The sequence below is a fragment of the Hibiscus syriacus genome, unplaced genomic scaffold (genome assembly GCF_006381635.1).
Source record: "Hibiscus syriacus cultivar Baekdansim isolate YM2019G1 unplaced genomic scaffold, ASM638163v2 tig00110057_pilon, whole genome shotgun sequence".
Classification (NCBI taxonomy): Eukaryota; Viridiplantae; Streptophyta; class Magnoliopsida; order Malvales; family Malvaceae; genus Hibiscus; species Hibiscus syriacus.
The window spans coordinates 995,985-1,068,073 of record NW_024062581.1 but is presented as its reverse complement, the minus strand read 5'-3'; the positions used below and the strand labels follow the sequence as shown (position 1 = coordinate 1,068,073).

At 34.9% G+C, this 72,089-nt stretch overlaps 1 protein-coding gene and 2 pseudogenes across 1 annotated transcript; 1 reads left to right on the top strand and 2 right to left on the bottom strand.

The window, feature by feature from the left end:
* Nucleotides 1-7,456: 7,456 nt before the first annotated feature.
* Nucleotides 7,457-7,918, top strand: LOC120214259. The gene has a single exon (XM_039212205.1). It carries the CDS (start codon nucleotides 7,457-7,459, stop codon nucleotides 7,916-7,918), a length of 462 nt encoding a protein of 153 aa, XP_039068136.1.
* A 13,985-nt stretch (nucleotides 7,919-21,903) lies between these two features.
* Nucleotides 21,904-22,638, bottom strand: LOC120214283 (annotated as a pseudogene).
* A 24,987-nt stretch (nucleotides 22,639-47,625) lies between these two features.
* Nucleotides 47,626-70,872, bottom strand: LOC120214258 (annotated as a pseudogene).
* Nucleotides 70,873-72,089: the final 1,217 nt, after the last annotated feature.

Genomic DNA, 72,089 nt, shown 5'->3' with positions numbered 1-72,089 from the left:
ACTACATTCGAGGCAAAAATAACCCCTATTCTAACACAAATAATCCTGGATGGCGTCAACATCCAAACTTCTCGTGGGGAAATCAAGGAACCAGCAATACTAATCAACTTGTTCGGCAACAGAATTTCAATGACTCCCAAGGTTTTCAAAAGAATATGCCATGGCATAATTCTAACAAGAGAGGACCATCTTTATCTAACAAAAGTTCTTTGGAGGCCACAATACAAGAGTTTATAGCAACCACGGAGACCATACTCCAAGACCGTGCGACCTCCATAAAAAAACCAATGAGCTTTGCTTCAGAGCAACCGTTTATCTCTGACGGCGTTGGAAGGTCGAGTTGGTCAAATTACCGTGACATTACAAGAACGTCAACCAGGTCCTCTACCGAGTGAGACTGAAGTCACAAAACCTCATGGTAAGGAGCAATGCATTGTACTCACTCTATGGAGTGGTACCCAAATCAATGTAGAAGACAAGTTTAGGGGAAGACCGAAGAATGATTTACCCCTATAACCGTGCAAGATGAGCATAAATTACCAAAAGAACCATAATTAGAAGAGGATAAGAATGAGGATTCATCGAGTAAAGAAATTGATGGAGCAAAAAAATGCCAAGGCAAACTCTATGCCCGCCCCTTCATTAAAGGAAGTCAGACCCCTACCTCCTTTCCCACAAAGACTAAAGAAGCATAATGATGACATTCAATTTAAGAAGTTCATTGACATTCTGAACCAACTTCACATCAATGTTCCTTTTCTTGAAGCTATAGAACAAATTCCAACATATGTTAAATTCCTCAAGGAGATTGTTACCAAGAAAAGAAAAGTTGAGAATTACAAGACAATTACCATGGAAAAAGAATATTACTCTGCCTTAAGCAAGCTACCACCAAAAAGATAAGATCCAGGAAGTTTTATTATTCCATGTTCGATAGGAGAAAATTATGTTGGGAAGGCACTATGTGACCTTCGCTCAAGCGTGAACTTAATGCCTAAGTCACTCTATGTGAAGCTTGGGGGTAGGAAATGTGAGACCTGCCTCTATTATCTTGCAATTAGTCGACCATTCCCATGTTCGACCCGAGGGGCGAGTCGAGGATGTCATTGTAAAGCTGGACAAATTTTTGTCTCCAGTAGACATTCTTATACTAGATTGCGAGGTTGATGCCACGGCACCTATAATCATGGGGAGACCCTTCCTAACTACTGGAGTTATTCTTATCGACTGCGAGAAATGTGAGCTTACCATGAGAATGTCTGAACAATGTGTCACAATTAATGTCTTCCGTACTCTCAAGTACATGGATGAGTATGAAGAATACCAAAGCATTTTCGAAGTGGATACATTGATGTCAAGGATCGCAAACTTGTGGGCGAGGTCAGCCTACAACAAACTACATATGAGGCCACAACCAATACAAAGCAGGCTACTACCACTGTGATGTCGAGACCAACACCCACCAGGGTATGACAGACATAGCCCAAGCGACCCACAAGGGCCACATCGAGACCAAGGTGTACACAGAGCCAAGTAGGGTCAAGACACACCCGCCCTAAACTACCCACAAGAACGGCCATCAAACAGCAAGGGTTGCCTAGGATCGTGACCACCACACACCAAGGTGTACCTAGAGCTGAGGCCAATGCGCGATAAAGTTAGCTCGAACTCTAGCCAGCAAACAATGAGGCACACTAGGGGTCAGGGCCAACGCACACCAGATGTACACCTAGGACTGAGATGAATGTAAAAAAGAGGCCACTTGGGGGTGAGATAAGCACACATCGGGGGCACACAGAGCCAAGGCCTGTATACACTGAGGGTGCACTGAGGGTCGAGGCCAGCATCAACTTAGGGCCTGTTCACATAGCAAAGCCGGTCATTCCTTGGAAAATAAAGCCAAGTAGCATATTTCTTGTTTGAATATGACTCAAGAATTAGAGTTTCAACTAAATTAAAGAGTTTTACTTGTAGTTAGACTAGGAGTAATCATGAGATGTAAGGGGACTTCATTATAAAAAGAGGCATCCCCACCTCTATTGGACATAGAGAATTTTGTGTGAATAAACTCAGGCATTCATGCCAAAACTTTCCCCACACACGCTTACTTACATTTTTTATGCTTTTCCATCGTGCTCATTGTCATAGCAACATTAACCGAAGATTTTAGGTTAACTTAGACGTCGGCAACCAAGAGAGGCATATAAGGACCGTACGGACCAGCTAGCCGACAGTCTAGCCCCGTGTTAAGTGGAATCAGAGCCAAGTTTGTGACTAGACGAGATGGCTCCACAACTTGGTGAGGTAGAAACATCCGAGGGTGTCGATACTCGCAATATAGAGAAGAAGCGAAGAACGTCGAAGGACATGCTCACATCGCTCCAAGATAAGATCACTAGACTTGAGGACTCTACGAGAGAGGCCAATGAGGCTTTGGGTATGTTACAATCCATCAATCTTGAGATGGTGTGATCACTAGATTTTGATAAGCTTGAAGCCTTGCATAACATCCAAGAGGATATGTAAATGGCACTCAACGGATTAGATGCTAAGAGTTCCAACAAGATAATGCTTTGGAAGCCCAAATTCTAGCCTTAACACAAGAGGTCGAAGAACTTAAAAACCAGGGTTCCAAAACTGAGGTTGAAAACATAAAGAATGAAATCGAACAACTCAAGACAGAGGTGACCTTGTGAAAGGCTGTCGTGGCTGGCAGCATACTAACCAACGCCCCCAAAGGTCGGGCCGAAATTCCTAAACCAGAAAAGTTCAAAGAGACTAGGTCAGCCAAACACGTTGAAAATTTTATGTGGAACATGGATCAATACTTTCGATCCATGGGTATCGAGAATAATATTGAGAAAGTAAACATTGCTTTTGTTTACTTGACTGATTTAGTACTCTTATGGTTGCGACGTAAATACACCAAGATGAAACGAGATGGCACCATCATTGGAATCAGGGAAGAATTCTAAAATGAGTTCAAAGAGCAATTTTACCCTTATCATGCCACGAATGAGGCACGATCAAAACTAAGGCGTCTTAGATAAGAAAGCTCTCTAAGGGAGCACGTTCAACAATTTATCGAGTTAAGCCTATAAGTCCCGAGTCTAACCGAAGAGGACAGGTTCTTCACCTTCACGGATGGATTAAAGCCATGGACCAAAAATGAGTTGGAAAGAAGTGGTGTCAAAGAATTGTCTAAAGCCTTGAAAACCGTTGAATCCCTTATCGAACTTGGTGTTAAGAAACCCAAGCCTCCCAAATCAAAAGTCGATGGTCTTAGTAAGAGAAACCAAGAACAAATCCTATCAAGTGATGATGAAGAGCCTACAAAAGGCAGAACCCATCAAAGCAACAAATCAAAAGAAAAGAAGGGCATCCAATCGATCAACTGCTTTAATTGCCATGAGCAATGACACTTTGCAAGAGATTGTCCACACATTGAAAAACTCGTAGTCGTTGCTGAAGAAAATAACAATTCAGAGGAAGAAGTATGTAAACATAGCTCAATTACAAGTGTTAAGCCAAGGGTAAGTTCCAGACGAAATGATCACTGAGGGAAGGGACCACAAAGGGTACAAAATTACCCACTCCAAGTCACACAACATCAAAGCCGAAAGCAAGGGTTAATGTACATGAACATCAATCTTGCCGGACAATCCAGAGTTACCCTCATGGATACTGGGGAAATCGATTTATTTATATCAAAAAGGTTCATCAACGATCTTCAACTCAAAATTGAACCATCAAAAGAGGCAATCAAGACCGTCAACACTGAAGAAGTTCCAATCATTGGAATGCGCAGAAGGTAGAATTGAAGATTGGAGGATGAAAAAACAACCTAGACTTCATGATAATCCCCATGGATGACTTTGATTTTGTCATCGAGTTGAACTTTCTTATCCATATCAAAGCCTCTATCCTTCCCTACGCAAACATCATGAGCATCATGGATTCCCGATGCCAAGGTAGTGTCCCGTTAATACAAAGTGATCAAGAAGAGAACAAGACCTTAACAGTTATTCAACATGTCAAGAATGCTCCGAAAAAGGTTAACACCACCTTGGGGACTACTTTTAAAGCCACAAAGCAAACCTAGCGATGAGGGCGTCGCTAGAACAAGTGGGGGAGAATGTCACAGACCGCGAACTTGTGGGCGAGGTTAGCCCAACACAAACTATTCGTGGGGCCATAACCAGTACAAAGCAGGCTGCTGCTACTGTGGTACCGAGACCAATACCCACCAGAGTGCGAAAGACGCAGCCCAAGAAGCCCACAAGGGTCACGCTGAGACCAAGGTGCAAACAGAGCCGAGTAGGGTCAAGACACGCCCGCCCCAAACTACCCAAGGGCACGGCAATCAAACAGCAAGGGTTACCCAAGGCCACTTGGGGGTTGAGGCCTGCGTACACCGAGTGTGCATCAAAGGCCGAGGACAGCACCGACTTAGGGCCTGTCCACTTAGCAAAGCTGGTCATTCCTTGGAAAATAAAGCCAAGTAGCATAATTCTTGTTTGAATAAGACTCAAATATTAGAGTTTTAACTAAAGTAAAGAGTTTTACTTGTAGTTATACTAGGAATTGTCATGAGATGTAAGGGGACTTCATTATAAAAGAAGACCTCCCCACCTCAATCGGACATAGAGAGCTTTGTGTGAATAAACTCAGGCATTCATGCCAAACATTTCCCCACACACGTTTACTTACATTTTTTATGCTTTTCCATTGTGCCCATCACTATAGTAACATTAACCGAAGATTTTAGGTTGACTTAGACGCTGAGCAACCAAGCGAGGCACATAAGGGTCGCACGGACCAGCTAGCCCACATTCTAGCCCCGTGTCAATAGCAAGAGAGAAGCATATCAATTTTACCATGACAATTTCGTTTAGCTGGAAAATGATGAGACGCTCTTTGAAGAAGAAATGGCCGAAGAGCTCAATTATTTTTCTTTAGAGGAACAACAGGCTAGCTTTCTCAGAGCTAGCCCAGATACGTATTTTGAACCTCTTGATTTCGAAGAGTTTGTTCCTCATAAGCCCTCATTATAACATGCACTTACCCTAGAGTTAAAGAATTTGCCATAGCATCTTAAATATGCTTATCTGGGTAGTTATGAAACTTTACCTATTATTATTTCCTCTGCCCTTACTCATAACCAAGAATACAGTTTGTTAAGAGTTTTGTCAGAACACAAGAGAGCGTTAGGATAGACTATGGTGAATCTGAAGGGAATAATTACATGCACAAAATCCTACTAGAAGAATTCCATGGCAAATCCATAGAACCGCAAAGAAGATTAAACCCAATCATAAAGTAAGTCATGATAAAGAAATTCTCAAATGGCTTGATGTTGGAGTGGTTTACCCCATCTCTGATAGTTCTTGGGTGAGTCTTGTCCAATGTGTGCCAAAGAAGGGAGGTACGACCGTGGTGACAAGTGAAGATATTGAGTTGATACCAGCACGCACTATCACCGGGTGGCAGATATGTATGGACTATCGCAAACTAAACAAGGCCACCAAAAAGGACCACTTCCCTTTTCCTTTCATCGATCAAATGTTGGATCGACTAGATGGCAAGGCATATTACTATTTCTTAGACGGATACTCAGGGTATAATCAAATTGACATAGCTCTAGAGGACCAAGATAAGACTACGTTCACGTGTCCCTATAGCACTTATACTTTCTGGAGGATTCCTTTTGGACTCTGTAATGCCCCGGTAACATTTTAGCACTGTATGCAAGCCATATTTTCTGAAATAGTTGAGGATTTTCTAGAAATGTTTATAGATAACTTCTCCGTTTCTGGATATGACTTTGAGAAATACCTCGGTAATCAGGCAAAGGTACTCAAGCATTGAGAGGAGGCCGATCTCGTGCTAAATTGGAAAAAGTGTCACTTCATGGTAACCGAATGATTTGTTTTATGCCATAAGATCTCTCAAAAAGGCATTGAAGTGGACAAAGCCAAAATCAAGGTGATCGAGAAGCTACCCCCACCAACTTCTGTAAAGGTTATTAGGAGTTTTCTTGGACATTCTGGATTTTATAGAAGATTCATCAAGGACTTCTCCACGATATCCAAGCCCTTATGCACCCTATTTTAGTAAAATCAGCCCTTTATGTTCGATAAAAATTGTCATGGCGCATTCATCGAGCTGAAAAAAAGGCTTATCTCTTCGCCTATTGTGGTTCTCCCTGATCAGACATCACCATTTGAGTTGATGTGTAATGCAAGCGATTTTGCCGTGGGATATGTGATTGGGCAACGCAGAGGTAAAATATTCCATGTTATATATTATGTTAGTCGTACCTTGAATGAAGCATAATTGAACTTTACTACCACTGAGAAAAAATTACTTGTCGTTGTGTTTGCATTTGACAAGTTTAGGTCATACTTGATAGGCACTAAAGTCATTGTTCACACTGATCACTCAGTGATAAAATACTTAGTGAACAAGAATGATGCCAAGCCTAGACTCATTAGGTGGATATTACTACTGCAAGAATTTGACTTAGAAGTAATAGATAGGAAAGGTACTGAAAACCATGTTGCAGATCATTTATCTAGTTAGAAAACAATTCTAAATGCCATGACATTTTAGATATTCAAGAAGAATTCCTTGATTAGAAAATTTTATATGCCATGGCAATTCTGTGGTACGCTGACATCGTTAATTTTCTTGTTAGTGGTATTTTGCTTTATGAATTGAACAGGCAGGGCAGGACGAAGTTCAAGCATAATGCCAAGTTCTACTTCTGGGATGAGCCATACTTATTCAAACAATGCGCTAATCAAATAATTCGACATTGTGTCCCTGGGGAGAAGCAAAGAGACATTATATACCATTGCCACACAGCCCCCTGTGGAGGACATTTCGGAGGTGTGAGGATTGCTGCTAAGGTCCTCCAATCAGGCTTTTACTGGTCGTCACTGTTTAATGATGCTCACGAGTTTTGCAAAGTGTGTGATAGATTCCAACATATTGGGAACATTTCCAGACGACACGAAATGCCATTACAAAATATTCTGGAGATCAAGCTCTTTGACGTATAGGACATTGACTTCATGGGACCGTTCCCATCTTCTTTTGGAGACTTGTATATTTTACTTACTGTGGAATACGTATATAAGTGGGTTGAAGAAATTGCCACACCGAGGAATGACTCTAAAACCGTGCCCAAGTTCCTTCACAAGAACATCTTACCCGATTTAGAGCACCAAGAGCCATCATTAGTGACGAGGGCACTCATTTTGATAACAATCTAAATACCACGGCATATCACCCACAAACCAATGGGCAAGCTGAAGTGTCCAACCGGGAGATCAAGCAAATCCTAAATAATGTGGTGAATCCTAGAAGGAATGAATGGTATCCAAAGTTGAACGAAGCGCTCAGGGCTTATAGGACAGAATTCAAAACGCCTTTGGGAATATCACCTTTCAAGATGGTATATGGAAAAGCATGCCACCTACCTGTGGAGTTAGAGCATAAGGAATATTGGGCGATCAAGAAGCTGAACTTTGAACAACAATTAGTTGGGGAGCAAAGATTACTCTATTTGAATGAAATAGAAGAGTCTCAAGAACAAGCATATGAAAGTGCCAAACTTTACAAAGAAAAAACCAAGAAGTGGCATGATCGAATTCTTTTTCCAAGGCATTTTCATATTGGCCAGCATGTGCTCCTGTTTAACTCAAGGTTGAAGCTCTTCCCTGGGAAATTGAAGTCACGATGGTCCAGACCATTTGAAGTACACCATGTATACCCTCATGGCACTGTGGACATCAATAATATGGATGATGGCTCCATTTTCAAAGTTAATGGACAGTTTCTTAAGGCTTATCAAGGAGCTCCGCCCATGCGTGACAAATCTGCACTCTTCTTGCACAATGTCGAAATCTGCTAAGCATCTTGAAGATGCCGTTACATTTTGAATTTACTCTTGTGCATAAATAATTGTTTATTTTGTTATTGTTTTATTGAGTTTCTCTTTAGTTGATTATTTTATTTTATTTTGAAAATTTAGGGTCCACATAACATACACGTGATGATCGTACTATTGAAGAAAGGGGAATGGACGGCAACAAGACAAAATAGGAGAAAGAAATTTTTAGTTTTTTTAGGGTTTGTTTTAATTATTTTTATCTTTTTCCCCAACTAACACCCCATCCACACGTTAAATAACCACCCATTTTACCTTTTCATCTTGTTTTCACCCTTTTAGTCTCTCACTTAGTCTTCATCTTTTCTTTTTTTCCCTCATTATCATCAAACGCTTCTATCACTCCATTTTAGTAAGGTGTTCCATTGACATAGGCAAGATAATTGCGGAACAAGTTTATACATATATGAATCGACCTGCCAATGCCTTGGTATTTTTAAACCTCATTACGGCTCTCTGCGGTAAGAAGAAGGTGCCCGAGGAGCAATTTGATGAGATATTGTCTGGGTTGTCTAGAATTACAAAGGACAAGCTTCTTATATTACTTGGATTCAAGGAAAGCAAGGGAAAAGAGAAATAAGAGAACACTTCTCGCGTTGATGCAACCTCAGATGCCAAGGTAAAATTAGATACCCTAGAGGAGGTCATTAAGCAAACCCAAGAGCATATCGAGCATCTGACTAACAACATGATGACCTTTTTTGCTTACATAAAGAGCCGATATGAGTTTATCGTGAATGATTTCATGGAGATTCTCCCGTACATTAACTTTGATATCCCAGTCTTCCCTGCTACGCTCTTATAACCATCTGAAAATGTTGAAGCATCAGAAGATGCTCACCAGCCCGCTGATGAGGTGGAACCAGCCGATCTTGATCCATTCCTCTCTGTGCCAACAATTAATTGTCAAGAAGACAAGCTACAACTTTCAACCGTACCAGCATCACCGTAGCCCATAGAGACACTTGAGGATGAACAATCTATAATACCGCAGCAAATTCCTCTGTGAAGGAGTAGACGCCGGTTGAAGAATGTGTCTAGGCATGAGGAACCTCAGCTATCCCCAGTCCCAGAATGACTTAGGACTCCCCCTGCTACACCCGCATCAGATTTTGAACATTCCAGCCCCACAAAATTGCGCAAGCGCCCACGTCGCACGACCGCTGCACCACCACCATCATAAAGTCAATGTACCTTGCATAGCATTGCATTGCATAACATGTAGTTTAGTTTTACTTAGTTTTTATTTAGCATTGAGGATAATGCTTCTCTCAAGTTTGGGGGAGGTAGGGTATCTCAAATCATTGCATGATAGTATTAGTATAATGAATATGCCATGACATGAGTAAGTGTTAGGACTAGTTCTCTAGAATAAATTAAGGATGCTCGATGATGATGAACTCTTTATGGCTAGAAGTAATGTACATGACTATTAAGGATGATAGAACCAACTCTAGGACTTACTTTTTTTAAACCTTTGGATGCACGATTATATGTTTTCCATACTTAAGGAACTTAGATTTTTTTTATAAGAGAAATCTTGAATACCTTGGTATAAAACTTTGATGAATGATGAAAACCCCACATATAAAAAAATAATGAAATTGTGAATAAATGCTTCAGTATATCTGTAGAGGGATACTCTGCTATGTCATGGCATATGAGTGAATGAAAGTAGTCACATGATGATTCTACCTGACTAACTTGGGGTGGAAGGTATGCTCTCTTTCACCTAGAGTGTGGGATCGTAGGTGTGATGGGCTGACTCTCATCGTAGTAGTGTTAAAGAAGGAAAATAAAATAATGTGGGAGTAAACTTGTAAATGTCGTGACAAAACAAGAGAGCTTGTTTATAAATTTTCTAGGTTTGTTAAGCATGGACTTGATACAAACACGCACACACTCACACAAAAGGATCTTGCCCTAGGGGACAGTACTTGATTTCTCAAACTAGTTTAGCATATTGAAGCCATATGTTCTGAGGGCTGAAATTATATCCCATATAACTATCCTGCATCTGAACTTGCCATGGTATTTTATTTTACTTAATACTATCCATTACTTAAGGACAAGCAATAGCTTCAGTTTGGGGTGTTATAACTCTGAAAAATACCATATTATGGCCTTTTCACTTAAGTTATTGATTTTCTAAAAGCTCATATAGGATCATATAGATGCATTTAGGAGCATATAGTTGCATGTGGTGGAAAAATATTTTGTCGCGGCATTTTATTTTGTAAACGGTGTTGTGTTATAGGGAATGTGTTTTATTTGATATGTAGGATTTGGGAGCAAGGATAAAAAAAGGGAAGTATCATGACATAATGAGACTGCTAAGCATAATGCAATACCGAATCGGATGGTATTTCATAAGCGAACAAGACGAAAGAATATATTTTTAAGAGCCAATTGTCCTTATCTTCACGTGCCCTCTACCATCAGTAACCCGAGAGGAGACATGTTGATACGATCCAAACAAGCTCCAACTTTCTCCATGACTTGAACACACCATGGATGTTCTTCAAAGTTATTTCTAAGGGAGTTCTTCATTACCCTATCTTATACTATCATTTATACATTCTATTCTATCATAAGCATGCATTCACATGTTAGTATAAACTATTATACTATTTTTCCATCCTTGCTTATTTGATCATGTTTTTTTCATATTATTCAAATATATGCTATGATTACATATCTCTTAGGATATTATTATTACATGTTTCCATTATTATTATGAATACCATGTTATATGATATTCATGCATACAACTATACCCTATCTTTATGATTGATACACAATGTTATAAGAATAAGGATAGTCTTATAATCATATTAAGCATGATTATCATATATACATCAAGGCAGCATCATTATAAATCATTTCATTAGTTCATATGCATTCATATTAGCTCTTAAGCTTCATGCATTATCTTACACATACTTGAGATGATATAATTAGCTCATGACCTTCAACATAGCTCACATCACAATAATCATACATGGCAGCAAGGCATTTAGCTCATAACGCTCAATATCATGGACTTACCTTGTTTCCTTGTACATATGTACATTAGAGTGTGATGCACGATGAGGCAGCTTGGTAGAGTATTTTGACGTCATATGCAGCTCACAAATAGCTCACAAATATCATGGCAGCTCGTGGAACACTAAAGAAAGCTCAACTTAGCTGGAGGAGCTAGCATGTAGCTGAACTTAGCTGGAAGAGAGTTTTGGACCAAAGTGCTGAAAAGTGGACTAAAGGTAGTTGGAAGTAGCTGAGAGAGTAGCTGAGGAGGAGAAGACCAAAGCTAACTAGCTTGAGTTTATCAAGCTATAACTCACCTAGTTAGCTACCAAGACACTCATCTAGCTTACCTTGAAGCTAGTTCATCTCTAGGCTGCCCAATGGATGTCATGTCATCTAGATACACATTGGAAGCTAATTCATGCCTAGTTATTGCCTATCTTCATTCCATGGACTTCAAGACATCATCCTATGGTTGCAACCTCATCAAAGCATAGCAAGAAGACCCATGTGCATTCATGTAGGCTGCCATGTGCATCATTCAAGCATGTGCACTTCATGTGACATCAAATTGGCGCCAAAACACCAATGGATGCTTCCTATTCGGCCAAATACTCTTTCCTCTTCATTTTGGCGCCCAAATAACTTCCAATTGCATTCAAATCATCCTTAGGGCTGAACCAACACATAACTATTCAGTCAAGAGCATGTATTTTCATTAAAGTCTTGTTTTTTCATTAAAAATCATGTCATTTTAGGAAGGTACAAGGGTTGGCCGAACCAACATGTACCTATTCGGCCAAGTCCCTTCAAAAACTATAAATATGCCATTATTTCAATTGTAATCAGACCTTTGTTTAATTAAAGTGAGATTATTCTCTTCCTTAAGTCTTGGTACTTTTTCGACTTATCAAGTATATTTTATACTTGTGGCGTCAACCCCTTTCTTTCATCTGATACTTCTGGTTCCTAGTTCATATAACTAGTGGGTCAAAGTACTTATCACCACCCCTTGAAGAAGCAATATAAAGTCTGGGTCTTTGCTCTATATAGCATGGTTCTTCTTTGAGTATTTTTCAAGATACTATCCTCACTACCATCCCTTTTGTTTCATAAACCATAACCTAGCCTAATCAACCATTCTTCCGCTTCCATTTTAAATAGCCCACCTATTCACCATACGCCTACCACCCTTAACCATTCTGTTTTTGAGCCATTCACTTCGTAGGTTGTTTTGCTTCCTTCCTAGATCCACAATCATTTGTTAAGGCATCGGAAGAGCCTTACATCAAGCGGTAATCAGAGCTTTGGTGGAAAAGCAACGTGCAACAACAACAAAAAGAAAAATACAAAAAGAAGTGCATGTGAAGTACAAAGTCAAAGAAATCAAGAAAAATCAGAAACAAAGTGAATCACTCAAAAGAAAGAAAAATCCAGCACTCAAAAGAGAAAGCAAAGAAAAGAAAAGAAATAATAAAGTTGAAGCACTCATCAACAGTTCTCATCACCAAGCAAGTCAAGTAAGCCGTTTAAATTGATTGTGATGATAGAAAGTTGTAAAGTGACTTGTGTAAGTAATCCCTTTTTCTTTTCTTTCTATTTCTAAGCCACCCTTTCATATATTTGTTTTCCCTTCCTACTAACCTTTTTGCAGCCGACGCCAAACAAGTAAAATTTACTTGATATAATCTTGAGTAAAGTTCTCTAGAACTTGAGACAAGAGAATCGAGAGGAAAAAGGCTGGAGAGTGTGTGAGATCAGAAGAGGACAAGTAAAAGCCATTAAGTGCTAGAGTGCAAACACGAGCGGATTGAGTGACATTCAAGTTTCCTTGGAGTGACTCGTGAGGCTTTGTGAGAGTATTTCTGGTAAGGTCCTACACACATTTCATTTTTCCTTATTTGCTAACATGTCTCTTCCATCCACATCTTTTGTAGTCAAAAGGACTTTGAACATTCAAGTCAAGAGGATGAACAAAGAGAGAACATCTTCCATACCAATGTCACGTGGAGATAAAATTTGTGTGGTGATCATTGATGGAGGAAGTTTACAAACGTAGCAAGTACTCACATGGTGGAAAAATTGGGTCTAAAGGCTTCCAAGCATCCTCATCCTTACAACTTCAATGGCTCAACGATGTGGGTGAAGCCAAGGTAACCAAAAGTTGTGTACCTTTCTCAATTGGGAGATATAATGATGAAGTCCTTTGTAACGTGGTGCCCATGAGTGCATGCCACATTATATTAGATGTCCTTGGCATTTGACAAGAAGGCTACCCATGATGGATTTTCTAACAAGTACTCTTTCCAATATCAAGGAAAGAAAATCATATTGGCGCCTATGATTCCAAATCAAGTCCATAAATGTCAGGTTACCCTCAAATCACGTATAGAGGAATGGGAGAAAGCTAAAGCCATGAAGAATTTGAAAGAGAAGTTTTGCATGAGAAAAGAGTGGAGAGAGTTGAAAATGACAAAATGAAAGGATTGAATATGGGAGCAAAGAGAAAAAGGAAAATAAGGGTGAAGAATATTTTATCTAATCCTACTCCTATTCTTTCTTTTGACGTGCAGGACATCTAATAGACATGTCACTTCAAGTTGAAGATTCAAGAAACATGTCTTTTGAAGAATCAATAGACGTGACCTTTGGTGATCCATAAGATGTCCTTTGACATTTCAAAGGATGTACCTCTTGAAATTCAAAAGAAATGAGCCAATTGAAGTACCAAGAGTTGGCATCATTCAGACTCCAGTACATTGCACATATTGGAGGAAATTCAGCAACCAATGGAGTTTTTCATCATTAAGCAACCATGCCCATTAAACATCCACCCTGGTTTGCTATTTCCATTCATTTTGTTAACAATTTTTCATTTACTAACTTTGATTTATTTTACAGCAACTTGTTTCATCCTTATGGTGAAGAAATCATACCAACCCTCAAGGCAATAAGTTTGGAGAGGCACATGGAGAAAATGAAGATAGAGGTCTTTTCCAAGCATTATGATTATTCAAAGAATAAAGTAAAAGGATCAAGTTGGTTCATGAAGGGATGTCTTTTCCATTCAAAGGACATGTGATTGTTCCCAACATTGTGTCCTCCCATCAAAGGACGTGAAGTTACCAGATTTGAAGCCAAGAGGTTGAACATTTCGTATGAATCATTATTGGAGGAAAACATAAGGATTCAATCCTTCCTATATCAAGAAGGTCTTCAATGAGAAAACTACTTCGATTTGAGGAAAAATCACCTAAATAAAGGGAGGATGATACGATCCAAACAAGCTCCAACTTTCTCCATGACTTGAACACACCATGGATGTTCTTCAAAGTTGTTTCTAAGGGAATTCGTCATTGCCCTATCTTATACTATATCATTTATACATTGTATTCTATCATAAGCATGCATTCACATGTTAGTATAAATTATCATACTATTATTTCCATCCTTGCTTATTTGATCATGTTTTTTCATATTATTCAAATATATGTTATGATTACATATCATTTCTTAGGATATTATTATTACATGTTTCCATTTATCATTTATGAATACCATGTTATATGATTCATGTATACAACATATACCCTATCTTTATGATTGATACACAATGTTATAAGCATATTAGTATAGTCTTATAATCATATTAAGCATGATATCATATATACATCAAGGCAGCATCATTATAAATTATTTCATTAGTTATGCATTCATATTAGCTCTTAAGCTTCATGCATTATCTTACACATACTTGAGATGATAATTAGCTCATGACCTTCAAACATAGCTCACATCACAATAATCATACATGGCAGCAAGGTATTTAGCTCATAACAACTCAATATCATGGACTTACCTTGTTTCCTTGCACATATATGTACATTGGAGTGTGATGCACGATGAGGCAGCTTAGTAGAGTATTTGGACGTCATATGCAGCTCACAAACAGCTCACAAATATCATGGCAGCTCGTGTAACACTAAGGAAAGCTCAACTTAGTTGTAGGAGCTAGCATGTAGCTGAACTTAGCTGGAGGAGAGCTTTGGACCAAAGTGCTGAAAAATGGACTAAAGGTAGCTAGAAGTAGCTGGGAGAGTAGCTGAGGAGCTGAGAAGACCAAAGCTAACTAGCTTGAGTTTATCAAGCTATAACTCACCTAGTTAGCTACCAAGACACTCATCTAGCTTACCTTGAAGCTAGTTCATCTCTAGGCTGCCCAATGGATGCCATGTCATCTAGATACACATTGGAAGCTAATTCACGCCTAGTTGTTGCCTATCTTCATTCCATGGACTTCAAGACATTATCCTATGGTTGCAACCTCATCAAAGCATAGCAACAAGACCCATGTGCATTCATGTAGGCTGCCATGTGCATCATTCAAGCATGTGCACTTCATGTTACATCAAATTGGTGCCAAAACACCAAGGGATGCTTCCTATTCGTCCAAAGACTCTTTCCTCTTCATTTTGGCGCCCAAATAACTTCCAATTGCATTCAAATCATCCTTAGGGCCGAACCAACACATAATCATTCGGTCAAGAGCATGTATTTTCATTAAAGTCTTGTTTTTCATTAAAAATCATGTCATTTTAGGAATGAACAAGGGCTGGCTGAACCAACATGTACCTATTCGGCCAAGTCCCTTCAAAAACTATAAATAGGCCATTATATTTCAATTGTAATCAGACCTTTGTTAATTAAAGTGAGATTATTCTCTTCCTTAAGTCCTGGTGACTTTTATCGAATTATCAAGTATATTTATACTTGTGGCGTCAACCCCTTTCTTTCATCTTGATTTCTGGCTCCTAGTTCATATAACTAGTGGGTCAAAGTACTTATCACCACCTTGAAGAAGCAATAAAGTCTGGGTCTTTGCTATATAGCATTGGTTCTTCTTTGAGTATTTTTCAAGATACTATCCTCACTACCATCCCTTTTGTTTCATAAACCATAGCCTAATCAACCATTCTTCCGCTTCCATTTTAAATAGCCCACCTTTTCACCATACGCCTACCACCCTTAACCATTCTATTTTGAGCCATTCACTTCGCAGGTTGTTTTGCTTCCTTCCTAGATCCACAATCATTTGTCAAGGCATCAGAAGAGCCTTACATCACATGTGCCACCTGGGTCTTCTGATCCTGTCGGTACTTGCCCAGCTACCTGGAGGGGACCACTGCCACAGCTGTTCACCCCCTCACGTGAATGAAGCATGTTTGGGGTATCTTAGGAATTTCAACACAAATTCTTAGGCTTATTATCCCCCTATAAATAGGAGATGAAGCCACCCATGAGAAAGAGACTTTACACATGTCGCCTTGAGCTAAAAATTCAGAGAGAAAAATGTCTCCTTTTTCCGTCAATCTTACTTGTCGTGGCATTCATCCATTAACAAGCTAGAGGAAGTGGCGAGCTACGTGTCCGAGAGGAGCTAGTGAGCTGAGGCAGTTTGTGGTGGCTGAGGGGAGCTCCGACAGTGCACGTCGAAGGCTTTTCCTCCTTCCCTTTGTTGTTTGTTCTTTTTATATCATTTGGGTTTTATGGAACGAATTAACTTCTTGCTTTGTTGCTTGATACATTCGAACCCCACCATGAACTAGTCTTATTTGGTGGGAGTTCACTTTGGATATTTAGATTTTATTTTAATGAATGGTTGTTTTTGTATGATGTTATTTGTTTTGTTTATGATGTTTAATTCCTTAAGGTTGTAGGAGCTATGAAAGTAGATATTCCTTAGGAGATTGCTTAGTGTTCGAGAGAATGACTAAGTAGCATCTCCTTAGTGTTTGAGAGAAACTTGACAGAAATTAGGGAGGATCCACATATGCAAGGGGTTCTAGGTAGTAACTATGCCTAATCCAACCTTAGTCATAAGGCTAGGATTTCAATCGACTAAAAGGAGTAGTGCTTGATCGATAGGTTAGATGTTAGTTCTGTCACTAAAAAGTATTGTCGTGACATATCCTGTTATCTGGACATATAGGATCCCTGTACTTACTAACGCCAATAGGTTTCCATGGCATCTTGAACCTGTCGAGTCCATTGACTAGAGATAGCATAGGGCACCCTTAGTAAACTCTGTCGGGCAGATAAGGCATAGAAGTAAGACCATTCTGAGAAGTAGATTTAAATTTCCTAAGTGACTCCTATCATTCATTCCGATAGTAGCTTATTGTGTGAGAAAGCGAAAGTCCTGATAAACAAATCAAGTGTTTACATTTTATTTTTCCTTTACATTTTCATTTGATTGCACTAAACACAATTTAATTTGTCATGACATTTACATCCATTTTGCCACGACGTCTCCATTTACTACCATATCACTATCATTCCATTTCCACCAACATCCATTTCATTTTTCCACAACATTCTCATTTGTACATACCATCACTAACATAATTAGGTAAAGTAGTAAATTGTTGTTATTAAGCTTGTAAATTTACTCCAATCCCTATGGATATGATACTCACTCATCACTGTATTACTTGTTTGATTGTGTATACTTGCACATATTTTCGCGACCATATATAGTAGTCACAATTCGCAAACAATCGGTCAGTATCTTTTTCTGTTACACAGCCTTCCATTTATTTTTCATTTATCTTTTTAATATGCATGCATACTATAGTGCAAAAATATAAATAAAATAAATGCAATGCATTATGAAATTAAAATAATATGAAATGCAAGAAAAGACATTGATACAAATAATATCCCATCATAGAACAACTTTCATTCAAAAGAAAACTTTCAAATAACACGAATAGTTCAATTATAGATACGGACTAGCCTTCTATTTAGATCTAAGATCTCGTTCGTTAACCAGCAATGCATTATGAAATTAAATAATATGAAATGCAGAAAAGACATTGATACAAATAATATCCATCATAGAACAACTTTCATTCAAAGAAAACTTCAAATAACACGAATAGTTCAATTATAGATACGGACTAGCTTCTATTTAGATCTAAGATCTCGTTCGTTAACAGGTGACTCTTTTCCATATTCCAAGACAGAATCGATATAGGTATGAATAGTTTAGCTTCTTATGTCATCATATGTGTAGTGGTTCCTCCATAATATGCGTTTGTAAGGTCTGTTCACTTACCGAGTGACCCTTGAGTTCGCGACCAATATTGAACTGCCTTTGTAGAAGGGACGCCTCAAGTTCTGAATTAATTTGCTGCTATTGAAATGAGTCTTATCTGACACAAATCTAGTGGTAGACTATGCTCACGCTATGTTGCTTCTGACCAATCACGCAACTTTGAATACGAAGCTAGATGCTTTTGGGACTCTTGATCCATTTGTGAAAATTTTCTAATTTGAGGAATATTGTGGATCAACATTACCTCTAATAGCATGATAATGTGATACAATAGACAATAAATCAAAGAAGAAAGCAAAAAAGAAAATAAGTATTATAAAATAAAGCCAATAAATTCTACCCGCATGTTATCTACCCTTGTCATGATTAAAAAGAGAATCCTACAGAATGATTTTCTACCCTCATGCTTTTATAAGTCAACGCATGATTTCTAGTTCGTATGCTTAACGTCCCTTAAGGTGCATTATATCAATAGAGAGAGGCGAACATAATTGCTCACACCCTCGTCAATTGAGCTTTATTGAGAATCCTCCTTTTTAATTTTATTTGAATAATATAGCATGTATCAAATAAAATGTATTCCTTGATGCTGTTGAAATTTAATGAATTTTCCTTTTTAAAAAAATATTGCGTTTAGGCTTGGTATTTGGGGCAAGTACATTGAATGGGAATCGTGCTTTGAGAAATTGGGATTGGAATAAAAGCCCATTACTGATTGCTGCAATTGGGACCATGTTCATTCATGTGATACAATGTGGACTTAGGGACAAGGTTCAAAGGATTAAATTGATTTCATGTATGAATGTCGAGGGGTAAGTATTTTTAAATAGGATTAAAATGATGAAAAGTAATCAAGTATTAAATTCTTATTATATTTTTGTAAATTGTAATGTTTTGTTACTAAATTAACGACATATGATTAAGAAAGCAAATCGATAAGTCGAATGATTGTAACTTTTGATGGTTTGGTGACTAAAAGGGAAAAACGTAGATAGTTGGGTGACCAGAAATAAAAGTAATTCAAGTGAAATGCAATGAATAGAAGAAAGAGGTAAATATCAAAACTATACATCCACTTTTATTTAGTATTCAATGTGATACATGAACTTCGATTTAGTGTAACTATGCACATGAATTTTTAATTTTTATTTAATTATGTACATAAAAATTTGATATTGTTCAACTGTATATTCTTTTAAAACATAATATTATTTATTTATTTTTATATTAAATTGATATAATTATCTGAATTGTGATATGCAATCATAAAATTATGTTATATTAAAAATTATGATAACAATTCATGAAAAATAAATTAAAATAAAATTATATATATGTATATATAGGTGCACAAAGTTAAGGTTTATGTATAGTGTTATTTAAGACAAATAACTTAAAAGTTAGATATTAAATTTGAGCTAGTATTTAAATTTTTTACGTATGTAATTTTTGTTACAGGACCATTTTGATTTTAGATTTTTTTTATTAATGTGGGTTTAAATAAATTTCAAACTCAAAATTTTTAATTTGGACTCACTCTACCAACCCTAATTATTTTCTTAGTGAAGTTTTTATACATATAGATGATGGATTCTTCGTAGGCATGGACGGTTCTATTCTAGATGTAGAGGGGCTAGAAATTTTATTCATGTGTATATGGATTCCTTCCTTGTAGGCATGGATGGATCTACTTTTATATGTGGACAGTGGGGGGGGGGGGTTATATCTTTTATTTTTCTTTTAATCTTTATAATAAATTTAAAAGTTCATAAAATAATTATAAAATACTCTATTTTAAATTCATCAAGGGGTCTCAATGATTTAAAGAGTGTTATTCTCTTTTGAAGTTCTGAGTTCAAATAAATGTATCTACGGGTGTGTCTCTATTATAATAAAAAAATATTATATAAATATTTATTTTATAATCATCCTAGATCGTTAAAAAAGAAAATTATTTTACCTATCAAGTTCGGTATCTTTAATTCATCCTTGCTTGATAATTGATATAGAAATATTTTTAAAATATTCTATCTGTTTACCCATCAAAGTTTACAATAAGGGCAAAACAAATATTTTTTTAATTTTATTTTGACAAATGGATGGAAGTTTTACCTTTAAAAAGAATAAGTCTACTAAAATTTTGTCCTTGGGCTTTTAAACAAATTCATTTTAGCTCTTACATGTTTTTCATCTCTGTAGTCTTTGAATTTCTATTTTGTTTGTCAAATTGAATTAGTTGACAAAAATACAAATTTATTAAGTGACATAAATTATTTTATGTTTCTGTCAATGCTGACATTAATTATTACGTCTTTTTTTGCAAATTCAATAAAAAATTCAAAAATATATTTCCAAATAATTAAAATATTTAAAAACTATAAAAATCGTAAAAATGTATTTAACTTATTAAAAACTATAAAAAAACTATATAAATTAGAAAATATGAAAATTGTTAAAAGAAATATTAAAAATTAAAAAAATTATTTTTCATCAAATAGTTTAATTTTTAAAAAAATCAAAAACGAAAAACTTTTAAAACTAGAACATTTAAAAAAAATTGACTGACCAAAAGAATAAAGCAACCTCTCAGCTACTTTAATTAACGTTAGGTAAAGATGACATTAACTTTAAAGGTAGGTTATTCTTTTCTTTCAGGTAAAAAAAAACACACACACACAATATCATACACAATCTACTATCTACTTGAATGCAATCCAATTATTTAACTCATTATTATTTTAATAGTTTGGGGTGATTATAAGATATTATATATTTAAAAATAATAATCTCTTGACAATACATATACATTACAGACATAATTGTTCGAATATATGTTCTCTAGAAAAAATAACATTCTTTTTTTACCTTTCGATCACTTGTTGTGTTAACCATTGAACTGACTATAATATACGGTATTTAGTTTTTTTAATATTATGTGATGGTTATAAAGTAATATATGTCAATAATCTTTTTTTAATTATTAACAACGCTCAGACACTACAGACATAATTATTTAAACTTAATACTTCAAGAGAAAATAACACTTTCTTTAACCATTAATATAACTCGTATAAGCTAAAATAAAATATCACATTCAAATTCTATGCATCTTTTTAGTCTTTCATTGTCTATAGATTTTAGCCCATTCCCAAATGCATGTAAAGAAAATAGAAAACTCCCAATAGGATATATGTCAATTATTAATTATTGTTGAAGAAAATCTACGAAACAATGAAATCCACACGAATTTGATCAATGGAATGCTTTTGAGATTATATGCTTCTTTCAATTTGACGAATTGCTTGTTTGATTGGTACTACATCCACACCTAGCTACGGATAGAAACCGCTCGAGTTGGGTTAGGTTTTAGTTGACCCGACTTATAAAAATATATCTCCACTCGAATTTGTTTCGACCCAATTTAAAAAGTATATCTCCTTTATTAAACTCAATTTGACTGATATAAATATTTTTTTATAAAATATGACCTAATTGAAAAATAAATATAAACGAGATATCATAACAATTATTCTAAATTTATAGAAGAAAAATTATAAATCGGGTTGGGTCAGAGATTATCACCCTAAACTGGGATCCAATCCAATCTCACTCAATATAAAATTTGATCCATTATAAATGTAAATTTGTTTTCTTAAAAAAAAACAATCCTATTAAATCGAATCAAAATTCATCAGTTAAGTTGCGTGAGACCTCACAACAGACCAAAACTTGACAACAAGTTTTCATAATATCAAACGTCCAAATGCCAATTCAATTGCTTAACTACCCTTATCATATTCGCAACCACATTTTTCATCAACCTGGAACTAACCCATGAAAAGGACCAACGAAAACAAGCATAAATTATCCCAAAAGTAAAGAACTCTGGATTTGATTGCTCAAATTTTTCTTTTTCTTTTTCATTACGGAAATTTTCCCGGATTTTTCATGTATATGTACACACCACCTCCTTAGAAGATGATAAACAAAAAACACTTCTACAAAGCAGAAATTTGAGAATAATCACCAAAGACTTCAGGGATCCCAGATGCAGCCCCGGGCCTCTCATTAAACGTCTCTTGCATCATCTGGAACAAAACATGTTCTACAAAGAGGACATGTTTTCTGATCATACCCCATCCAACGGTCCAAACAGCTCCGATGGAAAATATGCCGACAGTTTGTCAGCCGCCTGACCTCATCCTCCCCTTCGAAGTCGTACAAACAGACCGCGCAGCTTTCCGGCGGGTCCACGAGGTCGGAGAACTTGGCGACCGGGAGGAGTTCCCGGATGAGGAGAGCCGAGACGGGGATGCGTGAAGGATAATAAGAAGAGAAGGAGATGGTGGGTGGCGGAACCGTCGTGGGTTTCGGCGGCGTAATCACGCCTGGGAATGTCGGGATCGAGGAAATCGGGGAGGCCGATGTACAGGAAGAGAGTGGAAATGAATTTGCGAATGAAAGAAAGAAGAGAAAGTGTATGGACAAGCAATCTTGGAAGAAGAAGCTCAGAGTAAGCTACCGGGAAACCATGTTTTTTTTATTTCAAAAACGAAAAGTGAGAGTGAGAGAGAAGACAATAACCTTTGGTTTCCTATGGTTTGGGTTTTTCAGTAAGGGAAAGAGAAATAGGAAGCGATATAAAAGTAAGTGTCTATATATAGAGATTTGGAACTCAAATAAGCTTCTCATTTTAAGTGTGTTTTTAAAAATAAATAATAATAAATTAATTCAGTATAAACCAAAGGGTAAAGTACATAAATGTCCTCACACTATAGGGCATACATTGTTGAGTCCCTAGACTATTAAAAGTTTAAAATGGTCATCCAACTATTCATATATTCTAAAATCGTCATTTTTTTCTTAAAAAATTGACAACCCTCTGAGTTAGACGTTAAACTGCTGACTTTGACATGATAAAATAGGATCCATAATTTCAAGTTGTAACGTCCTGAATCTCGGGTTAGCATTTTGATCAACCTGAAGCCCAAAGTTGAGCCATTGGACATTATTATTTTAGTTGGACCAAGTTGTTGTTAGTGGGCTTGAGTTAGGGCCCAAGAGACTTAATGAAGGGAGATGAATAATTCATGATAATAAAAGTAAAGGAACTAAAAGTGTAGTTTACCCATAGCTATTTTGTAAGCTAAAAATCCCTCTTTATATTATGTTTTCACCTGAACAACCCCCGTACACAACTCACCAAACACTCTTCTTATCTTCTCATCTCTCTCTCTCTTCTTCTATCTTTCTTTAAGTAAGAATCTTAAAGAAATTCAAGCCTAGTAGGATCCATCCAAGGTAAGATTATTAAACCTCATCCTTCTAGCTTCATTTTGAGCTCCCTTTCACTAGTTTTTATCCATAGAACCAAAAATGGGTCTTGAGAGATTTGTGGGAATCTATGGATTCTAGCTAAGTTTTAAGTTATAAGGAGTTTGTTTAGATGTTATTCAATCCCTAGATGGATTGGTAATCCATTTTGTCATTTTGTTTAGTGAATGAGATAGGAGAAAGCTCAATTTTTGGCAGCAATGATCCAGACCCAGCTAGTACAGAGTACGACTCGAGTTCATCTTATAGGGCATATATATTTGTAAACCCCGATTTTTATATTTTGTTTGAGTCGTAACTCATTTTAAACTATGGTCTGTATGATTTAAACATTATTTTGGGAGCTCCTAATGTAAACTATTTATTTAAATTATAGTTGATTATTTTAGCATGAGGGTTACAAATGGTCATTTTAAAAGAAAAAATTAGTTAGCCACTCCGGGGTTCTGTGTGGCATTCTGATCGGTTAACGTTGTCGTACTGGTTTAAGGTGTTACAAAATGACTATACAACTCAAACGATTATGGGATCATATTTTATCATATCTCAGCATACATGTTAACGTCTAGCTCAGACTATCATCATTTTCTAACAAAATGATGTGTTGAATATATGAATAGTTAAGTGACTATTTTATAATTTTTAATAGTCAAGGGACTCAACAAAGTAATGCCCTATAGTTGAGAGACTATTTGTAGATTTTAATAGTCAGGGACCTTTTCTATTTTACCCAAAATAAAAAGGATACTAATTATAGTGTTTTAAATTATATGTATATTTAAAAATATGGTAAAGTAAACAAATGGTCCTCGATTATGGGACGTTGCTCTATTGAGTCCCTCAAAAGTTACAAACTAGTCACCTGAATATTCATATGTTTCAAGTCTATGTTTATATTACATCCTGGAGTTAATCTTTGACACATTATGCATCGAACCAGCGTTTTAAATAGTTCTTGTAAATATCATTAAATATGATTTTATCATATCTTATTTAGTAGGTTACGTCCAGCTCAGACGATCATCAATTTTTTAACTAAAAAAGATGAGTTTGGAACATATGAATAGAAATAACCATTTTGTAACTTTAATAGTTAGGAGACTCAATAAAATATCACCCTATAGTTGGGGGACCATTTGTGTATTTTACCCTAAATAATAAGTAGGATGATTTTTAAATTCCTTGCAAGATAAAAAGTTTCACGATAAGTTATCTTTTAAAAAGAACTTATAAGTGATGTAAATTTTTTTTAAAATTTATCCAAATTATTGATGAAATAAATCATATCTTGATTCATTCCAAATATAGAATTAGGTAAAATTAGGGGGAAATAATAAAAAAGAAATTAGAGATTTAGAGATGATACCATATTAATTAGGAAAATAGAGATATTTTATAGTTATTGGTAAAGTCATAGTTAAATGAGTACTGTTCTAAAAAAAGTTATCAATAAATGAGGGCAATTTTACTTTTTTTTTCTTTGAATTTGGTACTAAATTATATTAAAAAAAGTAAAATAAAAGAAAAATAAAATAATTATAAACCAATACTAAGTGAATCTTGGTTCATTAAACTCACTGTTTCATTTTATTATAGTGTTTTTATAAATTTTTTGCATAGTCTTTAACTTTTAATTTCTTTTCAATTTAATCTAAAACAACAAACAAAAAAAAAAATTAGAGTAAAATCGTAAACAATTGTTATAACTTTATCAAAGTCGATTTTAACTCTCGATACCGTATTATAAAATCATTATTAGTTCTCTAATTAACCTGATCTTTTTAAATCTCTAATTTTTTTTCTATATTCATTTCTCCTATTAAGCTATAAAATTAGAATACATCATTATTAAATAAGTACAATAATAATTTTATATATATAAGAGTCGGTAAAAGTAAATAATTAATTTTCCAAATAGATTGCTTGAAGGAGTGGAATAAAGAGAGTCGACCACACACGTTAGTTTTACACCAAACCTAAAATTCAGACAACACCAACGAAAAAAAGAAGATTGGGAGGCAACCAAAAGTTAAAATCTTTTCGATATTTTAAATTTAAAAATTTAAACTCATTCAATAATTTTAATTGTCAAAGGGAAGATTATTTTTCTATAGGTCTTAAATTTTAATAATTATTTATAGAGTACGAGTATATTATAAAAAATATAGCAGTTTAATATAATAATATTTTTATAATTTGGTTCTAGAATTTTATAATAAATTTATTATTATTGAATATAAAAGAAGCCATTAACTTTCATAAAAAGATAATTCGAAGTTGAACCATTCTCCCCGTTACCCCCTTCACATGTTATGTTCTAAATATGTACGTGTAGGTGTACGAGTATGTAACTCCGTCAATCATCATATAGCAATGGCACTAGGAGTTCTCAATCAATCGGAGAATTTTACTGTGCGGCAGTCTTAAATATAGTTAAGAAAATGCGCTACAAGTTTTTTTTAATATTTCTGGTAAAAAAGTACCTAAAACATTATTATTTCTACCTAAAACATTAATGTTTTTAACATTTCTGGTAAAGTGTCTAATAATAAAAAAAATGATAGAAAAAATAATGTTTTAGGTAGCGTTTTACCGGATATGTTAACAAAACTGGTAAAGCGCCAAATAATAACAAAACTGATATAAATAATAATGATTTAGATATTTTTTAACCGAAAATATTAAAAAAAATAATAACAAAACCGGTAACACATTTTCTTAACCCTATTTTAAGACTGCCGCACATAAGATTTCCCTTCATCAATCAAAAGAAAGAAAAAGGTGCCATGCTATTCATAATCCCTTTGTGATGCCCTCACAGATAGGATTGTTCATTCGGTTAATTCGGTGGCCGAACCGACCGAACTACCATTAATCGAATTAACTGAATTTTTTTTTTCTTTAACCGTTAACCGAACCGAACTTTTTTATTAAAGTATTAACCGAACCGAATAAATTTCGGTTAATTCGGTTAATTTTCGAATTAACCGAAATTTTTTAGAATTTAGAATTTAATATTTTTTAATTAAAAACAATTTACAATATCTAATTAATTTGATTCAAATTATATTAAAATAAGATATTTGTATCTATCAATTTAGTTAAAAAAACAACAACAATATTGCAGTTCTACAAAATAAATCAGAACTAAGTGCAGAACTGGAAGCATAATTCAGTCTAATACAAACAGTTTACACTAACAATTTACAATATTGCAGTTCTACAAAATAAATCAGAACTAAGTTGTTGGCTTCTGTTACCATTCCAACCAAGATGTTCTCTATCAAGTGCAGAACATATTACCTGCACAGTGCACAACATAGAAATAAAGAGATACAAATTCAGTTCGAACCATCAAAAACAATATAAACAATCAAATGTATAAATATCAATATATCTATTAAGTATCAACCAATGTTAAAATTATAAGTGCTAAGCTAACTCAATCTAATGTAATACAATCTTATTCAGTAAACATCATCACTTCAAGCTAATGAATTTAAAAGGAATGTAAGGGACAAAATTACCACAAAAAAAACAGTATTCAAAATACTCCATTTGCACCAATTGAATCCTCCCAAAAAGTTTTCAATTGCATATCTCTACAAGAAAAATATATTATTTTAAAACTAAAAATACAGTATAAAAACCATATATATAACCTCCAAAGTACATTGCAATAATGCAATTTACAATTAATGCATACCCTTCAACTCATACTCACAATGCTACCAGTGCAGAATCCTATGAGCTTATGAATTGAGAGTATGTTGTAATGCATTCCAAGATAAATCTAAAAGTTAAAATGATTAAATCAATTAATGTTGTGTCAATTCTCCTCAAAATAAATTAACTTATTAAATTAAAATTAATAAATAAAAAATCAACATACCATTATCAATCTTGTCAAGCTCTTGAATTTGTTCTTCAAACTTCTTGATCTCCTCTTCGGTTGATGACTTTTTAATATAATATTGAGTACACACAAGAGCTTGTACCATTTTAGGAGTTAAAGAACTCCTAAATTGATCAAGCACACGTCCACCGGTACTAAATGCAGACTCTGAAGCGACGGTAGAAAGCGGTATAGCTAATACATCTTTGGCCATATTTGACAGAACTGGAAATCTAGGGATATTGACTTTCCACCATGACAAGATATCAAATTCATCATCATAATTCTCAACAGCCTCCCCTAGATATTTATCTAATTCAGATGTTTGATCCTCACCACCACTTTCAATCACACGCTTTTTATACAAATCTTTCATGCGTCTTTTCACTTTTTGTTGTGGTTCACTTATAGAAATTCTCACATTTAAATGGCTGCCATCACTAGAGACTCGAGGCTTATACTCATCATACAATTCATTCAAAGTCTCTTTTAGCTTTTGCATCACTTCAAAAAAAATTTCTGAATCATACATCTCACTAAGTGCAAATTCAAGATAACTTAATTTCTGCCTAGGATCTAACACACAACCAACAAAAACAAGCATATTCATCTTCTCAATATCACCCCAATATTTCTCAAATTTATCTTTCATCCTCATGGCCATAACACTAAATTCAACATCAGCACTTAGTTGAGCATCCCTTAAAAGTATGCAAATTTCAGTAAGTTCATCAAAAAAATTGTTAGATGTGACATATGAAGTACCTGAAACTCGCAAAGTGACTTCATAAAAATGTTCCAAGAAATCCCTCAAGTTTCTAACACAAGTCCAATCATTTACAGTTGGACAACCCTCTCCTAACTCAAGTTCAGTCCTAAAATTTGTATCTTGCTCCTCAAATCTCTCAAAAGCTCTCTCAAATTTTTCAGCAATGTCTAACATTAAATAGGTAGAGTTCCACCTAGTACAAACATCAAGACATAACATTTTTTTGCTCTCAATATTTTCCATCTCAACACACTCCATGAACTTTTTCAATCTAGCTGGAGATTGCCTCACATATTTCACAGCCCCCCTAACACGTGCAACAGATTTGTTCATTTCGTTTAAACCTTCAACAACAATCAAATTCACAATATGTGCAATATATCTTATATGAAGATATTTACCATTTGCAATGCAACCCCCTCGAGGACTAAATCTCTTTCTTAAATAACCAATAGCAACATCATTTGAGGTTGCATTATCAACAGTGACAGTGAACAACTTATCAATCCCCCAATCTAATAGGCATTTTTCAATCATCATCCCAATTGCATCTCCCTTATGACTAGAAATTGGATAAAAACTTATGATTTTCTTATTCAATTTCCAATCGTTATCAATAAAGTGCACAGTGAGACACATATAATTAACTCTTTGCATAGAGGTCCATGTATCAGTAGTTAAACAAACTCTAGAACATGAACTTCTTAAATATTGTTTCAACTTAGTCCTTTCATCGAAGTACAACTGATAAATATCTCTAGTTATAGTCAATCTTGAAGGAATATGAAACTTGGGGCATGCTACAGACATAAATTTTCTAAATCCTTCACTCTCAACAAACTTGAAAGGCAATTCATCAGTCACAATCATTTGGGCTAAAACCTTTCTAGTTGTTTCTTGATCAAATTTCCAAGTTGTGAGATGTCCTACTTCTCCTAGAATATCCTTACTAGGTAACACTAAATTGCTTTGATTAGTGTCAATGTTGTTAGGATTTTTCTTACACTGTTTCATGTGATATATTAATGACCCAGTTCCATTTTTTTTCCCATCACAACAAAATTCTTTCTCACAATGATTGCATCTACCCTTAGTTTCACACTCACTATTAAAAAAACTTAGTAAAGTGAGTCCATACTGCTGACCTTAAAGGAATAGCTTTACGTTTACTTGCAGTCCCTCTTGTGTTGTTGATGATTTGACTTGAAGCTTCATTCGTTGAATTTGATAAAGGGGGTGAAACACTTCCCTCAGCAGATGCTGCCATATTGGATATCTACAGCAAAAGATGAGAATTAAAGAAAAGTAAAAAATAATCACATTAAGATTCCTATTGAGTGAATGTAAAAGGTTTGATGAAAGCTTGGGGGTAACTGGTAAGTGGTGAGATAGATAGAGTAGGCTACTCTATATATTTTTTTATTACTTTGTTCCAAAGTCAAATTTTCTCTGTTGAGTTAATTCAACTATTTTTCTCAACTCCCAGAATAGTTTATGGTTTCCTTATTTCAAAATTTTATATTGCCAAATTACCTTACGTCCTTACTTTTGGGTTCTGGTGTAACTATTGCAAAATTTATATATGAATTTAAAATACTAATTCTTCTCTCAGTTGGCGGATATTGAACTAGCAAGCAAGCATAAAGCAGTCTTCAATAGCTTAAAAGCCGGTAGCAATGCAATTAAGGCAGTACATAGTGAGATCAACATAGATGATGTCGAGTGGTTTAAATCCCAAACGGGTAACCTAATTTAGTGCAAACAAGAAATGTCGAAAATAGGTGGCGCCTTACATACGCGAACACTGGAAACGTTAATAATAAAGTCAAAATCAATTTATGGGTAAAGATCTAACCCAACAAAAACACTTTAAGACAAGGTACAGGATTTTGTTCTTCATTCCTAGAAAATCTCTCACTGATTTGAACATTAAAAAACGTTTGGCAACAAAGCCTCTCAAGCTTTTAAATTTTGTATCGTTTTGCAGGTACAACTAATAGATAGGAAAAAATATGTAAATTCCATAAACATTAAACAAATGAAAAAAAAGAGCAAAAATCTCAAACACAGAACAGAAACGATATCAAATCATAAACCCTAAATCAAGCAAGTAATTAAAATTTTTAGGGGTAAGTAAACTAATCAAAGAGAAAAACTAGAATTTTTAAGCTAGGAAGCTAACCTGAATCGAGAGAGCAGAGATTAGAGAGAGATAGATAGAGAGAGGGAATGAATGTTTGATGAAAGCTCGGGGGGTCACTGGTAAGTGGTGAGGTGTGATTGATAGCCAAATGTAATGTTTACATTTAGTTTTTAGGTTATTTTAATTAATTAAAATTAATTAGGCCATTTGAGTGGGTTTAACTCTTAAATGGATTGGGGGGTATTGGGTTGCTGACGGGCTATACACACATATATATTAAGTTTAATTCGGTTAATTCGGTTAATTAATCGATTTCGAACCGAATTAACCGTTAACCAAATATCCAAAAAAATCTTAACCGTTCCCCGACCAAATTAATTCGGTGGCCGACCGAATTAACCGAATTAATTCGATTCGGTCGGTTAATTCGGTTAAAACCGAATTTTGAGCACCCCTACCCACAGACCAAGCTAGCAAAGAAAACTGTTCAAAGTCCCCTACTCTAAATTTTACCTAACTGAACATTGGTTTTTTAAATACTCTAAAGTAGTTGTTCATAATTTTTTTTAATCCATTGAAAATATATATTCTACGACGCCGTTATTCGAACCCAAAACTTTTAAGAAAATTAATATTTTCTTTTATCACTAAGATCATGTGATGAGTTTAATCTATTATTGTTTCTAATAAAGATGGTAATACGATAAAAATATATAACATATATTAAATATACAAAAAAAAAACTATGGTGATATGTATGGAATGACCTGTGGGGTTGACATTGGGTGTTTTTTAACACATCATCCGGCGTGTCATTTGTCCCACCAACGCATGAAATGAACTTTTTCTCGAATGGTTTATGACAGGTTTTTAGGTCCAATTCTCTCTTCCCTTAACGTTTCTTCGATCACTTCTTTGTCGCTCTCTTTAATTACTTAACTGCTCAATGTAAATTAAGATTGTTGTGTTAACCAGTTAGAACCGTGAATAAATAATCACATGATTCATATCCTATTGTGTACGCATATTTATCAAAATCCATTTGTTAATGCATTAAAAAGATCACAAGCCACAAGACTCACGACAGGATCTTCTTAATATCATTCTTAAATAATGTATAATTATGATGTACTTAACTTAATCGATTCGTATAATTGTTTCTAAACAAATATATAATAGATATGGATTCAAACTTTGGAAGTTGAGTAAGTGGACCGAGGGGTGTCTGGATAACAAAACATGAGGCAGAGAGAATTGTGGGTGTGCATAGAGAGGGGTGGAGAAAATGAGTAAACATTATTGAGGATGGATCGAAAGAGGTAAACCCCACCACAGCATGCTGCTGGTATCGGCCTAAATGACAATCCTCCTCTCTGACAAATTCCGAATGCAGCCAAGACAAGCGTTGGCCCACGCAGTAGCTGAACCCATATGAGGCGGGGAACCCAACTCACCCACCCACCCGACCGAGCGGAGCTCGATCTCGCCAGTCACCTCCACTACCTTTGTCTCATTCCTTGTCTCATTCCTTGTCTCACCCTCCATGCCATCCACTCCCAACGGGAATCTCAAGAACCTTCATCATACATATAATGTACTCGCTGCTCTTTAATACTATCATAACTGCCCTCCTTGTCTCTGCTTCACCATACGCCAATCTCATCTTTTCTTTTATCCCTAAATATCACTAATTGATATTTTCTAAAATGGGTTCTTCATCTTTTAAACTTTCGCATTCTCCTTACTCTATTTTAATATATGTATATAATTGTGAATTTCATCCTGTACTTTCTAAAAATTGACAAGTTAGTCCATGTAATTTTTTTCTCTTTTGTTCAACTATTTTTATTTTTTCTTCAATATCGTGGCACATCTGCTAAAGCTCTTTTGTATGATTGAATTTCATACTTCAAGACCTCTAGAGAACTTCTCTACATCCGAGAAAAAGTATCTCTTGAAGAAGAGCATCGAACGCTTGACATTATTTGAAAATCTGCAACCACTTGACACGACATTCGACAGGTCCAAGTGACATATCAAAACTAAATCTACTTTCTATTGAGTCTGTCAATATTGGAGTAGTCATAATGATTTTATGTTTAATATCAATACTAAGGGTCACTATAAAAGTTTTGGACTGAGATCGAGAGAATGGTCTGAACTCTCCCTTTTGACTTATCTCTCTTCTACCTCTTCATACATACACAAGATCTTGACACTAACTAAGGGCCAATTCTTTATCAATTGCGACCCTTCATCTAAATTAAAAAGAATGAATCGTCTATAACTGTAATAACTCATTTGTTCCTATCAATATGTTGAAGAGTCGATGATTTAATAAAAAGTTTGAAAAGTTGTGTCCAATTGGACTTGTTTTGTACTGTTGTAAAGTAAGGGAATCAAATTTTCAAGGATTAAGGTATATGGGTTAAATGGTTAAATCCCAAATGGAAATGACTAGGTATATTTTGGAAGCTGAAAAGTGAAAGCAAAAGAGGCATATAACATAAATGGGAGTGCAGCTTGTGGGAGAAAAACCTTCTGGCATTTGTCGCGATTAGGAACATATTAACAGAGGCTGGTCAGGCCAGCTAAATCCAAGTTAAACCCCACTATCTATTATTTTAAATCATTCACTACATTAAAATTTTATCATAAATAAATTTCACTACCTATTAAATAAAACCCCACTACTTATTATTTTAAAGCATCAACTATATTATACTAAAATTCATCATAAAAATCAAAGAGAAGAAGGAGGAGCATACGGGAGAGAGAAGAATTGAAGAGAAAAAAGAGAAAAAAACATTTCTTGCATTCTGTCGGATTTTCGTCGACTATCGAGATCTCCGATCAACATTCCGAACGGTGAAACGTTACGCAAGATCAACACGAACAACGTAATGAAAAATCATGATGATCGTACGGTGGATAGCGGCAGATCAGAGAAAATAAATCCGAACGGTTTTTGGCCTCTTTATGGAGATCGGGATCTACAATCAATGTTTCGAACGGTGAAAAGTTACGCAAATCCAACACGAACAACATACTGAAAAATCAGATGGATCGAAGAAAATAAATTCGAACAGTTATTATCATGTTAAAGAAATAAATGAAAAAATATTTTAATAAAAAACTTTAATAAAAAATAAAAAAAATGCTTGTCCCTTGTTCTCATATGTAATGGGGTAAGGGGGAGGTAAGATAGTAGACTACCCCAACACTAGATTGAGAACAGCTTCCGTAGGAGACCTCCAAATTATGAAATGCCCTCCATGAGACTCGATCCTACGACCTCAAGGTTAAGAACCTTGTGTTCTACCAACTGAACTGGAGGGTCATTTTTAATAAAAAATAAAAAAGATAATCATTAATCATTACACCTATCTAAAAAGCTTTAATAAAAAAATAAAAAATGATAAAAAATGATAGATTAAATAAAAGATTCAGTATATTTAGACTAACCCTCCAACTAATTTCTCTTTTTAACTCCTTACTGTTAACGTCTTTAATTTTTCCTTTTTAATTTCTTCTGTCCCATTTTCTATGTTTTGCAACTAGTTTATACTGTTCATTCATATTTAGTTTAAAATTTGGATGAGTCCAAAATACAACCGATTAATATAAAATTAAAAGAACAATAAAAATCAATTTTAATTAAAAAAGTTTTAAAAACTAATATTTTAGAGTAAATTATGTAATGTTTTAAGTTAAAACTTAAAATATTTTTTTCATTAACAATTCATGTAAATTATATAATTGTGTTGGCTGCAGCCTAAAAATTATTAAAAAAAATATTTTCAATTATAATCAAAATTATTATTGATCATATAACTTTTTAGAACAGAAAGATATTTTTTTTAAATTAAAACTCGTCACAATATAATATTATCAGTTATAACTAAGTAAATTTTTAAGTACAATGGCATAGCATATTAAGTTAAAATTCATCCTAAATTAATCATGATTAAATCCCCGCATATCTCAAAACCCATGATGACCTGTGAGACTCATCATAAAGATTGAAAGATGGAGGTGGGTGTCTAATAAACATGTCTGAAAACCCAACTTTGGATGTCAGGATTTGTCTCTAATACATCAAATACTAATAATGCGATGAAGGAGAAAAACACGTAAACCAACGAATCTTCAAGCATACAGTTATCAGCAACTTGCATTGCAAAGACAAGTGCGTATTTTTTGGGGAAAATAAAATAAAATGGACATGTGACATGTGATAGCATGTTCATCATTGGCGATATGGACTGACGATGACCACGTGGCTTCTTTCCCGTATGTCCTTTCCATTTGTTTTGGGAAATTAAATCATTAATCACCTTTTTCTTTCCCAATATAAATACACATTTTTTCTGTCAAAGTACAAGCCATTAAATTAAGGGAAACGTGGACTATAGGTTTTGTTAATCGAGTATAAAACTAGGAACATATAGATTAGGCTTGATTCAAGTGGTGTATCTGAGTCATGACAAAGGGAATTTGCAGAGAGATGACCTAGCAGACCCCATTTTAAACAACTTGTCAATGTGCTATTGAAATTTTTTTTCTAACACCGTTTAATTAATATTTCTTGAAGTAGTACTCTTTCGGTTGAGATGACATAAAGACGCATTCCCAGGAACGCGCTTTACCTAGGTTTTAGTTGATTCGAATGTCACGCGGGTAAGGCGCATCTTTAGGGACGCACTTTCACGGGATTTTGTTGAGTCGGATGCCACGAGGATAAGACGCATCCCTGGTGACGCGCATTTCATTAAATGTGTTAATTACCCATCCGTTTTTCCCTCAACTACCCCTCCTCCTCCCCTATATAAACCCCTTCAACCCCCCTCATTCTTCACACCAAACCAAAATCATCTTCTCATCTCTTATATAACTCAAATTCTCCAACTATTTGAGTTTTTAATTTCTTATTAGTTGTAAGAAATTTATTTTTAAGTTAGTATTTTTTTTAAATAGTTGTTATATTTTATATTAATATAATTATATAAATATTATTTTTTTATTAAAATAATATTTATATAATTATAATTTATTTAAATTTATTAATTAATTAATTTTTGTGCTAATTATAATTTTTTTGTCTACAATTATAATGGAAAGTGAAATACTGTTGCGATTGGATGCAAACCATATCTCCAGACATTTTAATGATATGATAATTCTTTTTTATAATTAATGTTAATATTTATTATTATTTTTAATTTAAATTCATCATGAATTTATATTAATTATAAATTTTTATAATGCATATTATTTAGGAAAATGGTCGTATTTTAGAGACATTTATTAAAAACCCACATATACCGACACCGCAACGTATTTTGCCATATTTGTCTTCTGCCGGGTTCGGGTATATTGCAACAATTATTGGCGGTTGCAAACTCGAACATGTCCTAATTTCTGCATTGATTGAGAAGTGGAGGCCCGAGACACACGCATTTCATCTTCCATGTGGAGAGGCTACAATTACATTGGAGGATGTCTCTATGCATCTGGGGCTTCCCGTCGATGGAAATATTATGTGTGGTATGGCGAATGGTGATTGGCAGTCAATGTGCATGAAATATCTTAGAGATGCTCCGCCAGAGTTTAATGGAGATAAAATATCTTTATAATGGTTGAAAGCTAATTTTGAAGTTTTGAATGAAAATGCTTCAGATGATGAAGTAAAGGCATGTGCTCGGGCTTATATTATGCGAATCATTGGAGGAATATTGATGTCTGATAAATCTCGCAACCAGGTGCATTGTATGTGGTTTCAGCATCTCATTGATTTTGATGAAGCTGGAAGATATAGTTGGGGCGCTGCAGTTTTGGCATTTCTCTTTAGAGAAATGTGTCGTGCGATGAATTATAAAAAAATTGCTATCGAGGGATGTCTCCTACTTCTGCAATCATGGGCGTGGTTTCGCATGCCTTTCTTATACCCGATCGTCAATGAACCATATGTATTCCCCTTATTATTGAGGTAATTTTCAAACTAAATTTTGATTTAAATATTTTTAATTAAATATGGTGATATTTAGTTTATATTATATTTCATAGGTGGTCGATGAAAAGAAAGAACCATAGAGATATACCTACTGGACTAGAGGAAATATGTCTACTTATTGATACAAAAGCTGGGTCTACGGTATGTTTTGAAATATGTTTAAATATGAATATTTTAATTTAAAATGCTAGATATAATTAGAATATTATATTTATTTGAATTATATATTTATATTTCAGTTTCAGTGGATACTTTATACGAGCGATGAAGTAAAGGCTTGCATCCCACCCCACCTGAGTGGGTCATTAGATGTTTGGATGTCAATTGTACCTCTTATATGTTATGTTATTATTGAGTGGTATCCAGTTGATCGCGTGCTCCGTCAGTTCGGTTGTACGTAATATATTCCTGGAGCACCTAGGAATTTAGACGAAATGCATAACATAGATAGACGAGGAAAGAAAGAGGTCAATTGGGTGGTGAGACATAGAGATTGGATTGCGCTTTGGGAGAACCGATATGCACAGTTGGCCCATCGACAATTTTACGCTGAAACTGGTCATATGGTTACGGATAATTATATGGATTGGTTAATGAAAATGGAAAGCATTTTCTACTTTCGGCGGAAGCACGAGGGGTTAGCATTCCTAGGCACCGAGAGAGACGTCCACTGTCTTAATATCATCGTCCCCAACTCATGGACGGAGAGAAGGCACTATCGGTTCTACATCAGTCCCACCACAATATCCCTATCCACCGATGATGATGCCACAGGGGTACATGCCCAGACCTCCATTTCAGATGACATTTCCTCAGGGGTATATGCCAAGCCCACCAGTTCATATTACATCTCCGCAGGGTTACATTCCTAGCCCGCCAGGTTACATGCCTAGCCCGCAAGGTTTTATGACACCATATGGAGGTGCATATACGACTATGTTTAATGATCCAACATATGGTTTATATGCATCTTATTTGGCTTGTGGTCCTTCTCCACAAACACCTCAATCTCCATCTAGATCACAGACATCGATGCTAATGTTTTCAAAGTTTTCTTAATTTTCTATGAGTGGTGGGATTGTTACTAACACTCCTCCAGGGTCGTTATTTTATACAGGTCCTTCAACGTCATCTACGCCAAATGAAGAAAATGCCGATGATGATGATGATAGTGAAGATGAGGAGATTGAAGAACAAGTTCCACGAAGAAATCCTCAGCGAAATAGACAACCACCGTCATGTGGAACTCATTCGAGAAGACAACATAGGTGATCCAGTTGTATTTTAACGTTATTTAAATAGTTATATTTCATAAATTTATGTAATTTTGTTATGTTATTTAAATGTTTAATGGTTGTTACAAAAATATTTTTAATGTTATTTTTTATTCAAATTTAACATTAAATGTTTGTTAAATGTTTTTAAAATACAAATTATAGTATTCAAAATTTAAAATTAAAATACAAATTATAGTATTTGAAATTTAACATTAAATTCAACTTAATATTCCAATTGAAATTTAAAATTGTATTCGAAATTAAAAGTTATATTCCAATTATAGTTCACAGTACTTAAATTGAAATTAAATTTATCCATATGTATGGTTTTATCCTTAACATATACATTAAAACATATACATTAAAACCCACGTGTTATAATCCCATTAACAAAGGATCACAATGGAAAATAATTCGTAAAATCGATGCTCATTCCATACAATTTCAATGTCACAACTAACTTATCACTTCACATTTATTCAATTTATCCATAACATTTTATCCAATTTATTCAAACAACCAACTTATCACTTCACATTTATTCAATTTATCCATAATAATTTATCCAATTTATTCAAACTTCACATAACATTTTAATTTAAGTTATGAACTTAAATTTATCCATATGTATGATTTTATCCTTAACTTGTTGAACTTCCAAAAAGAACTTAAATTTTGGTTATAATTTACCCGATTTCACCATCCAACTCTGCGTCACTAGGGGACATGAGTGATAATAGGGAAATGATAACATATTCTCTGACAAAATAATGGAAGACGCGCCCCCGAGAACGCACTTTCACCACTTTGCCAAGTCCCCTAAAAATAATAGGTACTGACATGAATAGTTCCCCGAGGGACATGAGTGATATAATAAGGCAATGATAACATATTCTCTGACAAAATAATGGAAGGTGCGCCCCCGAGAACGCGCTTTAACCACTTTGCCAAGTCCCCTAAAAAATAATAGGTACTGACATGAATAGTTCCCCGGGGGACATGGGTGACATAATAGGACAATGATAATATATTCTCTGACAAAATAATGGAAGACGCGCCCCCGGGAATGAGCTTTCACCACTTTGCCAAGTCCTCTAAAAAATAATAAGTAATGACATAAATAGTTCCTCGGGAGATATGATTGACATAATAGGGAAATGATAATATATTCTCTAACAAAATAATGGAAGGCGCCCCCCGGAAACGCGCTTTCACCACTTTGCCAAGTCCCCTAAAAAATAATAGGTACAGACATGAATAGTTTTTCGGGGGACATAAGTGACATAATAAGACAACGATAACATATTCTCTGACAAAATAATGGAAGGCACGCCCCCGAAAACTCACCTTCACGTGAATAGTACCCCGGTTATAGACACTATTATATGCAACGTATTATAAACTTTTAAAACAAACTTCATTTCACAAGCTTTCAAATTGTGAAACTCTAAATTTCTCAAAAATCTCAATCTTCTATTCTCTGAAAATGAGTCATCTTTTTACTGTTGTTTTATATGATGGAGAAATTAAGGAAACTAAAAAGGGGGTTGTTTTTAATCAGATCATTATATCCCCTTAACCTTGAAAAGAAACATCACTCTTGAGGAGTTAATCACAAAAACTTCGTTAAAGATTCGTTTACCAGGCCGGAGAAGACTATCTTCACTTCAGTATAGATTTCCTACTGAACTTTTTCTACTCAAATATACATCATTTCAGCTTTCCAATAATGATGATGTTTCTATGACGGTTGATGCTCATATGAGAAGTTCACAATCTCTTATTGAAATGTATGCCACTTTTATTGAGGTTCATGCTTCTCGTGGTCTCTCATATTCCTCTCACTTTGGCATTGCATATCAAGCTGATCAAGTTGATAGCCCGACGCAACTGATCTGTAATAATTTCACATCATTAATGGCGAATCCAAAGCCAGATGTCATGCCATCAAGTTCAATAAGAATGCATTCATCAGCAACTGCTTATGATCTCAACCCACATGGCTTCACCAATAATCCATATGGCAATATCTCTTCTACTTCAAGGGGAAGACATTCATATGCCACTGTTTTCGACTTACACATGGAAATGCCATCGAGACGACAGTCTGTTCACATCCCACATGATACAATAGCCTCAAGTTCAAGGGGAGGACGCAAGCGGCAACTTCTTTGACCTCAACATTGGATTATCTGAGGAACCCTCATCTCTACCAGAAGAACCTCTTCGGGAGCCAAGTGCAGATGGTGTTGAAACTGGATTATTCATTGAACCTGATTCACCATAGTTTAACGTATATTCTGATGATGATGATGATGATGTTCTGATAAATACAACACCAGTCGAACTTCCTGTATATATGTATAGGGTTGATTATGATGCAATGTACGAGCCTGAATTTTCGGATCTCGCTGATGTTGGCAACTATGGATTTCAGTCATCATTCAATGATGGTGATTTACATATTGAAATGAACTTCGCATCGAAAGAGGAAGAATGATGGCAATAAAGAGTTACAATATTCGTAACTCAGTTCAGTCCTGAGTTGATCATTCTACCACAGAGAAATATGTTTGTTACTGCGTCCAACGTGACAACGGATGTCAATGGATGGTCCGTGTATCAAAGAGAAAGAGGAAGAACAACTTATGAGAACTAACCAGATACAACGGTCCTCATACGTGTTGTGCAAGAGGTATAAACCAGGATCATCCCAACTTGGACTCCAACATTATTTGCCAAGAAATCATGCCCATTGTGAAGCAAAGCTCTCATATAGCTGTTGCAGTATTGATTTCTGCTATACAGTCACAATATGGGTACACTGTCTCCTATAAAAATGCTTGGTTGGCAAAACAGAATGTCATTTGCAAACTTCATGGCGAATGGGATTCCTCTTACAACGAGCTGCCCAGTTGGTTTCATGTTGTGCAAAGACTTATTCTCGGGACAATTGTTGAGTTCGAAACTCAACATCATTACGTGAATGATCGAGTGGTTCGCGATCGCTGCCAATTCTACCGTGTCTTTTGGACTTACCCTCAGTGTATTAATGCAGTGAAGTACTGTAAACCAATTGTCCAAATTGATGGTACTTTCTTGTATGAGAAATACAAGCAAGTTTTATTATTGGCTGTGGTCCAGGATGGTAACCGCAATATTCTTCCTATTGCGTTTGCCCTCGTTCAAGGAGAAGACACTGAGTCTTGGGCTTTTTTCCTTAAAAATTTACGTTTACATGTTGTCACAAGGGAACGAGTATGCATTATTTCAGACCGACGAGCTGGGATAAAATAAGTAATGGACTCTTTGGGTCCAATGTGGAGACCTCCACATGTTCAATATCGTTATTGTGTCCGTCGTATTGCTGCAAACTATTACGAAAAATACAAGAAGAACGATGAAAGTTAGTTAGTCGTGCGCATGGGTATGTTACGTTTTTCCAATTTTTCATAGTACTTATTTATACTTCATATTAACTATTACATATTTCTAATGGCTGAGGTTACGAACTCTTACCTCAAAGGTTTGAGTCTATGTTACAAGAGTTATTTGGCAAAAATAAAAAGGGGTTCAAGTACATTATGGACATCAACAAATAAATGTGGACAAATGCGTATTACGGGGGGTATCGCTATGGTCATATGACAACCAACTTGGCCGAAGTAATAAATTCAACCTTAAAGGGGGCGCGTCATTTACCAGTCACGACGTTGGTCAAAACGACTTATTTTCGTTTGGGTCAACTCTTTGCAAAGCTCGGTGGACAAGCTATTACTTGGATGTAAAACGACCATATTTACCACCCAAGACTAGTAGCTGATTTACAGGAAAAAAAAGTGGCTGCATCAAATGGGATGTTGGTTACAAATTTTTCTCGCACCCGTGAATTGTTTCGTGTAACCAAAATACCACGTCCGCTGCAAGGGATTGAAGCTAACTCTTTCAGAGTTAATCTGCAAGAGAGGTGGTGCGATTGTGGTTTCTTTCAAACACTCAAATATCCATGCTCTCATGTTATTGCAGCTTGCTCACATTCGCATTTGGACTACAAAAATTATGTTGATCCCATATACCAACTTTCACAAGTATTCAAGGTATATGAATTTGAGTTTCCATCCATAGGTAACGAAAAAGACCCAGATGAGATTCAAACTTGGCTTACAATTGTACCAGATCCGTTGCTATTGAGGGACTCAGGTCGTCCAAAATATGCTAGAATACATTGTGATATGGATATTCGGGAGAAGTCAGCAGAACAAAAAAGATGTGGGCATTGCAGAAACATCGGGTACAATAGAAAAACATGTCCATCTCTGTTATCATCACATAACCGTTAACCCTTATGTTATTAATATTCTATTTAAATGAATGTTTTGTTTCTAATATTTAAATGTAATTGCATATAATTTCCCAATGTATGTACACCTAAATAAATTTTATTTTTTTAAACATTTAATCCTTTAAAAATTATTTTATGATATTTGGTTAATATTATATAAATTATTTTCATTGGTAATTTTATAGAATGATTTATTATATTTATTTAATATAATAATTAATATTATTTATTATAAAAAATTATTATTAATTTTAAAATATTATAATAATTCCACCTTTTAATTAGAGAAAAATATTAAATTAAACAAATTAAAAGTTATAAAAAATTTATGTATACGATGACACATTTCATGTTCTGATTGGAGGATTAAATTTATTAAATTAAATTAAAATTAAGACTAAATTGATAAAATATGTAAGTATTGAAGATTAAATGTGCAATTATACTAATTTTATTAACTTATGCATCAATATTTTCGTTAAATATTGACAACATATGACTAGATTGAAAAAATTTAAATAATTAAGTGATAAAATTAATAGATCGATAATCAAAATAAAAAAATAATAGATATACAACCATGGCTGTAATATTATAATTTTATACATTTTTCCTATACCTACAATAAGATCAAAGCTGGTTTTCATCTATTGTTCCATCCGATTATTGTCGCGTGGAATGGGTGAATGCCAAAGTCCTTGAAACATATAACACTTTAACATAAATTAACTCCACCTTTAACACACATTTAAAAAAATAATTCGATAATTCTTAAATTATAACCGAAACACTTTACATAATATATTACTAATTTATAATAACAATAAAAATTAAATCTTTATTAAAAAAATACCAGCGTGGCATCCGACTCAGCAAAACCCAGGTAAAGCGCGTCCCCAGGGATGCGCCTTACACTCGTGGCATCCCAGTTAGCTAAAACCCATGTAAAGCGCATCCCCGGGCATGCGCCTTTGTGCCACCTCAGCCGAAAGGGTGCTACTTCGGGAAATATTGGTCAAACGGTGTTAGAAAGGGATAATTTCGGTTAAATGGTGTCAGTTTAGTCAAATCGCCCTAAAGATGAGCCTGAACAATTACAATCAATTAAGCACCATTAAAAGGCTGAATTGTCTATTTCATCACTCGCCTATTACTTAATTTTGTTTTGGTCATCTAACTATTATCTTTTTAACGATGTAACGATAAAAAATGCTTACAAAGTTTTACTAAATAGTCACTTTGACTCATATTTTTTTAGCATTTTGACCCTAACGTTTCATTTTGAAACAAAAATCCTATATGTAGATGAAAATCGTTAGTCAACAGAAAGGCAACACTCCAAAATAAGAGCCTTTTTTCCCCTTAAATGAGATATTGGGATCAAAATACTACAAAAAAGAATAAGAGCTAAATACACTATTTAGTCAAACGTTAGAGACATTTTGGCCATAAAATAAAACGCTGAAGTCAGAATGCTCCAAAAAAATATGAACCAAAGTGACTATTTAGTCAAACATTATGAACATTTTTTGACATTATTTCTTTTTTAAAATCATATCTAAAGTTATGTTTTGATCATTCTCCTTTAAAAAATTAATAGTGTTGCCGACGCCCGATGTGACATTTTTTATTTTTCAATATTGATGTAATATTATCTTATTGTGACACATCAACATCACCATTAATGTTTTAAACAATGAGTGACCAAAACAGAACTAAAGCATAACGTTAGATATAATTTAAAAAAATAATAGTTTTGTGACCAAAACAGAAACTAAGTAATAGATGGGTGATTAAAAATATAGTTTACCCCATATATATGAACGAATAATGATGAGAAATAAAGCAGAGCAAAGCATATTTCTGACTGTCCGTACCCTCGAAAAAGAGTGTTGGATGGGAGAGGGATGGAATATGGGTTAACACAGATAAGTTGATGTGGTGGTGGAATCTGTATGTTTCCTCAACAGTTCTCTGTACTGTGCTGCACTGTATACCCACGTTGTTTGTTGTAGTTCATTTTTAAATGGCTTGCACAGACCCACCCAGTCGGTCCAATTTTGTAGCAGACATGGCCATCCGCTTCCAACAATGTGTGTGGAAGAATATGATCATAAATCAAACAAGGAACATGGGGGAATGGGGGATTCCTACATCTTCATCGCTGCTTTCCTAGTTTTCAAGCCCTGTAAAATCATCTGCCTCACACCCACCATTGAATTCCTTTTGTAGCAAACATCATTCATTGTCAATAAAGGAGAATCCCAAACCAACTAATAAGATGAAACTTTGATTGTTTATATATTGTTCTCGTTGATTGTTGATTGTAACATTATATATTGTTCTCGTTGATTATTGAATGTAACATGTGTTATATGTGATTCTCTTTTGATTTTGATGGATAGTCACAGTCAATTATTTTAAGAATGATGAAGACAATAAATAATATAAGGGAGAAGAAGGAGAGAAAGCATTTGAGAGATTTTACCCTTATATCTGCTGAGCTGAGCTGGAAGGTTTATATACTCGTCCTTAGTGGGTATAAATGTCAGGTCCATGATCACGCATGTTATTCGTAGATCAGCAAAATGAATTGACCTGATCATTATGTGATAGAATTTATCGACTATGGATTTGAAAGCCATGAAATCAAAGGACTGTAACTGTTTGGAAGATATAAATCTCTTGAAACTTGAATTAATAAACGGAGAGTGTCCAGAAGAGGTATAACAATTCTTAAGTCTGATAACACAAGCTTGTAGCGCAAGTGGGGGGCCTAAGATGGCACAAAGGCTCAACTTGTTGAGTTGGATTCCTAGAGGTTGTGCTCACTGCGTGAGCGTGAGGTTTCACAGTGCAGCGACAACTTGTTGGCTTTGGCAATGGAAGGATAGAAGGCCTGATCTATTCGGATCCCACCGTGGCTTAATGGGCTGATCTATTCTTGATTGGACCATCATTTTCCTTTTTGCTAGCACATGCCTTACTTGAGCTGCTGCAACCCACATGCTTTCTTGTTTTACAACCATTTCAAGTTGTTCATATTTTCACACCAACATATTATGTATACGATTGAGGAGTTTAATGAGAGATAGGTTGGGCAAAGTTGAGTATAATGTACATATTAAGTGTGATAATGAAAGTGTCATCAAACTTGCTTCCAATCCTATCTTTCATGGCCACACAAAGTACATAGAAATATGTCATCACTACATTTTAGAGAAGATGTTGAGTCAAGAAATTGAGCCGCAAGGAATCTCGAAAAACAATCACAAGTGGCTTACATTTTCACAAAAGCATTAGGGAAGCCAGAGTTTGGTGTTGTTATTTGTTAATTGTAAGCATGCACTAAGGGGGAGTGTCAAAACTTCAGTGCAACCCAAGTTATTTTCTTTAGTGTTTTTATTTTCTTAGTCAAATAGTTTATATTATGTATTTTATGGTAGACTTGGTCAGGATCAAGGAATTTTAGCAGAAAAGGCAGGTCGAAATTGTTTGAATAGTGACAGCTTTTTAGGAGTTTTAGTAATTTTAGGCTATAAATATGTTATACTATGCTATAATTATTTTTATATTCCCATCACCTCTCTGTTCCCCGAGCTTGGTAACATAAGCCTCTAACTCGAGTGAGGGCTTCAAAGTAATGGAACACAGGGTCTCTACATAGTGTGCTGGATTTCATTCCATGTGGTATAATTCTGGTCTGTCCGTTTCAAGCCTAGAGTTGAGCTGTGGAATTTTTGTGTAATTCTGGGTTTTGCTGCTCCTTCAGAGGAGGGTATCTCGTAAGGTTGGTTGCACACAACAGCGAAAACCTCCTACTCTAGGGGTGGAAAGATAACAGACCTGCTGGCTGCTACTGCGTGACCTTTAGTTGTTCAATTGTGTATTTGTGTGGATTCGGGTTTAAGGTATTTTATGATACTATTGAAATATATCATTTTTTAACCGTTTATGGGGATTACAAAGTAGTATTTGTTTGGAATTTTTCTTAATCATTACTAACATACACCCAAAATCCATCATGTTGCGGCAGTGTTTTAACCTAAGCACGTTACATGCAAAGAGTTGAGCCATTGGTGTTAAGTGAAAGTTCCCTAGCTAGTCGAGTTTTTGAGTTTTGGGCCATGCCAGAGGCTAGTTTCAGAAAGCAGGGAAAGGCCACCAACTGTCGGCAGTGGAAGGTCAACAGGCCTGCCCAGCTGCATCCAACATGGTTCAGCGGATTGAATCAGATTGGATCATCTTCCCTTTACCATTTATGCATGCTCGAGACCTTTTCAGCAGGCTGAGCTGTTTATTGAAGGTATACAGAAAAGTGTACAAGCAAACACTTCAAATTTTATTATATATATATATATATATTTATAAAGAGTACTCCATATGATATACGCACCAATTAAAGAACAGTTCCAGTGACTTTTAGCTAACAAATTATCCGGGAAGAGAACAATGTGAGAAAACAATAAACGGAACAAACTTCAACACTATGCTCTATGGATGATCACAAAAGCTGGCTGGGAAAACAATACACTCTTAACCTTCAAGCAGCAACCTGACCGAAAAGCCACTTGCGGATCTGCAATTACAGGGAAATAAAACTAATATGAGAAACAGGTAAAGGGAAAAAAATGGCTGTCAAAATTAAGCTATGCTAGACATGATCAGAATTACAAAATCTTTAACTTTCGTATCTACGTAATGCAGTTGACATGTACTATCCATTAAATAAAATGCACTCCACCATATGGCTATGCCAACAAGCGTGCAAAATAGAAATAAAGATACATATACAAGCATCTTATGCACTCTGCACTGGCTATCTGCATTTTTGGACTCATCATGCAGTACTATAATTGTTGCAATTAACAGTAAACTAGAGAAACAATCTCTCCATCCGGGCTATGAAGGCATGGATGACAAGTTAGACATAAACTAAATGTATCTCAGAAACTATTATTTTGTTTTGTTTTGTTTTGTTATTTTATTTATTTTACTTTGTTTTCTTTTATTATTTTATTTTACGTTTTAGCCATTTTCGGAGATTTATTTGTTTCATTATTTGTGTTTCTTTTATTGTTTAATCTTGTATTTAGCATGGTTATTTATTTTTTTCGTTAATAAACTTGTTTTCCTTGCATTATTTTTATTCCTCCTTATATTATTATTATTTTTCATGAATTTTAATATGCGCATTTTATCTTTATTTCAATTAATTCCTCATCATATAAATTCTTTAAAACATTATAATTTAACCCTTTTCTGTTTTCGGGTTTAGCCTTTTTATCTAATATTTTATCATTTAAGGGTATTTTCGTAAATCTGTTAAAGGTAAGTAATTTGGATATTTATTTTACCTTTTAATTTAAACCTTCAATTTTCTTAATTAAAGACAACTGGAAACTACGTAGTACCGAAAGGCAGTTCAAGGGTGATAACCCTTCCTTGACTGTAACTAACTCCCGAATCTGACACGTCCTTGGCAATACGCAGATCAGGTAAGAAATAGGGTATCCGATCAACCCATTTTTTAAAATAAATGATCAGTGGTGACTCCAATCCATTTAATCTACGTCGAAGCCCGATTCCGGGCCCACATGAAAGACGGTTACGACAATAATATACCAAATAATATCTCCACTCAAAATCTAAAAGAAGATAGGTTGGTCCAAATTCCAAAGGAGTAATAATTCTTACCAAGGCATTGAATGACGAGGGACATCTAATCTTTGCATTTGCGTAAAACTAATCTATTTACCAGAAAGGCCCATGAGCTTCAGCATGATGATGAAGATGAAAAAAATCATGATGATGAGAATAACCAGGAGGAAGATGGACATCATCAATGAATATCTCAGGTGGATCAACATTCACTTTAGAAGCATATTCCTCCGCTGAATCCAGAAAAGACTCCACCAAGTGCAAGTCCTCTTTGCGACAACGAAGTAGAACATCAGGCTCTTTCAGTCTCACCAAACTCTGCAACAAAAGTTATTTAAATAAAATAAATCCCAAGAGTTTATCTAATGTTGTAAGTTTCAAATATTTTCAAGAAAGGATTAATGATCTTGCTATACAATACCCAAACCTGAACAATGAGATCTTGCAAAAGCCTTTTGTACACATGGTGATCATGGCTCACATTCAGAAGATCCTTGGATGCTGATTGTTTCATCTCATTAACCACATCATCTCAAGCCTGAAGTACCTTGATCCTAGATGCATTAAGCTGCATCGAATACTCACTGCAATAAAAGAACAAAGCTTAATCATTTTTCACAAAGTGCTGGTATATTCCTCACTAATTAATCCTATGTGCCAATTCTGCATCAAAACAAATTAAACTTGCTTTGCTTTCGCATCAACTATAACCAAGATAGTCAAACTTCTACAATGTTCAATAATTTTCACCCAAATTATATTAAGGTTTATTAGTAACTGAAATAGTGGGGTCTAAAAAAATATTAGTATTTATATTATTATTATTATTATTATTATTATGGTAATTTATTCTAATTATATTTGTTGAAACGATTTTTAATATCGGGGAAGAGCGAGATTTTGAAACCCACATCATTTTTAATCTTCTTAATTGATTAATTTTTAATTAAAAATAGTGTGATTTTAGAAAACATCTCGTTTCGAAAATTTGGGAATTCATTCACGATAAAAACACAAGTTCGAAGAGTCGCCACAAATTTTTGATTAGGGTGTGATTGGGCACCCAAAAACGTTTTTGTCATTTTAAATAAAAATTAATTTTAATTAAAACAACAAATTTAGGTCCGCGTTACCAGAAAATGAGTTCGGGAGTTGGTTACGCGTGGGGAAGGATTAGCACCCCCACAGCGCCCTAAATTGATACCTCGTCGATTAATTAATGTATTTGCAATGTAATTTGCAAATTCGATTTTAATTTGATTTATGATCCCCGACAAAATAATAACATACAAATTTACAACATTCAAAAGCACCAAAATAGATTAAATTAAAATTACTCATTCTTTAGAAATATAAAGAATATTCGATTATTTATAAATATCGAGACCAAATCTTAAATCAGTTATAACAACCTTTTCTCGATAGATTTAAATAGCCGAATATTTCTTTTTCTTCCATTCCCAAACTTTTAAAGTGATACATCAATTTCTTAGGTGTCACTGATAGGATACGATTTTAATTTAAAATTGTTAAAAGCGGATCTCTAATCAGTTAAGACAACCCACTTAAAATAATTTTAAATTAAAAGGGTATTATCGTTAAATCAATTATGTAACGATGTCGAGTTATGCATGTGAGGCTATCATGCAAATTATGCAAAAATGATGTCATGTAAAAATTAATTAAACATGCAATTAAAATAAATGAGTAAATAAATCTAAAGCTAAAATCACTATTTAACAAAGATCACAAAAAAACCTATCAATGCATTACATATACTAAGATCAAAGTATAACCGTGACCACCTATAAAACTAAAATGAAAATCGGGAAAATACTATGCCAAATATGCAACATCACAGAAACTTAAAATAACATACCTACATGACTAAAATGTAACATGCAAAAACCTTAAAGTCTAACATCGAAACAACAAAATTAAACAAATCAACATTTAGGATAAAAATTAAATGAACATAAAATAAATAGACAGAATTAGAAACATGCAAACTTCGACCTAGGGACTAAAACGAAACATAAAGAAAATAAAAGTGAAATGTCTAAACAGCGGAATTTAAATACATTCATATTCGGGACTAAAATCAAACATGCATGAAATATAAATACCAAATTAAAAATAGAAAATGCTCGATTCTAGGACCAAAACAAAAATATATGGCAAATGTGTGGTGACCTTAAAGCAATTAACCCTAAAAATCTAATTTAAAACTTACTTTCAACTAAACCTAACCCTCAAAATCTTCATGCAAGACATTAACCGACATAGGGACGTGACCCTCAGCCTTCTTATGAACACAGTGCAGGCAAATGACCCTCCTATTTATTATTTACTGCATTTCATCCTTAAACACACACACATAAGCACTGTAAATCGAAAACGAATAATAATATATACCTCATGAAATTACCATTCGCCTTTTCTATTGCTTTCTTTCATTCCCGAATTACACTTGATTACATCGCTCATGAATACTCAACAAAATCGGGAATGGACATCCGGAAACTGCTTCTTTCGAATGATAAAAAATGGGAGATGAAAATCCCTTTACACTATTTTTTCTGTTGAAAACCGAGAGCTCCCCGTTCCTCTTCTGTGTAGGATCTTTTGCAGCAACTCAGTGTGTATGCTCATCCTCCCTTTTTTTTGTTCGTGAACCTCCTCCTTGATGGCCAGCCCTTCCTTGGTGAATGGTTTCCCCTTTTAAGTTGCAAAATTATAATTCATTAAACCAACCATTCTCCCACGTTCATTTGCTTCCCCCTTTTGCTAGTGAATTCTCTCAGCTGAAAAACCGAGCCTCCTTTCTCTTTCTTTGCTCCTCCCTTCAAGTTGGTGGAGCAAGCACTTTGTTTTGGATTTCACATGGGCTGTCTAGTGGAGAAAACTCTTGCACTTGGGCTGTTCCTTCGTTGTCATGTTCTATGAGCTGGAAATGCCTTGAAAAATGCTTCAACACGTTGCCTAAACTTGTGAGCTTGTAGTGCAGTTTTATTCCAGCAAATGAATGTTATACACGTGCAGCAGTTTGGACGTGTTTGTGGAGTGAATCCAAACTGGTTTGAGTGGATTATCAGTTGTTTATGTCTCCCAAGGGTTTCAACAAGTTGTCCCAACGTGAGTCATGGTCTAATGTGTTGTTGCAAGGAAAACAACGGTTTGTTGAATTGAATTCGTAATTCCCGTATTGATTTTCCATCCTGCATAGTCTTCAGTTATCTGATCATATCTCAAGCTACCGATATCGGATTGATGCAATTCAAAGTGAGTTGGAAAGATAAGAGATAGAGGACTAAATGTTAAGAAAACTTCCTCATCCAAATATGCTTGTAACATGTTCAAAATTGGCGATCAATATGGATGACGTGCACTGTTTGTAATTTGGGGCCTGATTTGTGCTCGGTGTATCTTGGCCTGCAAAATGATAACATAAATAACGTTAACATTATTATTAATAATAAAATAATATATAATAATAATAATAATAATAATATCCCGAAAAAAATGGGTGTCTACAGCTACCCCTCTTTGCTCATCCTTGTTTTAACAAGAATAGAGCAAAGATAAAAAAGAGACAACACGTTTTTGTCCAGTTCCATCTCTGCTTTAAAACTTGATAAGGGATCTGTTCCACTCCTTCCCCGGGGCGAGACTTGAAAGATCATCGGAAAACATGTTCACTCCCTATTCCTTCAGGGAGTATAAGACTCGAATCATCTTCAACAATCGTGTCTGCTCCCTATTTCTTCAGAGAGTATGAGACTTGAACAATCTTCAATAATCGTGTTTGCTCCCTATTCTTTCAGAGAGTATGAGACTCGAACAATCTTCAATAATCGTGTCTGCTCCCTATTCTTTCAGAGAGTATGAGACTCGAACAATCTTCAATAATCGTGTCTGCTCCCTATTCTTTCAGAGAGTATGAGACTCGAACAATCTTCAATAATTGTGTCTGCTCCCTATTCTTTCAGAGAGTATAAGACTCGAACAATCTTCTGAAAACGGGTTCGCTCCCTCTTTCTTCACGGAGTATGGAACTAAAAAATCTTCTTCTTACGGGTTCGCTCCCTCTTTCTTCAGGAAGTATAGAACTCGAAAATGTTCTTCTTACGGGTTCGCTCCCTCTTTCTTCAGGAAGTATAGAACTCGAAAATCTTCTTCTTACGGGTTTGCTCCCTCTTTCTTCAGGAAGTATAGAACTCGAAAAATATTCTTTTTACAGGTTCGCTCCCTCTTTCTCTAGGGTGTATGGAACTCGGACATCTTTTTCAAACGGGTTCGCTTCCTCTTTCTCTAGGGAGTATAAAACTCGAATAATATTCTGCAAATGAATTCGCTTCCTCTTTCTTTAGGGAGTATAGAACTCGAATAATCTTTTGCAAACGGGTTCGCTCCCCTTTCTTTCAGGAAGTATAAAGCTCGAATGATCTTCTGAAAACAGGCTCGCTCCCTCTTTCTTCAGGGAGTATAGAACTCAAAAATCTTCTACAAACGGGTTCGCTCCCTCTTTCTTTAGGGAGTATAGAACTCGAATAATCTTTTACAAACGGGTTCGCTCCCTCTTTCTTTCAGGAAGTATGGAACTCGAATGATCTTCTGAAAACGGGCTCGCTCCCTCTTTCTTCAGGGAGTATAGAACTCGAAAATCTTCTATAAACGGGTTTGCTCCCTCTTTCTTTAGGGAGTATAGAACTCGAACGTCTTCTTTAAACGGATTCGCTCACTCTTTCTTCAGGGAGTATAGAACTCAAACATCTTCTTCTTACGGGTTCGCTCCCTCTTTCTTCAGGAAGTATAGAACTCGAAAATCTTCTTCTTACGGGTTCGCTCCCTCTTTCTTCAGGAAGTATAGAACTCGAAAAATCTTCTGAAAACGGGCTCGCTCCCTCTTTCTTCAAGGAGTATAGAACTCGAAAATCTTCTACAAACGGGTTCGCTCCCTCTTTCTTTAGGGAGTATAGAACTCGAATAATCTTTTACAAACGGGTTCGCTCCCTCTTTCTTTCAGAAAGTATGGAACTCGAATGATCTTTGAAAACGGGCTCGCTCCCTCTTTCTTCAGGGAGTATAGAACTCGAAAATCTTCTGCAAACGGGTTTGCTCCCTCTTTCTTTAGGGAGTATAGAACTCGAAAATCTTCTTTAAACGGGTTCGCTCCCTCTTTCTTCAGGGAGTATAGAACTCAAACATCTTATTCTTACGGGTTACTGACAACGTCACAAGGAAATATTATAATTTCTTCCTTCATCCATTATGATCTTTTGGACCGTCTGCTTCAAGAACGCGGAATGCTTCATGTTCTAACACCACTTCTTCTCTTTCTTCCAATAGAGGCATAATGAGCTTCACCCACTGCAAGGACTTTTTTCGTTTGAAACTTGTCCTGTTTGAAAATGTTTTTATCCCTTATCTTATTTTTATGGAATGTGAAAAATTTATGAATAAATTTCAAAAATGCTGTCATTTTCTTCAGACTCACAATCAAAACAAATTGTAAAACAAGAGTTCAATCAATATCAAATAAGTCAAATTCTCTTTTTAATCCTTCAAAAATTATATACATTTGAAAAGAGTAAAGATTAATACTGACAAAAGGCTTAGGCTAATTTGGGAAGGAAATATGTTCCAGGTTAGCTTCTTGTATCCTTGATTATGGCGTTCTATTGATCTGATGAGGCAACCATTTTGCTTCTCTTCTGGAAATGATCACTGGTTCTCAGCCTTCGTGAGCGCCTTTGGGCTGTGTGATGCTTTATCAGGAGATGTATTAGATCACCCTTCTGTACAGTAGTTGACAATCTTTGTGTTCGAGCTGCCTTTTCAGGTTTTCAACTCGAATTGTCCTTTGGTTTCAAGACGTCATCTAAAATTTTACATCTTGAACCCTCATTTTATATTTTTTTCCTATCATGCATTAAAGATTTTATTTTAAAAAACTATTTACAAATACAATTAAACCTGAGGGGTGAAATGAAATCTGAAGATAGTCTCTCCACTTAAAAATCCATGTATGATTAGAAGGGACTTTTCAGACACGTAATGTAGGCCATGGCTCATGGTTATGAAAAAAATGGATAAATAGGCTCAAACAAGTGTTTAAGGGTGATCGAACCAAGGATCAATTCGTTTTGTTATCTTCAACCTTGCTATGCCTGATTCGAATCTGATCGTGCATCTTCTATTCTTCTTTTTTACTTCAATGTTTCACGATAGACTTGAGATATTTGAACCGCTCGTCTTGAAGTTTTAGGTGAGTTTTCTTTCCTTCCTTTTTTATTTTCATTTTTCATTTCCAATTTTTTCTCTTTTTTTCATCTTTTTTTTCTTTTTCTCTTTCTACATTTCTCTGCTTTCTCTTCATGATATCAACTCAATTTGATCTTAGAGTGCTTTGTATTTGGTCTTCCTCATGGTGTCATGACTTGCTTCTATAGCGAAATCCAGACTAATAATCTTCACTCGTGCAAGCAGAGGTTATTCACATTTGCCCCTAGTGTGGAGGGTAATCCTTGGTTTGGGTTGAATCCGAAGAAAAATACTATAGGCTCAAAAGGGGACAACAAGGGGTATATATATATATATATTTGAAGGGACAAATGAAACAAAGTCGTTCATCATCTCATACATGGAAGTCTTCGTAAAAGAGGTATCCCTAGGGGGACGTATATTCAGGATTAACCTTATTTATGTGAAAATATTATAATTAATGCATGATATAATTATTTCAATGATTTTCTTTATTTCTTGTTCTTCTTTGTGGTCCTAGCATGCCCTTGATCTGTTACGCTCCATCTTGTCTTTTTTACAGGAAAGGTCCTCGTCATGCCCCATGATTTATTGAGGCTGGGGAAGTGATGTCAATGTTTAGTCTCAGTGATATTTTGGGTAAGGAACCCAACAACGGTTCTTTCGGCTTTAGATGGGATATGAAAGGTCTAATCTTGCCTCTATTCAAAAGCATATAATTAATGAAGTAGCAAAACAACCTTTAACTCATTTGATATTCAAAGAATTACAAGATTAAAACTTGATTCATTGCTCATGACCTTTGGAAAATGACGTAAGTTTATTTTAAAAATCCTTTCAAAAAGTTGAGAAAAACGATAAAAACATGTTCAAACAAGATGTTGCAAATGACAAAAATTTTCTTTATGAACAAAATGATTTTTACAAAATTAGGATGCCCTATTATTCTTCTGATGCAGCGGCGTTTAACTCGATCGGGTGTTATACATTTGGCTCTGGTGCCCCACTCGAGCTCGTTATCCATTGTTTCACCAATTCCTGAGTCAATGTCCCCTTTTCCATAAGCATCTCTATCTCCTTTAACAGCGGCCTATAATTTCCCATAGAATCCCCCAATACCCCCAAGTGAAAATCACAAACACTAACTTGATCATAGCTGTGAACAGAAGGGTCTAGTTGCACTTTCACTGGCCTTGGTGTGAGGTATTGACCTTTAACCAAATGGGGATATAAATATGAGATAGGAATTTGGAACACCTTCAAAGTATCTTTCGATCTTGGGACTTTCTTTGGATGACTCGAGTAACCAGCTGCCCCTTTTCTTTTACGACCGTGAGAGCTCTGGACGTGACATTCATTCACCTCGTCAACTCTTCCCTCTTGATTTCTCGGGATTTTGGAAGTGACTTTCAAATTTCCTTTGTTGATTGCATCTTCAATTGATTCTCCAGCCACCATCAGATCCTTAAAGTCATTCATCGAATTTCCCAGCATTAACTCAAAGAAGGAGCTGAGAGAGAATCATGAAACATACATGATATTTCTTCTTCTAGCAAATGAGGTTGAACTTGTGCCGCCACTCCTCTCCATCTCAGAGCATATTCTTTAAAGCTCTCAGTAGCTTTCATTCTCATCTTTTAAAGGTGATGACGCTATGGGGCTAAGCCTTTAACATATCAATATTGCCCTAGAAAAGCATCAACTAGATTGACCCACGTCTTGATCTGCTCTCTGTTCAACCGGTTATACCACACCACAGCTGGCCCAGCAAGACTATCATGGAAGTAACGAGTCAACAGATTATCATTATCTAAGTACCCTTCCATTTTTCTGCAAAACATTTTCAGATGAATTAGGGGGCAACTAGTGCCATCATATTTCTCAAAATTAGGCACCCTAAATTTATGTGGGATGACCAAATCAGGGACCAAACTGAGTTCTCTGGCTTCTACTCCTTGTGAGTGGCATTAACAACCTTCATATTTTTTACGGCTTCATTCAACCACTTGAATTCGTTCTCAAACTGCCCATAATTGACTAGGCTCTTCCCTTGGTTTGAGTTAGATACACCGGGGCAAATTTTCGCTCTTATGTACCAGTCTGATGAGATTGATTTCCTTTATCCTCCATTTTCTTTTTACCAACAGATCATGGTGCCAGCACCTGGATCACTTGATTCGATAAGCCTTGTAGAGAACCCAATGCTTAATTCCTCGTATCTTGTTGTAACTCGACCAACTGCTCTTGCAACTGATCTTGTGATTTCTCACTAGTTTGCTCCATTGCTTCCATTTATTTGCTCATGGTGATGAGGAACAATATGAATGAATGATCTTGTTATTACTGTCACATAATCTTCCATAAGTTATTTCTGTGGTTTCATAATTAATGCATGTAAAATGTTTAAACAAATACATGCAATGCAAATGCAAATGCTAAATGCAAATACAAAAGGTGTTAATTCAAAGTGGCCACTATAGAACAACCTTCATTTACACAACAAGAATTCATTACATCATGTAGCCAAAATACCATTGTGATTCTTCGTCTCTTCATTTCCTTGAGTCGTACTCTTCATGGAATATGGCATTGTACCTCCAAAGTTGTCAACGTATCTTATCACCTTTGATGACGTCGAATGTCCTTAAATTGAATCTTGAGGTCTCCATCTTCACTTTCAATGCAAAAAGGTCTTCATGTCTTTGTGAAGAGTCTTCTCGTCCTTGGTATTTCTGCATCTATCTCCTAAGGAAACATCTTCGGCCTTCGCTCCTTTGAAAGAAGTCTTCGAACAACTTCAAACTTCATTCATCGGATGTCTTTCTCAATAGATCAGTCTTCAATCATGTTCAAATTTCTTCATTCATCGGATGTCCTTCTTCATGAATCATTCTTCAATCAGGTTCAAATTTCTTCATTCTTCGGATGTCCTTCATGAATCATTTGAATGTCTCTAGATCTCTCGATTTTGACTACATGGTTAAGAATATCTTGCCTCATTATGAACACCCTTCTTATTAGTCAATCACTTGCGAATTAACACATTTGAATGACATGAAGATACAAATGCAATAAATCCAAAACAAAATAGACATAAAACAAAAAATGGGTTAGTACACATAATATAAACAACAAAATGATGAGTATCATAACAAATAAAACCTACCCTCACATGCTGACTACCCAATCATGCTTAGTAGATCCTACCCAACATGATATCTACCCCCATGCTTTGTTATTCACAAAAAGTCCTAACCGCATGATATCTATTTCGCATTCTTGTTCGAGAAAATAAACTTAACCGCATGATTTCTAGTTCGCATACATTTATTCAAAAAGAGAAAATAAATTACTCAAAAACTTTTCCTTGTGTACCCTCCTCACGGGATTCTTAAAGTTCGAGCCAAACTTGACCTAAGCTTGAGCTCTATGTTCACTATATGCTGGGTTAGGTTCTAAAGCAATAGGTTCTCAAATTGTCCTTGTCGGTGCCCCTTTTGACTGCTGAACCCTCAATCCTGGCCCATCACAGGCTTTAGGGGATCGAGTTCAATTTCGAGGGAACACACTTCCTTATGTCCATGTGGAGGTGAATATCATCACGAGGACCATAAGGCGTGAGCTCCAAAAGTGATCCACTATCCCATGCGAAGGTGAAAACCACACGAGGGAGTAGGCTCTCACTCCTACTTAAATAGGACAGAGCGGGGTTTTAGCTCATGTTATGCAAATGCAACTGTGCAGTATGTGAGGAAAAGCGAAAATAAAACAACACAATCATAAAACACTCAAAAATCATCCCTCTTTGAACACAATTAATCTGAAACCATTAACAAACAGATCAGTACAACTATTTATTGGTTAATCAAATTACAAACAAACAATATTAAAACCAAAAAGGGGATCAAAACCAAATTAAAACGAACTTATAACTTTCATTTGCAAAGACAATTAATTAATCGACTATCGGCCTGACTCTCTAAAAAAACTTCCCCAGCGGAGTCGCCAAGGTGTCGAAACGATTTTTAATATCGGGGAAGAGCGAGATTTTAAAACCCACATCATTTTTAATTTTCTTAATTGATTAATTTTTAATTAAAAATAGTGTAATTTTAGAAAACCTCTCGTTTCGAAAATTTGGGAATTCATTCACGATAAAAACACAAGTTCGAAGAGTTGCCACCAATCTTTGATTAGGGTGTGATTGGGCACCCAAAAACGTTTTTGTCATTTTAAATAAAAATTAATTTAATTAAAACAACAAATTTAGGTCCGCGTTACCAGAAAATGAGTTCTAGTGTCGGTTACGCGTGAGGAAGGATTAGCACCCCCATAGCGCCCTAAATTGGTACCTCGTTGATTAATTAATGTCTTTGCAATGAAATTTACAAATTCGATTTTAATTTGATTTATGATCCCCGAAAAAAATAATAACATACAAATTTACAACATTCAAAAGCACCAAAATAGGTTAAATTAAAATTATCCATTCTTTAGAAAGATAAAGAATATTCGATTATTTACAAATATCGAGACTAGATATTAAATCAATTATAACAACATTTTCTCGATAGATTTAAATAGCCGAATATTTCTTTTTCTTCCATTCCCAAACTTTTAAAGTGATACATCAATTTCTTAGGTGTCACTGATAGGATACGATTTTAATTTAAAATTGTTAAAAGCGGATCTCTAATCAGTTAAGACAACCCACTTAAAACAATTTTAAATTAAAAGGGTATTACCGTTAAATCAATTATGTAAAGATGTCGAGTTATGCATGTGAGGCTATCATGCAAATTATGCAAAAATGATGTCATGTAAAAATTAATTAAACATGCGATTAAAATAAATGAGTAAATAAATCTAAAGCAAAAATCACTATTAAACAAAGATCACAAAAAAACCTATCAATGCATTACATATACTAAGATCAAAGTAAAACCGTGACCACCTATAAAACTAAAATGAAAATCGGGAAAATACTATGCCAAATATGCAACATCACAGAAACTTAAAATAACATACCTACATGACTAAAATGTAACATGCAAAAACCTTAAAGACTAACATCGAAACAACAGAAATTAAACAAATCAACATTTAGGACAAAAATTAAATGAACATAAAATAAATAGACAGAATTAGAAACATGCAAACTTCGACCTAGGGACTAAAACGAAACATAAAGAAAATAAAAGTGAAATGTCTAAACAGCGGAATTTAAATACATTCATACTCGGGACTAAAATCAAACATGCATGAAATATAAATACCAAATTAAAAATAGAAAAGGCTCGATTCTAGGACCAAAATGAAAATATATGGCAAATGTATGGTGACCTTAAAGCAATTAACCCTAAAAATCTAATTTAAAACTTACTTTCAACTAAACCTAACCCTCAAAATCTTCATGCAAGACATTAACCGACATAGGGACGTGACCCTCAGCCTTCCTACAAACACAGTGCAGGCAAATGACCCTCCTATTTATTATTTACCCGCATTTTATCCTTAAACACACACACATAAGCACTGTAAATCGAAAACGGATAATAATATATACCTCATGAAATTACCATTCGCCTTTTCTATTGCTTTCTTTCATTCCCGAATTACACTTGATTACATCGCTCATGAATACTCAACAAAATCGGGAATGGACATCCGGAAACTACTTCTTTCGAATGATAAAAAATGGGAGATGAAAATCCCTTTACACTATTTTTTGTTGAAAATCGAGAGCTCCCCGTTCCTCTTCTGTGTAGGATCTTTTGCAGCAACTCAGCGTGTATGCTCCTCCTCCTCCCTTTTTTTTGTTCGTGAACCTCCTCTTGATGGCCAGCCCTTCCTTGGTGAATGGTTCCCCCTTTTAAGTTGCAAAATTATAATTCATTAAACCAACTATTCTCCCACGTTCATTTGCTTCCCCCTTTTGCTAGTGAATTCTCTCAGCTGAAAAACCGAGCCTCCTTTCTCTTTCTTTGCTCCTCCCTTCAAGTTGGTGGAGAAAGCACTTTGTTTTGGCTTTCACATGGGCTGTATAGTGGATAAAACCCTTGCACATGGGCTGTTCCTTCGTTGTCATGTTCTATGAGCTGGAAATGCCTTGAAAAATGCTTCAACACGTTGCCTAAACTTGTGAGCTTGTAGTGCAGTTTTATTCCAGCAAATGAATGCTATCCACGTGCAGCAGTTTGGACGTGTTTGTGGAGTGAATCCAAACTGGTTTGAGTGGATTATCAGTTGTTTATGTCTCCCAAGGGTTTCAACAAGTTGTCCCAATGTAAGTCATGGTCTAATGTGCTGTTGCAAGGAAAACAACGGTTTGTTGAATTGAATTCGTAATTCCTGTATTGATTTTCCATCCTGCATAGTCTTCAGTTATCTGATCATATCTCGAGCTACCGATATTGGATTGATGCAATTCAAAGTACGTTGGAAAGCTAAGAGATAGATGATTAAATGTTAAGAAACTTCCTCATCCAAATATGCTTGTAACATGTTCAAAATTGGCGATCAATATGGATGACGTGCACTGTTTGTAATTTGGGGCCTGATTTGTGCTCGGTGTACCTTGGCCTGCAGAATGATAACATAAATAACGTTAAAATTATTATTAATAATAAAATATAATAATAATAATAATAATATCCCAGACAAAACGGGTGTCTACAATATATTTTTGCAGGCCTCACCTAGGGCCCGACTCAGATTACAAATAGCCCCGAGGTGCAATACACATTCAAGCCCAATTACAAAGCATGGAACCCAACAGCCCACTCGGGTGACCCATCATTTAATCGGACCCGGTACTAGCCCAACCCGAAGCCACTCAGCCACTCAGATACTATCGTCGCCTGCCATTGTTGCTGCTGGTGACTGTTCGCATCTGCACCTACAATGACCGAACATCAAGCAATCACTCAGTCTATCAACAACCGAAATAGAAAAGGGAAAACAAATCTAAACAGTCAGACCTAAATCTCAAGGGGATTAATCTCTTTATATCATATAAAAGGGAGTTTACAGAGAGAAACATACACAGAGAGGGGAGATAAAAAAAAGAGAAACCAAGAGAGAGAATATTAGGATTCGGGGGGTTTTGAGAGAAAAAATACAGAGAAATTCAAAACCCAACCAAGAAATAAACCAAAAACCCATTCGAACCACTGGAACCAAATAAGAAAAATAGAGAGAGAGGGTTTTTACCTCTGTTCAAAGCATTGGGAAGCCCGGGGGTCGCCGTTCTTCTAAGATTTCGAAAGGTATAATGTAGATATAGGGCTCTGGAGGTGTTTTTAGGCTAAACCAATTAGAGATACGAATTGAGGGTGAGAAGACGAACCTGTTGGGGTGGTCTGGATTCTCCGGCCGCTGTGAGTCACCGTGAGCTCCGCCAGCGACGACGTCTCTCTCTTCTCCGATGAGAGAGTTGAGAGAGTTCTCTCTCTCTCTTTCTTTCTATTTCTGAGGTAAGAAGGAGATGAGGGATTTGAGAGAGATAGCCTTGATGTTAGGCTTAAATATCCCCTATGAAACGACACCATTTGGAGAGGGACTAGTCAAGCATTTTAGTGCGTGGGTAAACTTATTTAGGGTCCTTCTAATTTTATAATATTTCATTCTGGTCATTAATGAAGATTTTATTTCTTTTTATTTTGAACACTTATTTTATGAATGTTTCTATTTAGTCCTTATTAGCCTTTAAGCACGTGTATGTATATATTTATGTTGAGGTCATTGTATTTTAATGTTATTTATACTTAAGCAGTTTATGTTGAGGTCATTGTACTTTAATGTTATTTATACTTAAGTAGGATATGTTTTTTATTTCATTTTAGTCATTGATTTAATGTGTTATGTATTTTTGTTGATGTTTGAATTTGGCCATGACATTTTAAAATTTTTATTTTAGTCACTGTTGGGTATTTGGTTTAATTGTTGTTTGGTCCTTTATGTTTTTGTGTATTTTATTTCAGTCCTTTATATTATTTATAAGTTATTTTTATTTCTAGTGCCTGTAATATTTAATAATTTTTATTTTGGTTCTGGTTTTTTATTTATTGTTAAACCCTTCAAAATTCTATTTTTGCTATTTTAGTCCTTTAAATTTTTGTTTTTGCTATTTAGTCCTTTAAGTTTTTATTATTTTTATTTTGGTCCCATAAATCATTGAATGAACTTATTTTTTATCGTTTGTATTCTAATATGTAATGTTATCTAATGTGTATTCTAGTCCTTTATATTTAATATATATTTTACATATTGTGTAATTATTTGTATTATATTAAATAAATATTATTGGCTTTATTTGTTGTAAATATTTTTTTCGCATATTTCCATTCGTATTTATTTCCATTGTATTTCTTTATTTAAATATTATCTGAATAATTTCAAAAACACGTATTTGTAGATCGGGCGTGGAAAGAATCACTTGATCGAAGTGGTACAATCCGATACGAATTTCGAACGAAATGAGACTTGAAATAAATCTATTTTATTTTATTAATTAAATATTTTTATGTGAATGATTCAATGCGTTTTTATTAATTTATTTTATTTTTATGCAAATGTCAATATTTATTTTTATTTCGATATGCATTATTTGAAGATAGAATATTCTTTTACGAATAAGAAATGGTTGAGATAACTTTCCCGACAGAGGATTGAGATTTCAAATCGAGTAAAAGGATTTTCTTTTAAATAATTAATTCGAAGTAAGTTAATCAAATTTTAATAAATGGATCATAATTTAACTTTATATTCGATTCATACTTTCCACCAATTACGACAATGTGTCAGCAACACAATATCAATTTTGGGCGCTGTGGGGGTGCTTATCTTTCCCCACGCGTAACCGACTCTCGGCCCTGTAAAATTGAGTTTTTGGTAAACACATACCAAATTTTGTCTAAAAAATAATTTTTCTTAAAATTGTTTTTAAAAGACGTTGTTCGGTATTCGACCTACCTAGCCCAAAGGTCGATGGTGACTCCTTTTCAATTTCATCCAATTAATTACAAATCACCAATTTTTTCAAAATAAAAGTCATAATCATTTTTAAAATAATATTTAATTGTTTCAAAAAATGGTTATGACAGCTTGACAACTCTGCTGGGGACTTTTTTTAAAGAGTCAGGCTGTAGGTCGCTTACACATTGTCGTTGTGGTGAAAATTATGAGTTCGAGTCTTTAGTTAACTTATGATCAGTTTATTGAAATTTTTAACTTCTTAAATTTTAATTGTCATACTAACATTTTTTTTTGTTTTCAGCTCTGTCCAAGTTTTTATTGAGAGTTTTTACTTTTTCGTTTTTTGAGTCAAAGGTTTGTATGTTCCTCCTCACACACATCACGTGCATTTGCATAGCATGAGCTCTAGACACGAGCTTCGATCCAAATAAGTCAGGGTGAATGTTTTACTCTCGTAAGGAATTATTCTTCGTATGAGTTTTAGCAAATAGCTCATGGGATACATACCTTATACATTCGTAGGGATTTATTCCTTGTATGGGTATAAGGCAGTGAATCTCCTCGAATTGAACTAGTTCCGTTCGAAACCTGTAATGGGTGAGGATCGAAGGTTTGGCAGCCCAAGGGGTACCGACATCAAGGAAAATTCGAGTACCTTTTTTCTTGTTAGAGCCAAAACCATGCATATAGTGAACCGTAGAATGATCACTCTAGGTATAAACATATCGAACCTCTGTTCGTCAGTAAGTACCCAAAATAAGTGTACACAAAGGAGGAGCATTTTTGAACCTTTACCTTTTGCTTTAAATTTTGTCGAATAAAAGCATGCAAACTAGATACCATGCGCTTAGGATTATTTTCTTGAAAATAAATCATTCGGGTAGAAAGCATGTCCAGGTAGGATTACTATCTAATAAAAGCATGTTCGGGTAGATATCATGACGAGGTAGGTGTTATATTTATCTATGAATAACATTTTTCATCATTTTTTGCATTGCATCTCATCGACATGATATAATGAGAAAATGTTGATCCGCAAGGGGATGTTCGAGAGAAAATCTTCACAAGAAGAGATAAAATTTTCAACCAAGCAGCCGTGAACACAGACATGCACCGAAGGTTAAAAGAAGTTCAGAGAGTTCAGGAATGAGACTTGCTTGAAGATCGTGCAATATTCGAGACTGGAAAGATGATCTGTTGATCCAAGGAGTAATCTAACAGTGGAGTCTTATCTAAAATCATGTCATCACTAGTTATCAAGGAGCGACACACTGACTTCAGCACCGCCGGGGCATTAACAGAGTTAGGTTACAGAATGCTTCAGGGGCATCATTTTCAAGGATGAAGATCCGAGATGAAGCAGTGATCCATTTTAGAATCAGCATCTAAGCGAAAACGTGTCTGAGAAATAGACTATCTTGTACTGTGAAGGATCTTATTTCTGGTGAAAATTATTCTATGACATTCATCGTTGGGATCAATATTTTTTGCATCTACATCTGTATTTGCATCTTTGAATTTTGCATCTGCATTTTATTTTTTAAGCATTTTCACATGCATTATTCATGAAAACTTGAAATTAATTTATGGAGGACTCGATGAAATGGTCCTAATCACGTGACATCACATTGAGAATAGAAGCATGATTTGAACAATTAAAATAAAAAGTTGAAATTAGTACAGTGAGAGCTATTCAGCTGGTTGTAGGACTGAGCCTGCCAAGATGATCTGAGAAAAGATTCCCCATATCTTGAGGTTTATGATGTTGAAGTCGTGTGCAGTTACCACATAGGAAGATCTAGACATTCTGCTAAGAACTGTAAGGCACTGAAGCCCAAGATTCAGAACCTGATGGGTTCAGGGGCATGGACAATCGAAGAATGATGGGGCATTGCATTTACCACTTGCATTAAGATCATTGTTTTGTTTGAACTCGTTTTTGTCATTTCTTTAATATTGGCTTAAATATTTTTAAATCTTTTAATGATCGAATTTATGCTACCTTCTAAGGTTGAATAATTGAACGAATTTTAATCTTGTAGCTCTTAGAATATCGAATGAATTACAGATTCTTTTAATTCTTCTAGAATTATAGATTTTTTACATATGGCAAGATTAGACCTTTCTTATCTCGTCTAAAACCAAAAATAAAATCTTCCAATTTTTACCCGGAATAACTTGTGGTTACTACCAAAATACCAAATTTTGACATTCTCTCTCTTTGAGACTTTGAAATATTGCCTCTATCTTTTCGATACACAAAAAAGTCATACCCTTACATATCGTTGAGCCAATAAAGTCACACCATCGCCTTCTTATACACAAAACCAACATTTTTATACCAATAAGACCTGAAAGCATTGAGTACAAGATGTTCACTTGAACATGAACCTTCCTACAAGAAGACACGACTTAGGGCATCTCATATCAACTTTCTGAAAAGGCGCCTAAACAATTGAGACACGCTATAAGCAAAAAAAAAAGGAAATTAATTAGAAATATTTCTATCATACATTAATTACATTGTTTTCATGAGAATAAAAATTAATCTTGAAAATCTATCCCCCTAGGATACCTTTTTTGTAAGGATTTCTTAGTATGAAATGATGAACGACTTTCTTCCATTATCCCTTCATAAAAGGAGAAAATATATCCCTTGTGTCCCTTTTGAAATTAAATTATGTTTTCTTCTGATTCAACCCTAACCAAGGATTGCCCTCCACACTAGGGGGCAAGGTGGAGGAAATTTGCTCGCAGAGTGAATACATCAAACTAGATAAGATACCAAAAGGTGAGCCAAATGAAAAATACGAAGATCAAATCAAGGCGAGGATAAAAGCAAAGAAAAAGAGCAAAAGAAGAAAAAAATCAAAGAAAAAAAGAACAAAAAAGAAATAAAAGAAAATAAGAAGCACATACAAAGATTCCCTCGAGTCAAATGATGCATCAAACTTCAAACCATAAGATTGATCAAGCACAATCATTCTAGAATCAAATCCCTGGAAGATCATAGAGCATCGAGAAAATAAAGACATACGAGCAGACTCAAATCGAGCTAGACAAGATTGAAGGCAACAAAATGAATTGATCCTTGGTTTAATTACTCGCAAATACTTGCTTGGGCCTATTTATCCATTTCTTTCATAACCATAAACTATAGCCTACATTACGTGTCTTAAAATTCCCTTCTAATCATACATGGATTTCTAAACAGAAAAGACTATCTTCAGATCTCATCCCTCCCATCAGGATTAATCTTTTATTTACAAAAGGTTTTTTTAAATCTTTAATGCATGATAGAGATAAAAATAACAAAGGGGGGTTAATGATGTAAATTCTGAATAACGTCTTGAAACCAAAGCCGGATTCGAGTTGAAAACCTGAAAAGGCGGCTCGAATATAAAGATTGTGCAGATGTTATATAGGAGGCGATCTCACAAATCACTTTACAAGACATCACACAATCCCAATACGCACATGAGAGCTGAGAATCAGAGAACACCCCAATAAATGAGCATAAAAGCTGCTCCATCATATCACTGAACATAAAAAAATACAAGAATGCCAAACTTTTTACCAAAGACAATAACCTGAGACTTTTTTATCCTTTCCTTACTTAACCATACCTCAAAGATAACATTGATCTTGACACTTGTCAGATAGCTATAATTCATTGAAGGATTAAAAGTGTAATTAATTCTTTGATATCCAATGAACTCTTATTTTATGATTTGTCTCAATTGTGGAACCTAGAAAGGGGCAATATTTTCAAATCTTTGATTAAACATTTTTTAAAACTCTTTTAATTGATATTTTCATACTTTTGAAAAAAAAAGAAAAGAAAAATGTTTTTCAAAAAAAGACAATCTCTCTAGAGTATATCTTGGTAGTTGACATGTGGCTCTCAGACACAAAGCTCATGCTTAGAATCAGTGCTGAAACAAAAAATGATAAATGATGGGGCATCTTTGGAGATTCAACATCATGAAGTGAACGCTCAAATCTTCTGAAGGACTTTCCTCCACATGCAGGAACAAGCATACTATTTGTCGCCTTTGAGATTGTTTCTCTTGAAATAAAGTGTCGTCTCGCTAGAGACAAGTTTTCTCTTAAAAACAAATTTTGGCTCTCTTGAGATAGTTTTCTCTAAAAAACAAATTTTGTCTCGCTTGAGACAATTTCTCTCAAAGCAAATTTCGTCTCGCTTGAGACATTTTTTCTTTAAAACACAAATTCAGAAGTTGCTTTACTGTTAACAAAATTTATAACCTTTGAGATTCTTCCTCTTAAAACAAATTTTGTCTCCCTTGAGATAGTTTCTCGTGAAACACCAACCTTTGAGATTGTTTCTCTTGAAACAAATTTTGTCTCCCTTGAGACAGTTTCTCGTGAAACACCAACCTTTGAGATTGTTTCTCTTGAAACAAGTTTTATCTCACTTGAGACAATTTCTCTTGAAACACCAACCTTTGAGATTGTTTCCCTTGAAATAAGTTTTGTCTCCCTTGAGACAGTTTCTCTTGAAACAAAAAAAACCTTTGAGATTGTTTCCCTTAAAACACGTTTTTTCTCTCTTGAGACGGTTTCTCTTGAAACCATCATTCCTAAATATGACTTATCATCCTCATTACGTAGGAACTATTTCATCCACCGACCTGACCTCCTTATCATGTAGGAGTCGTGTCACCCTTAGATAACCAGCGGTCCTTATCACGTAGGAACCATGTCATCCACCGACCAGACCTCCTCATCACGTAGGAGTCGTGTGACCTTAGATAATCAGTCGTCCTCATCGCGTAGGAACTGTGTTATCACCCTCCCTAAAGATGGCTTGCCTTCCTCATCGCGTAGGAACTGTGTCATCCACCGACCAGATCTCTCATTGCGTAGGAGCTGCGTCACCATTAGACAATCAGAACTCTTCATCACATATGAGCAGTGTCGTCCCACCAACAAACATATCTAATTTCAAAACCAAAAAAAGAGAATCGGACAAAAACTTCTTGTCTTTTTCATCTTTGACCTATTCTTGTTAACAGAAGAATGTGCAAAAAGAGGCAGCTGTAAACACTCGTTTTTGTCCAGGTCTAAAAATATTATTATTATTATTATTATGGTAATTTATTTTAACTACATTGTTTTGCAGGCCTCACTCAGAGCCCAACTCAGATTACAAATAGCCCTAAGGCCTAGTACACATTCAAGCCCAATTACAAAGCATGGAACCCAACAGCCCACCCGAGTGACCAAACATTTAACCTGACCCGGTACCAGCCCGACCTGAAGCCACTCAGCAGCCCCAAGATTTGACATGAATTCGATCTGACCTGACCTAGTTAGGGTTTCTAAAACCCTAACCCTAGCTAACTACTGTCGTCGCCTACCATTGCTGCTACTGCCGATTATTCCCATTTGCACCTACACTGACCGAACATCAAGCAATCACTTAGTCTATCAACAACCCAAATAGAAAAGGGAAAACAAATCTAAACAAGTTAGACCTAAATCCCGAGGGGATTAATCTCTTGATATCATATAAAAGGGAGTTTATAGAGAGAAACACACGCATAGAGAGGGGAGATAAAAAAAGAAAGAGACATCAAGAGAGGGGAGATTAGGATTTGGGGGGTTTTGAGAGAAAAAATACAGAGAAATTCGAAAACAAACCAAGAAAAAAAACCAAAAACCCATTCGAACCACTGGAACCAAACAAGAAAATAAAGAGAGAGGATTTTTACCTCCGTTCGAAGCATTGGGAAGCCTAGGGTTGTTGTTCCTCTAAGATTTCGAAAGGTATAATGTAAATCTAGGGCTTTATGGGTGTTATTAAGGCTAAATCAGTTAGAGATATGGATTGAGGGTGAGAAGACGAACCTGTTGGGGTGGTTTGGATTCTCTGGCCACCGTGAGCTCCACCAGCGACGACGTCTCTCTCTTATCCGATAAGAGTGTTGAGAGAGTTCTCTCTCTCTCTCTCGGTTTCTGAGGCAAGAGGGAAATGAGCGATTTGAGAGAGAAAGCCTTGATGTTAGGCTTAAATATCCCTCCACGAAACGACGTCGTTTGGAGGGGGACTAGTCAAGCATTTTAGTGTGTGGGTAAACCCATTTAGGGTCCTTCTGATTTTGTAATATTTCATTCTGGTCATTAATGAACGTTTTATTTCTTTTTATTTTGAACACTTTTTTTATGAATGTTGCAATTTAGTCCTTATTAGCCTTTAAGCATGTGTATGTATATATTTATGCTGAGGTCATTGTACTTTAATGTTATTTATACTTAAGTAGGATATGTTTTTATTATTTCATTTTAGTCATTGATTTTAATGTGTTTGTATTTTTGTTGATGTTTGAATTTGGCCATGACATTTGTAAATTTTTATTTTAGTCATTGTTTGGCATTTGGTTTAATTGTTGTTTGGTCATTTATGTTTCTGTTTATTTTATTTCAGTCCTTTATTTTATTTATGGTTATTTTTATTTCTAGTGCCTATAATATTTAATATTTTTATTTTTTATTTTGCTTCTGTTTTTTTATTTACTGTTCAACCATTCAAAATTTTGTTTGCTATTTTAGTCCTTTAAATTTCTATTTTTGCTATTTTAGTTCTTTAACTTTCTGTTATTTTTATTTTGGTCCCATAAATCATTGAATGAACTTATTTTTTCGTTTGTATTCTAATATGTAATGTTATCTAATGTGTATTATAGTCCTTTATATTTAATATATATATTACATATTGTGTAATTATTTTTATTATATTAAATAAATATTATTGGCTTTATTTGTTGTAAATATTTTATTTCGCATATTTCCATTTGTATTTATTTATTTAAATATTATCTGAATAATTTCAAGAATGCGTATTTTTAGAACGGACGTGGAAAGTATCACTTGATCGAAGTGGTACAATCCGATACGACGTTCGAACGGAATGTGACTTGAAATAAAACTATTTTATTTTATTAATTAAATATTTTTATGTGAATGATTCAATGCGTTTTTATTAATTTATTTTATTTTTATGCAAATGTCAATATTCATTTTTATTTCGATATGCGTTATTCGAAGATAGAATATTTTTTTACGAATAAGAAATGGTTGAAATAGTTTTCCCAACGGATGATTGCGAATTTCAAGATTTCTTATCGAGAAGAAGGATTTTCTTTTAAATAATTAATTCGAAGTAAGTTAATCAAATTTTAATAAATGGATCATAATTTAACTTTATATTCGATTCATACTTTCCACCAGTTACGACAATGTGTAAGCGACACAGTACTAATTTTGGGTGCTTATTCTTCCACACGCGTAAGCGACTCCCGGGCCCGTAAAATTTTCTGGTAAACGCAGATCAAATTTTGTTAAAAAAACAATTTTTCTTTAAATTGTTTTTAAAAGACGTTTTTAGGTATTCGACCTACCTAATTCAAATGTCGATGGCGACTCCTTTTCAATTTCATCCAATTAATTCCAAATCACTAAAAATTTCAAAATAAAAGTTATAATCGTTTTTAAAATAATATTCAATTGTTTTAAAAAATATATATGACAAGTGCATCTTGAAACCCGACTAATTTCCGATAAACTAAAATTAAGGGATATAGTTTAATTATATTTAAGTAGATATATTAGCCTCAATTTGAATTCGACTTATATCCAATTAAACATAAAAATCCAGTAAGACAATTAAACTGAACCTAAAATTGACATATATACAGCAAAAAAAAGGGAAACTGGAAAAATTTAGAAAATATCGTTTTACATTTTCTTCCGAATTTCAACTTGCTTCTCCTTCTTCTCGTACTCCTGCCTGATCTTCTTCTTCTCCGCCCCCACCAATTGAAGCTTCTCGATGTTGAACTCCTAAAATATACATCGTTTAACCATCAATTTAACGAAGTATCCAAAACTTAAAAAAAAAATAGAGAAAGCTGAAGTACCTCTTCAGCAGAAACGGAGATCTCATTGGCCTTTTCCTCTGCCTCTTGGCGGATGAAACTCACCATCTGCCGGGTCTGATTGGATACATCTGCGCCGTTCATTTTTTAAGGGATCTAGATTTTATCTTTTGATGAACAAATCAGAGAAGAGCGTGGTAGGTGATATTTGGATGATTTTTTATCAAGGGAAAATAAATGGCGCTGATTGTGATAAGGGGTGTATAAAAATATCAGACCTGGTTAACCCGGTTTCTATCGACTTGAACATAAAAAAGTAGGTAATTTTCTAAAAAAATTTACCCGGACATGTCGAGTACTCGACCCGATATTTCCTGGTTTAGGCATGGGTCACAAAATTGAATTTTTCTAGGTACTCGGTTACATAAGTACCTGATTAGGGATTTTTTATATATATAATAATATTATATTATTATATATTTAATTATTAATAATATTATATATTAAATTAAAGTAAACAATTAAACACCCAGCCAAACAATCACCCACCCGATTGAAATCCTTAAAACTAAAAAGGCTAAAACCTGCTTGTGTGCGACTGTGCTGTGCAACGTGGCTCCTCCTGACCTCCTTCCTCTCCTCACGCTTGGCAGTTGGCTCCACCGCTCTAGGCTCCTCTTTGACCTTTCTTCCCCAGGTAAGAAACCCCCTTTTGTAGCTGGTAATAACATGTGGCGCAAAACAAACTAGTAACTATAAAAAATTATTGAAACTACTTCACACGATTTACAAACCATGATCATGATTCAAGTATCAAGATATCGACTCATATATTTAGCTATGAACTTTTATGTTTTATTAAAAATATTGATTATTAAATTTTGTATTTCGAACTTTTAAATTTTATGTTTGGATATTGAACTTTGTAATTCGAAGTTTCGAACATTTAAATTTGTGTGTGTTTTTTAATTAATAATTTGAAAAAAAAATTGGGTATCCGGGTACCTGCAACATCTGGGTCGGGACACAGGCCGAAAAATCACTTACTCGAAGATCTAGATACCCGACACTTCAGGTACCCGAAAACCCGGGTACCTGAATTTTCACACCCCTAACCATAAGCAGTCATTTAAGTTTTATACTGATTTCGTAGATGTGTGTAATCATTGATCAAGATTCAAGAGCAGTTCGTTGTCAATATTATCATCACTCTTTTTTAGGGTAAACTATACCTATACCACTTAACTATTGTTATTTTTTATTTTGATCATTAATAATTTAATTTTAACAATAAAATTATTTAATTATTTAAGTTATACAGATTAAAACATCTGTCATTAATATTTAATGAGGATATTGACATGTCAATTAATAAAATTGATATAATTAAATAATTTAAATTTAATAAATTTAATC

Coding starts and splice junctions, on each gene's coding strand:
- LOC120214259 (XM_039212205.1), top strand. CDS start 7,457: ATGGTATATGGAAAAGCATGCCACCTACCTGTGGAGTTAGAGCATAAG.